This window comes from Chenopodium album, chromosome 9 (genome assembly GCF_948465745.1).
Source record: "Chenopodium album chromosome 9, dcCheAlbu1.1, whole genome shotgun sequence".
In the NCBI taxonomy this organism is placed as follows: Eukaryota; Viridiplantae; Streptophyta; class Magnoliopsida; order Caryophyllales; family Amaranthaceae; genus Chenopodium; species Chenopodium album.
The window spans coordinates 57290737-57362825 of NC_137842.1; the positions used below are offsets into that span (position 1 = coordinate 57290737).

Here is a 72089-nt window from a genome sequence, read left to right on the forward strand (position 1 = left end):
TCCTACACGGACGTGCTTGGTTTGGCACGTCCGTGCTAAACCTCAAAATTCGAAAACCAACTTTATGCCTGCCCTTGCACGGATGTGCGATATTCTGCACTTCCGTGCAGACCTGATGTTGTACGAACTTCACTTTTTTTATTTTATTTATATATATATAAATATAACAATAAGGCATAAAAATAATAATTAAATTATTATTATCACCATTATTATTATGATTATTATTATACCTACTACTTCACTTCCAAGGATATTTTTCTTACTTCCTCTCCATCAATACCTACAAAAGATATTAAGAGAAAGGTTAGTTTTAATAAAAATGATGGAAATGAGATAATAGTTTATGAAAGAGGGGTTGAGAAACTCAGTTTCTACTGGCAAATGGCTTGACTTCCCATAAACGTACAAGATTGTATGGTGTGGTGCCAATGGGTGTTTTGAATGAGGTGCGGTAGGCCCATAGAGCATCATCAAGTTTTGTAGATCAATCTTTCCTAGACCTATCCACCGTTTTCTCAAGAATCATTTTTACCTCCCGATTTGAAATTTCGGCTTGGCCACTTGCTTGTGGGTGTTAAGCCAATGACACCTTTTGCCTCACACCATATTTCTCAAGGAGAGCTTGAAAGGACCACTTTGCAAAATGTGAACCTCCATCACTAATAACGACACGCGGCACCTCGAACATTGGGAAAATTACTCTTTTGAAGAGCTGGACCACCATTTTAGCATCATTAGTAGGAGATGCAACTGCTTTTACCCACTTTGGCACGTAATCAACGGCCACAAGAATGAACTTATTCCCAAAAGAGTTCGGGAAAGGCCCCATAAAATCAATGCCCCATACATCGAAAATCTCTAACTCAAGAATGTTGTTCAAAGGCATCCAATTCTTCTTGAAATATTACCGGTTCTTTGACACAAGCCACAAGCTTTCACTACACCCCACACATCTTTGAACATTGTAGGCCAATAAAAACCACATTGCAAGATTTTCGCCAAAGTTTTGTAAGCACTAATATGCCCTCCACAAGGTGAAGAATGGCACATTGTGATAACATCTTCAATTTCATCATCCGGGACACATCTTCTAAATAGGCCATCAACACCTTGTTTGAAGAGCAAGGGGTTGTCCCAAAATTATTGACGAGCGAATATCATGTAGAAACTTCCTTTTTTGTTGATAGGAGAGGTCGGGAGGAAGAATAGAGCAAGACAGATAGTTTGCAATGTCCGCAAACCATGGTGCCGGTGCTTGAAGAATAGCAAATAGTTGATCATCCGGAAATGAATCATCGATTGGCAAGTTATTAAGATCACCTACAAAGATAGGCAACCGTGAAAGATGATCGGCCACAACATTGTCGACACCTTTCTTGTCTTTAATCTCAATGTCATAGTCTCGTAAGATCAAGATCCACCGTATCAATCTTGGTGTTGGTTCCTTCTTGGACAAGAGGTACTTCAAGGCCTAATGGTCGGTGAAGACTATGACTTAAGACCGCAACAAGTAGGACCTAAACTTCTCAATTGCATGAACAATGGCTAGAAACTCTTTTTCCGTGGTTGAGTAATTCCTTTGTGCTTCATCCAATGTTTTGCTAGTTTAGTAGATGGCATAGAGATTCTTATCCTTCCTTTGTCCAAGAACGGACCCAATGGAAAAATCCGAAGCATCACACATGAGCTTAAAAGGAAGCTTCCAATTAGGGGGTTGAATGATGGGAGTCGAAATCAATACCTCCTTCAACCTATCAAATGCTAGAAAAAAATCATTAGTAAACACAAAAGGGGCATCCTTTACCAACAATTGAGTGAGCGGCTTTGCGATTTTTAAAAAATCCTTTATGAACCGGATGTAAAAACCCGCGTGTCCAAGAAAGCTCCTTATCCTCTTCATATTTGTAGGTGGTTGGAGGCACTCATCAATTACCTCAATTTTGGCACAATCTACTTCAATGCCCCTACTAGAAATCACGTGACCAAGAACAATGCCCTCTTCCACCATGAAATGACATTTTTCCCAATTCAAGACTAAGTTCACCTCTTGACATATTTTCAACACTTTAATCAAATTCGAAAGGCAAATGTTAAAAGATGAACCAAAAACAGAAAAGTCATCCATGAATACTTCAATTGATGATTCAAGCATGTCGAAAAAACAGACATCATACACCTTTGAAATGTGGAAGGTGCATTACAAAGTCCAAATGGCATCCTTCGATAAGCAAAGGTGCCAAAAGGACATGTGAATGTAGTCTTTTCTTGGTCCTCGGGTTGGATTGGGATTTGGAAGAATCCCGAATATCCATCCAAGAAGCAATAATGACTATGTGATGCTAGTCTTTCCAATATTTGATAAATAAAGGGGAGTGGAAAGTGATATTTCCGGGTGGATTTATTCAATTTACTATAATCAATGCACATCCTCCACCCGGTGACCGACCTTGTAGAAATGGTCTCACCCTTATCATTCTTGATGATGGTCATGTCTCCTTTTTTACGCACAACTTGAACCGGGCTAACCTACTTACTATCGGAGATAGGGTAGATTATGTCCGCTTCAATAAATTTCAAAACTTCTTTTTTCACAACTTCCTTCATGTTTGGATTGAGCCTTCTTTAGTGCTCAATCGAAGAAGCATGATCATCATCAAGTAAAATCTTATGCATGCAAATGGTGGAACTTATCCCCTTAATGTCATAAATTTTGTACCCAATGACATCTCTATACTCCCTTAGAACAAGTAGGAGTTTCTCAAGAGAGATATCATCGAGCTTGTCATTGACAATAACGGGATAACTCTCACTATCATCAAGAAAAGCATATTTAAGTAGAAGGGGAAGGGGTTTAAGTTCAACCTTATAAGGAGGCGTAGTCCTCTCCTCTTTTACCTCCACATTAAGCACTTCCACTTTCATTTCATTGTGGACTAATGGTTGGTTGAGCAAAAGATTATACCCCCTTGTTTCTTCACCTTCCTCAACTAAGCCTCCCATTAGGATAGCTTGTAAAGGATCTACTTCAATAAAATTCTCTTGGAACTCCTCTAAGTCCTTTTCCAATGTGTCGACTCTATAAACTTCATCAAACAATGACTTTTTCAACGTTTGTGAGAATGAAAATGAAATTTTCTCATCTCCCACATTCAATGTTAACCTTCTGTCTTTCATATCAATTACAAAATCCACAGTGTTAAAAAATGGTCTCCCCAAAATGAGGGGTACTCTTATGTCTTCTTCCATTTTCATCACCACTAAATCACAAGGCACAAATACTCTCCCAACTTGAATCAGTACATCTTCAAGAATTCTCAAAGGTAACCTAACCGTGCGGTCGGCCAATTGTAAGGACATTCTTGTTGGCTTCAAGTCTCCAACTTTCAAACTCTTTTCAATAGAATAGGGCATCAAGCTCACACAAAGCATCCATAGCTTCCAAATCTCCAATCTTCACCGATATTGCATAACTACCGGGGTCACCAAGCTTTTGAGGAAACTTATTTTGAATGATAGCACTCACCTCCTTAGGAAGGGAGATGGTTGCACTCTCCTCAAGCCTACTCTTATTGGATAGAAGATCCTTCCAAAATTTTGCATAGGTTGGTATTTGTGACATAGCATGAAGAAACCAGTATTGCATAAGGTTTCTTCATGCTAAGTCACAAATGCCTACCTATGAAAATTTTTGAAGGATCTTCTATCCAACAAGAATAGGCTTAAGGAGAGTGCAACCATCTCCCTTCCTAAGGAGGTGAGTGCTATCATTCAAAACAAGCTTCCTCAAAAGCTTGGTGACCCCGGTAGTTATGTAATATTGGTGAATATTGGAGATTTGGAAGCTATGGATGTTTTGTGTGAGATTAAAGACAAGAAAGGTGCCGATAATGTTTTGTGTGGAAGCTATGGATGTTTTGTGTGAGATTAAAGACTATGACATTGAGATTAAAGACAAGAAAGGTGCCGACAATGTTGTGGCCGATCATCTTTCACGGTTGCCTATTTTTGTAGGTGATCTTAATAACTTGCCAATTGATGATTCATTTCCGGATGATCAACTATTTGCTATTCTTCAAGCACCGACACCACGGTTTGCGGACATTGCAAACTATCTATCTTGCTATATTCTTCCTCCCGACCTCTCCTATCAACAAAAAAGGAAGTTTTTACATGATGTTCACTTGTCAATAATTTTGGGATGACCCCTTGCTCTTCAAACAAGGTGTTGATGGCCTATTTAGAAAATGTGTCCCGAATGATGAAATTGAAGATGTTATCACAATGTGTCATTCCTCACCATGTGGAGGGCATATTAGTGCTAACAAAAATTTGGCGAAAATCTTGCAATGTGGTTTTTATTGGCCTACAATGTTCAAAGATGTGTGGGGTGTAGTGAAAGCTTGTGACTGGTGTCAAAGAACCGGTAATATTTCAAGAAGAAGTGAGATGCCTTTGAAAAACATTCTTGAGCTAGAGATTTTCGATGTATGGGGCATTGATTTTATGGGGCCTTTCCCGAACTCTTTTGGGAATAAGTTCATTCTTGTGGCCGTTGATTACGTGCTAAAGTGGGTAGAAGCAGTTGCATCTCCTACTAATGATGCTAAAGTGGTGGTCAAGCTCTTCAAAAGAGTAATTTTCCCAAGTTTCGGGGTGCCACGTGCCGTTATTAGTGATGGAGGTTCACATTTTGCAAAGTGGTCCTTTCAAGCTCTCCTTGAGAAATATGGTGTAAGGCACAAGGTGTCATTGGCTTACCACCCACAAACAAGTGGCCAAGCCGAAATTTCAAATCGGGAGGTAAAAATGATTCTTAAGAAAATGGTGGATAGGTCTAGGAAAGATTGATCTACAAAACTTGATGATGCTCTATGGGTCTACCGCACCGCATTCAAAATACCCATTAGCACCACACCATACAATCTTGTTTATGGGAAGTCATGCCATTTGTCGGTAGAACATGAGCATCGTGCTCATTGGGCTATCAAAACATTGAATTTCGACCTTCAAAGTGCCAGTGAAAAGAGGTTGCTTGACCTCCATGCCTTGGAAGAATTAAGGTTGGATGCATATGAGAGTGCACGGATCTACAAAGAAAAGACCAAGGCTTGGCATGACAAGTATATTAGCAAAAGGGAATTTAAAGAAGGTGACAAGGTCCTACTATTCAATTCCCGGTTGAAGTTGTTTCCGGGTAAGCTTAAGTCAAGATGGAGTGGACCTTTTACAGTTAAGAAGATGTTTCCATATGGTGCAATTGAAATCTCAAATGACAATGGTGAACCGTTCAAAGTGAATGGCCAAAGGCTTAAGGCATACTTTGACGGTTTTATGCATGAAGAAGCCAAGGTTGTTCACCTTGATGAGTTTTATGTTCTTTACTCTCATTGATCCCGCAATGTCGTCAAGCTAGTGATGTTAAAAGAGTGCTTCCGGGTGGCAACCTGAGTTTCTCAACCCCCCTCTCTCACAAACTATTATCTCCTTTCCATCTTTTTTATTATTACTAACCTTTCTCTTAATATCTTTTGTAGGTATTGATGAAGAGGAAGTAAGAAAAATATCCTTGGAAATGAAGTAGTAGGTATAATAATAATCATAATAATAATGGTGATAATAATAATTTAATTATTATTTTTATGCCTTATTGTTATATTTATATATATAAATTAAAATAAAAAAGTGAAGTCCGTACAGTATCAGGTCTGCACGGACGTGCAGTCCGTGCAGCAGAATGTTGGTTTTCGAATTTTGAGGTTTGGCACGGACGTGCCACTTGGGTCAGAAACATTTTTGCTGCTGTCTGAGACTGCACGTCCGTGCATGCAGCCTCAGAAATCCGTGTATGCAGCACGGCTTAAAGCTAAAAAAAATTCACAAATCCCTTTCTCACTCCACGACACTCCTCCTCTTTCTCTCTCTAAAATCCTTTCCTCCTCCTTCTTACTCACTCAATTCCCTTCAAACACCCAAAATCACACCAAAATTCAACAAATTTCTCAAAAATCTTCACTCCTTTTCACTCTAAATTACAAACTACTACTCCTTTTCCACATTTAAACCCAAAAAAAAACCCAATTTCTCAAACCCTAACATAAAAAATCAAATTGGGGTTTTCTTTGTGGGTTGAAATTCAAGAAATTGGTTGAAGGAGTAAGCTCAAGCAAGCACAAGGAAGCTTAGGGAGGTTCATTTGCGGGTTTTACACCCACGACACGTTCGGTATATTCGTTCCTTCATTTCACTAATTTTATGCTTAAATTCTTGAATTTTTGCATGTAATTGCTTGGTAAAGTTTGTTTGAATTGGTTGTGAGTGAATGATAGTTGATAATTGTCAAGAATTTGTGAATTTAAAGGGGTTTGGTAAATGTTGTGAGAATTGAAATTTTATAAGTAAGTTTGGAATTGAGGGATTGATTTTTGTGAATGAAGAACATGCTTGCTTAAGTGAATTGTTGTGTTGATTTGCTTGATAATAGTGCATAAAAATAGTGTTGAAATTATTATGAATTGCATTATTGAGGTTGTCTTGGTTGTTTGGTGATTTGCTTGCCTTGTTTAGGTGGTGGACTTAGAGCTTGAAATTGTTGTGAATTGCATTGGTGCACTAGCTTGGCTTGATTGAGTTGTGTTTGTTGGCCTTGTTTGAGCTTTGATTTGTCGACTTAGTGGCCCTAGTTTCTTTGTGTGGTTGTGTGGCGATTATCTTGTCTTGGTTTGTTTGATTGCATTGCATAAAGACTGAGTATGTCCAGAAGAAACCGACCTAGAAACACCGATGCAGGTACCGTAACCCTTCTCCTCCTCCCCCCGTTGATCCACCACAAGTGGATACAATGGGAATAATCTTTAATTACCCGACCTTTTTGAACAATTTTATTAGAAATAGTAGGAGGAGAATTAGGTCGACTAAATTTTACAATGATGATGTGGCCAACGAATTAGGGGTAGGGGACGATGTGAGGATGTTGTTTAAGGGCTCCGGCCTAGGGTCTTAGTTAGGATTGCATGCACCGACCTACAAGAGACTAACCCTCGAGTTCCTTTCTACCCTCCAAGAGCAACGAGACACCAACAAAACCCCCCGCTGCATTACCTTCCAACTCATGAATTCCCTACATAACTTGACAATAAGGAGGATAAATCAAGCCTTTAGGTGGCCCACGACCAGAACCATAGGTCCAAGGGATAGGTACCCCCGTAATTACAATGCGGGTGAATTTTGGAAAAAAATCACGGGCCTTTTCGAGTACAACCCTAGGACCGATAAGGCCACGGCTATTATCCACCCTAGCTTTAGGCTTTCTCAGCGGACTACAGTAAACACGACGTTTGCTAAGGGGGATAGCTCTAGGGTAGTGTCCACAAGGGAGCTTTACTTACTTTGGCACTTGAGTGAGGGCAGCACAACCTTAGATGTAGGGTTTTGGCTAGTTGACCACCTAAAGGATGTTGCCACAAGGTCCGGCAACATCACCACAGGTGGCATGATCACTATTATTACTACTGCTCTTAACCTTGATTTTGCAGATGAGGAGGTTTGTCCAGGGCCGACACAACTTGATATGCAATCGTTGAGGACCATGAGATGGGTCGTGGACGCAGAAGGGGCACACCCATACTTGTGGTATGTGAGTGGGTGACCTTATGCCTACCTTCCCGACCTAGAGAAGACTTTCATTACCGACGAGAGCAACTGGGTCTTTGAGAGGGACCTCCCATGGCTTCCCGGTGAAGAGGAAGAAGGGCAACAACAGCCACAACAGCAAGAATAAGAAGAAGAAGAACAACAACAACAACAATTCCAACAACAATAACAACAACAACAACAACAATTCCAACAAGGCAACAACAGCAATTCCTTTAACAGCAACATGAGCAAAAACAAGGGTACCAGCAAGGGTACCAAGGTCAAGGTGTGGGTGAAGACAACCCACCCTTTTCATTCGAGCAGCATATTCAGCTAATGAATGCGGCTTTCACCCGCATGTCAACCGAATTTGAGATTATGAGAAAGTCTAACGAAGACATGAGATCCTCCTACAACAATATGAGGACAAGATTCGACGATCTTCGGTCGGAATTGGGTGAAATCCGAAACATGTATCGACATTGGTACCCCGGGGGCTCAAGCTACCAAGGCGGCTCGAGCCAATGAGTTAGTATTCCTTTTTCCCTCCTCTTCTGCTTTTATTGTTTTAACATTGAGGACAATGTTCATGATAGCTTGGGGGGAGTCATTGGCTCATGTGTTGGTTTATGTATGTTCTTGTGTTGATAGTGTTGATTTTGCATGTTGTTTGTTCCTTTCCCCTAAAATCCAAATTCCTTAAATCCAAAATTGCTCCCTTTGAAATCCAACACCCTAAATTCAAATCTCTTAACTTGTGAATACTTCTCCTCTCTCTTTATTTTGATGTATAGTTATGCTTTATTTTTATGCTTAGCTTTGTTTAGCTTAACTTTGTAATTATTCTTGCTTTCTAGTAACTAGTAAAAAAAAAAGCCAAAGGATGAGACTCAAATGACGATGCTTATATGTTTTGCTTGCTTGACTCTTGAGTGATGAGTAAAAGTTCTTTTAGAAGGGTGTGTGCAAGAGTTGGGGTCATTTAGAGGTCCATTAATCTTGATTGCATTAGAGTATATGAAATGAAAACCGATGAATGCTCAATTGCACGTCTACCATAGGATATTTTCAAATATGCCCAAAGTAGGATATGTTTGTATCAATTTGCGGTCCCTTGTGCCCTTGGTGTGCCCCTTTCCTTCCCGAAATGAAACTCTATTTGGGAATTGGTTCTATTTGTATCTTATGTAATAAGTGGCATAATAAGCCACATGTTTCGAATAAAAGAAAGAGACGCTCGTAGTTAAAAGAGGCGGGGGTAATGTATGTTAAAAATTAAAAATTAAAAAAAATTAAAAAAAAAACAAATATAGAAAAAAGAAAAGGGGAACAAAAACTCCTCCAAAATTCTCAAATTTTTCACTTTTTCTAATCTTGAGGTCAACTTGTGGATGCCTCCCACACATTGTCTATTTTGATTTTTTTTTTTTTTTTTTTTTTGTAATTATTGACTTAGAGTGTAGTTAAAGGGGCTTAGGAGTGCATTTTGGGAGGTGGGCTTGCATTTTGAGATTTTATAACCGAAAGAGGGCTTGTTACAACTTTGGAATATCTAGACGTGCTCTAATGAACTAGTAAAAGGTCTAAAGAAGTATCCTATTGCAAACTTGCTTAGTTCTCCTCTCTACCCCCAACTCATGTGCACATTTGTATGATTAGTAATTCTTGAAAGTCGCTCACTTGTCTTGCTTGTGATTTATATCCCGATGAGTTGACTTGGGCAATAAAAACATTGGTTTTGGTGTGTTGATTACTTTGATTGTGATGATGTGATTTTTGTGAGTTGTGGGTTAAGCTCAATAGAAACCCTCATGAGATAAAAACTCGTCCTCTTAGGCGACTTAGGGGTTTAAATTGCTTTTTACTTGTGCTAAAAGTGACCATGGTTATTACCATGTGGATTTGTGTTTTTGTGTTTCCTCTTTAATTCATCTCCTTGGTTTGATCATTAGCAAGTAATCTTTCTTCTTGTTTTGACATGTTTGTTTTGCTCGAGGACTAGCAAAAGCTTAGCTTGGGGCGATTTGATAACTTGTTATTCAATATGATTTTAGGGCGATTTTGAACCTTGCTTACTTGACAAATTGATGTTTTGGTTCACTTTTACTCTATTATCGTGCATTTTTGTGTGTGTCCTTTGCTTCACGGGTTGTTAGTGTTTTTGTTGAGTTCTTAGGTCCAAAGACGACCATTTTGGAGCATATGTGGATGATAGACCGAGGTTAGAAGCCGAGACAAAGGAGAAAAACCAAAGAAAAGGTGAAGAATAGGGCCTAAGAGACCCTGCACGGTCGTGCCACATCCTGCACGTCCGTGAAGGGGTGTTCCAGCAAGCTCAAACTTTCTGCCAAAGCCCGCACGGACGTGCAAGAGTGCATCACGTCCGTGCATGACCCCAAGCACGGTCGTGCTTAAGGCTGCACGTCTGTGCGTCTTTCCCAGGCCAAATCTGAGCTTCTAACTTGCTATGCACGGCCGTGCAGTAGGTGGCACGTCCGTGCTGCTTAAGCTGCACGTCCGTGCCGAGCCTGGCACGTCCGTGCTAACCTGCAGACGAGCCCGACTCTTGTTTTTTCCGTCCTTTTTATTTGGGGGTCATATAAACATTCCCCTTAGCTCTTTTGTACGTTATCCTAGTTTTTAGAGCTTTCTCTTAGTTTGTAATCTTAGAAACACAAATATTCTTAAATCATTAGTTAGATTTTAATTATTAGCTTTGAAATTTCAATCTCAATATTCTTAAATCATTAGTTAGATTTTAATTATTAGCTTTGAAATTTCAATCTCAATCATTGTAGAAAACAAGTTCCACCATTGTTATTCAAAGTTGAAGCTTCTAGTAACTTTTCTTACTCTTCTCTTCCATTTTAATTGCTTTGATTGATAATTATCTTGCTTAATTCTTGTTTTCTTAGATTGTTAAGTAGCTTAATCTTTAGTTTGAATGTTGTTCATGAGTAGCTTGAAAACCTTAATTGCTTTAATCTCTATGGATTGTGAGTAATCTAATTTTCTAGGGTTTGGGTAAAACCTTCAATGTAGTCACTAATTGCTTGTTGCATGTGTTAATTTGGTAATTGTTGGGTGTTAATTAGTTGAGCTTAAGTGGTTAATTGCTTAGTTCTTGTATATGGCCATTGCTAGAACTATTATCCAAGCTTTCTCAACGAAGGATCGAAAGATGAACTTAAGTTAGCTCTCTTATGCTTAATTGACTTGAAATGCCATGAGAATAGGAATTTTCAGTCAAGGGAATGTTTTTGTCATCCTGATTATGCTTTAATACTTAATTTATGCTTTGTAACCACGAGAGTAAGTTGTATTCATGATTCAAGTAATCCCTCTAGCTTGAGAGAGTAGTTGGGTGCTTTAGATGAATTCCCCTATTTTATCCCCTTAATTCACCATTGTTTGCTACATGCTATTTGTGATTTGTGATGAAGTTGAGTGGTATATCCTGAGCCCTAGAATCCTCTAAATATTGTTAATCACCCTTTAGTCTTAGTTGATTTGAATTAGTTCATGTTACACAAAATCAACCCAATATTGACTTCATTTAGCTTATTTAAACGGTAGTATCTCGGTGGTTGATTCAACGCCTCCTTGGGTCCGACCCTTTCTTACTCTTGCTACTAGCTAGTGAGACCAAGATAGGACTTTTATCTTTGGTAGGCTCGACGACGGCCCCCACCATAGTATCAGGCACCATCGATAAGTCTTTCCTAGTAATTTCTTCCGAATTTTCCATTCTATTTGTTTCCTAAATCTCCTCTCTCTTCGATTGATCTCTTTTGAATGTTTTATTCGACCTCTGAAGGAGGTCATTTGCTTCGCTCGATAGGCTCTTCTCTCGCTCGCTCTCACTCGCCATTCGCTTAAAGACACTATGGAATATAAATATGTTGGAAACTTGTGATTAAAACTACAACTCTACAAGTTTACAGTACATAAATTTATTACCAGTTTTTTTTTTTTTTTTTTTTTTTTTTTTTTTTTTTTTTGTGAAAAATAATAATAATAATAATAATAATAATAATAATAGTAATAGTAATAATAATAATAATAATAATAATAATAATAATAAAAGGTGTTTAAAAAAATGTGGGCCCTACAAAAGGAACTATTCGGAATAATAATCGTAAAGTGTTCCAAAAACTAGTACAAGTATACCTAATTGTGAACTTTTTGTGAAAAGATTTATTACTCATTTTAGAAGTGACAATATTTGAAATTTAAACATACATTAGCTAAAAGGACATACCCCCTCTCTATCTTAATAAGTATTACACATTAATTATTACAGTTGTGTTTTAATAAGTACGTACACTTTTTCTTTTTTCTTTTTTTTGGCATAAAAAAATTACATTTTAATATCACGGAGTATATCTTTCTCCTCTCATGATCTTCACCTAAATCCACTACTGTTTTTCCCCCCTCATGTTCATTACTTTTCAATAAACTAATAACCCCACAATCTTTCTTTCGCAATATTATAAAACTCTAACTGCCTTTACCTCTTAATTTATTTAAGTCAATTAAATTACCTAAATCTAATTTATTTAAGTCAATTAAATTGCCTAAATCTACGTCCCAATCAAAGTGTACCACTTGTATTACTACCTCCGATCCAAATTACTCGCAACTTTGGAATATTTTATATCTCACAAATAATACCCCAAAGTTGCGAGTAATTTGGACCGGAGGTAGTATTTATTTTTTTAAACCACCACTACTATTATTATTTTATTTTATTTTTTTTGAAACCAACACTTGTATTATATAAACACAAAGGGAGTACCAAAGACTAGAATATTGTGTAAGCCATCATTCATAAAGTCAATAAATGGCTTCCTCTCCAAGTTGAAGACTTTGACTTCATTTGATCCTCAATTCCGCTCAACTATCATATCATATAAAATTTCACAACGCATTGCTAGGAAAAAGTCAACAAAAAATTGGCTCAAGGTGCCCATGGACCAAACACATACAATTGTCATTGTTATTTTTTATTTTTTTTTAACACAAAGAGAAAGATAGTATTATTAAATGGCTAAAGCCAAGTTTTTAATTACAAACACCACCTTGATGTACATACAAATTTTGGTGGTGTGTACTTTAATTCTTAATTTTTATTACTCCATTTATAAAAAATAATAATAAAAATAAAAAAATCTTAAGTTTTATTACGACCTGTATTAACATCATAATAATAATTGATTAAAATGATAAGTTTTATGGTATTTAGAGAGCCACAAAAACCAGTGAATAGAATTAATCTCAAGATTTCTTGGAATCAAGAGGAAAGCTCTAACTACTTGAGCTATCCCCGCTCTCTGATTGAAATGGTAAGTGAACGTTATTTAATACTACCCATACTAACATTGATTGAAATGGTAAGTGAACGTTATTTAATACTACCCATACTAACATCATTCATTTACAAAAATCAAACCCCATTGAAGATAGTTGGGATAGAGCTTCTCATTAAGCTTTCCACTAATCATAACGACTAACGAGTCATACTCTTAATACATATTATATTAAGTTTAATAACATATTGACTTCTTGTGATTATGTGCCTAGTTGCCTACTAACTGAAATAATATATGTTAGGAGAATTGGAGTTGACTAGCTTACTTATTTCACATAAAGTGTAGGTTGCTTAAGATCTGGCCGGTATCCTTGAAACTCTTCAACAAATTTGGCCTTATTCACGATTTATTGCATTACAAGTCTTTTTTCACTTCTTTTACGGAGCAATCCATGACTATATAAACATGTTACATGTTCTTATCTCTTCACATTTCTACTCATGCTTTTTAGTGTTTGTTGAAGAATTTCTCAACTTTTTTTCCCCTTTTGTTCCTTAGATCAAGTAATAACTTGCGTTTCGATTCATTCATTCATTCATAAGATTGTTTAATTACTTGTGTTTTGCAACTTGGGATGTAATAAAAATGGGAAATCATCAACAACATCAAAAAACAACATCAAGTTCAGTGTCCAAATTTATCTTCTTTGTAGTTGGTTTGTCTGTTGGAATTACATCCTGTTTTTACATCCTCAGTTTTTATTACGTTACAAATCAGAATCAGCTGTTAGCAACAGCATGCACAACATCAATATCCTCACATGCAACTCAGGCGGTGTTAGCATCTACACCATTGACACCCTCATCACCGCCTCCAACACCACCATCACCGCCTCCACCTCCACCTCCATCCCTGCCTCCACTACACGAAGAGGAGTCAGGGGAGAAACTGTTGCACTATATAGAGGATGATGCAGAGTTGTTATGGAGGGCATCAATGGTGCCTCAGATACCGGAGTACCCATTTCGACGTGTTCCAAAGCTTGCCTTCATGTTCTTGACAAGAGGTCCCCTGCCTTTAGCTCCTCTATGGGAACTGTTCTTTAAAGGACATGAAGATAAATTTTCTATTTACATCCATACTCATCCTAATTACACTGATCCTATGCCTAAGGATTCTGTCTTCCATGGTAGAAGGATTCCTAGCAAGGTACGTAAGTTCCTTTACACAGTTCCTTTACACCAATCGATATGCACACTGATTTAATTTGATCATTTATCATATTTGATGTTTACAATGCATCATCAAATATATATTCTCAAAGGATCTTGTTAACGAACGACTCGGGTGTTAGATAAGCATTTAAAATATCACCTAAAGTGGTATTAATTTGGAAAAGCATGATAAAATCACGCGTCAATCGATTTAATTAATGTTAGTTTTGATTTTAATCTTTCTACTTTTAGCTAGCTTATCCAACGCCCCAGAGGCGTTCGTCAGCATTTGCCATTCTAAAATGGTACATTAGGAAATTATGACTTAATGATTGGGTTATTGATTAATATTACTTACTACTTTAGCTTTTTAAATGCAATCCTAATAATTTTAAGTGCAGATTGTGGTATGGGGAACCATATCAATGATCGATGCTGAAAGACGATTACTAGCCTCAGCAATGCTAGACCACTCAAACGAAAAATTCATCCTACTCTCGGAAGCCTGCATCCCCTTGTACAACTTCCAAACAATCTACGACTACCTACTGATCAAGAACAATCTGAGCTTCGTAGGAATCGTACCTGTCTTCGAAAAGTCCAGCATTTACAGATGGCGTGGCAAGATGGACCCACCCCTCAAGAGATGGCAGTGGTACAAGGGTCCTCAATGGGTTGTCATGGACCGAGTTTTATCCATAGACATCCTTTCGGACAATGAATATTACTCGGTGTTTCGAGATCATGGTAGTTTCCAAGATGAACATTATGTTCAGATTTTGGTTATGCGTTATCATCCAGAGCGCAACTCGAATTGGAGCTTGACTTGGACTGAATGGAAGGGTAACCGCCATCCTACCATGTTCGGACCAAGGTCTAATATTTCAGCAGATTTGATTCAACATATGAGGTTCAGGGATAATTGTACTATTGGTGGCCAATTTACCAACATGTGTTATATTTTTGCTCGCAAATTTGCTCCTAATAGTATTAAGCAATTGTTGGAGATTAGTTCTACATTGTTTGGGTGAATATTAATCAAGATAAAGATAGAGCAAGTGATCTATCTTTAATATTGCTTCCTACATTGCAAAGTTGTAGTTCATTTGTTTCGCAAAAAAAAAAAAAAAGTTTCAACCAAAAAATGGTCAATGTACAAGTTTTACATGCACAGAGATGTTAAAAGTAATATTTAATATTTACAAGATAAATTCAAATATAATACCTGTCCACTTTGATCACTTTGATAAATTTACAACCTTGACCTTTTATGAAATAGGCTAGGTTATGTAATACAAATAGCAATTAAGTTGCACATGTAATTAATAACCAATGGAATCAGAAAATATTCAAAAGTGTTAATACTGAGATCACAAGAAAATAATAGAGAGAGCAGAGACTCTCTCTCTCTCTCTCTCTCACACACACACACACACATACGTTGTGTGAGACTGTATGTGAACTAGTGGTGCTAGTTGAAGTGGAGGAGGTGAGGTGAGTAGGGTGTAGCAGAGGCATAAGAGCTTTAATAAGCTGGCCAGGTTCCTCATAAGCAGCAGGCATACGTTTGATAATCATAGAAGTGTTCGACTTTGCCCATTCTTCTTCTTGACCCTACAATCCTTAGCCCTGTGACCAGGCAGACCACACTCATAACAGGTACCCTTAAACTTGTACTTATGAACCTTCCCATTAGGCTTAAGGTAACTGTTTTTGGCTTTGGACTGGTTGATTGACTTGGGTTCAACAAGGTTGGCTTTGGCAGAAGAAGAGGAAGGAAAAACAGAAGGGCCTTTGTCTTTGATACGGTTTTCCTCCTCAATTTTGAGGTGTCCTACAAGCTCCTCATAGGTCTTTCTTTTTGTGCATCAATTGGTTACGAAAATCCTTCCAAAAGGGAGGGAGTTTCACAATCAGAACAATAACAAGGGTAGTATCACAAATAGACAGACCTTCGGCAGCCATATTAATGCACACACTCTCATAAGCATGAATCTGATCAATAATAGGCTTATCATCAACAACTTGAAAACTCAACCACTTAATTACTAACATAATAACGATTAATACCAGCATCATCAGTCCCATATTTTTTCTCTAAAACATCCCAAATATCCTTAGCATGATAAAAACTCATATATATATCCAACAAATTATTCGACATATAATGCAACAACATGCCCTTACAGATTCTATAATCTTTAGAAAACTTAATATCAGTTTCATGCAAATCATTCTTATCAACAGGTTCAACAATATCATCAAGAACATATGCAACATCAATCTGCTCCAAAAAAACGCATCCTAATAGCCCAACGTTTATAATTCTTGCCATCAAGAGGTTCTAGTTTAGACATATCAGGAATAAGGAATTTGGAAGCCATAGTCGTACAACCAAGTGTCTAGCTTCGTTACCTCTCTTTTTTTGTTTTTCATCAAGAATTTCCAACAATTGTTATACTAATAAAACAAAAATTACTTATCTCTTGATGCGTGAACAAACTGACAGTAGCCGTATCGTGGAGAACCACTGATCTAAAAGACAATTTTGCGCTACCTCCCGGTGCAGTAGACTAGAAGCGGTCGTCCTCCAGGATAATCACGGTGCCGGAGTTTATGTGCACTCACAAACCCGACTGGAATTCAGAATACTTGCCCAGAAACTCAAGCAAATCTTATTGAGGATTCTGACGTTATTGTTGTTGTTGTTTTAGAAGCTAACTTTATAGGTAAAGCTGCTGAGTGGATTGTTGATACTGGAGTCACCAGGTACATCTGCGCCAACAAGGACATGTTCACTACCTATGACAAGGTTGAAGGTGAAAATGTCTTTATGGGCAACTCAACTTCTGCTTCAATCCAAGGCAAAGGGAAGATCGTTCTCACTCTCACTTCTGGAAAATTGCTTACTCTCACTAATGTTTTACATGTTCCAGAAATGCGCACGAATTTAATTTCTGGCAGTTTGCTCATGAAAGCTAGACTGAAGCTCTTCTTTGATTCAGATAGACTAGTTCTTACTCACAATGGGGAATTTCTGGGGAAAGGCTTTCGTAATAGGGGGTTTTTTACTCTTGATGTTAAAGTTGACGCTATGAATAAGAATGCTTTTGTGACATGCTAGATTAGGTCACGTTAATATTGATTCTATTAAAAGGCTTAAACACTTAAATTTGATTCCAAGTTTTTCTAACTCTGATTTTTCGAAATGTCAAATTTGTGTTAAAATCAAATTTACAAAGAAGCCATTTAAATCAGTAGATAGACATACTGAAGTACTAGAACTTGTTCATAGTGACTTGGGTGATTTTAACAATCATGAAAGTAGAGGGGGTAAAAAGTATTACATTACTTTTGTTGATGATTGTTCACGTTTTTGCATGGTTTATCTTCTCGGGTCTAAGGACGAAGCTGAGGAAATGTTCCTCATATATAAAGCTGAGGTAGAAAACCAACTGGATAAAAAGATTAAGAGGGTTAGGAGTGACAAGGGTGGTGAGTACAACCCTGACGCTCTTAAGGCATTTTGTGAGCAACTTGGCATTGTACATGAGACGACGGCTCCATATTCATCCGAACAAAATAGTATAGCTGAAAGAAAAAATAGAACTTTAAACAATATGATAAATTCTATGCTTGTTAGTTCTGGGCTTCCTAATAACATGTGGGGGGAGGCTATTCTTTTTGCTTGTCATGTTTTGAACAGGGTACCTTACAAGAAGCTTAGACAAGACTCCATACGAAATATGGAAGGGTCGAGCGCCAAACCAGAAATACTTAAAAGTGTGGGGGTGCCTAGCAAACGTAGGCATACCTAGTTTTAAGAGGGATAAAATTGGTCCTAAAATTGTTGATACTATTTTTATTGGCTATGCTTATCAAAGTGCAGCTTATCGTTTCTTTGTTAAAGGTGCTAACAACTCTTATGTAGGTGGCCATATCATTGAGGCAAGAGATGTTGAGTTCTTTGAGAATATTTTTCCTTGGAAAATGTCTCCTTCTAATGATAGTGAATTACATACTTGTAGTTCTATTGATTTACCTATTGCTAATGCTCCTATTACTAATGATGACTTTGTTTTGGAGCCAAGGAGAAGCAAAAGGGCACGAAAGGAAAACAGTTTTGGTCCTGATTTTATTACTTATGTAAGGAGTTTTACTCAAAAGTTTGGCATTGATTATTTTGATACTTACTCCCCTATCACTAAAATTGCAACTATTAGGACTTTAATTGCTCTTGCTTGCATTTTTTTATCTTATTGTTCACCAAATGGATGTCAAAACTGCATTTCTGAATGGTGACTTGGATGAGGAGATTTACATGGTCCAGCCTGAAGGGTTCGTTGTTCCGGGCCAAGAGAACAAGGTTTGTAAGTTAGTCAAGTCATTGTATGGGCTTAAGCAAGCTCCAAAGCAATGCCATGACAAGTTTGATAAGACTATGTCTGGTAATGGTTTTCATGTTAATGAAGGTGACTCTTGTGTTTATTTTAAGCATGATAATCATGGTTGTGTAATTATTTGTCTTTATGTGGATGATATGTTGATTTTTGGGACTGACTTGGATCGAATAAATGAGACAAAACAGTTTTTGAGTTTGAATTTTGAAATGAAAGACATGGGTGAGGCAGATGTGATTTTGGGAGTCAAAATCAAAAGGACTCCAAATGGCATCTGTCTTTATCAGTCACACTATGTTGCAAAACTTCTTAAAAAGTTTGACTCATTTAATGTCGATCCAGTCACGACTCCATATGATCCAAGTTTCCACCTAAAGAAAAATAATGGTGATCCAGTTAATCAGTCTGAGTATACTAGAATTATTGGTAGTGTTATGTTTCTTATGAACTACACTAGACCTGACATTGCTTATTCTGTTACTAGGTTGAGCAGGTACACTCAAAACCCAAGCAGTGATCATTGGATTGCTCTAAGGAGGTTGCTTAAGTACCTTAAGGGTACTATGGTTTGTGGATTGCACTACTCTAAATATCCTGGAGTTTTGGAGGGTTTTTGTGATGCCAATTGGGTATCCGATAATGATGACGTTAACTCCACTAGTGGCTATGTCGTCACCCTTGGGGGTGGAGTCGTATCCTGGAAATCTTATAAGCAATCTTGTACTGTTAGGTCTACTATGGAATCTGAGTTTATTGCTCTTGAATTGGCATGTCATGAGGCAGAATGGTTGAGGAACATGCTTGCAGATATTCCACGGGGGAAGCCAGCTCCTTCAGTTGCACTTCAATTTGATTCGCAAGCTGCGATTGTTGTTGCACACAACCATGCCTATAATAGGAAGAAGAGGCACATCCGTCTGAGGCATAAAGTCATTAGAAATTTGTTGTCTGAAGGGGTGATATCACTGGACTATGTTAAATCCGAAAAGAACATTGCGGATCCGTTAACTAAAGGCCTATAAGAAAACTAGTTTTGGAAACATTGGAAGAGATGAGACTAAAGCCCGTTGTATGAATTGTGAAGTAATGAGCTCCTACTCACTATGAGTTCAAAGGGGAACATTATGTAATAATTCGAAAGCACAGTTTTTATTTGATTTGTCCATCTCTAGATGTTTGTTTTGTGCCTAGCTACAAATGAGAAGGAGGTTGAGCATACGACTCTTAATGAACCCATATCCATGTATTTGGAGGTGTGTTATAACTCACACTTGATGGGATTCGCCTACTTAGGTGTGGAAGTGTGGTCGCTTCCTATGAGTATTTCGCGGGCTTATACTCTAGAGGTATGAGAATCTAGGCTAGACGTATGGCAGCATAAGGCGTCATCTTTATTCGTGGAATTTCAGAATATTATACATGTTTAATTGTGTGGCTCAAAGTGACGGGTTCCTAACTCCCTATTAAGTTCAAGACGAAAGTCACTTGGTAGGTGAGGGATCATAGCTTGATGTCCACTATGTGTTAATTCAAGTCGCGAGACATTGACACTTATGCAATTGTTTTGTTTTGCCCAGAAATCATTATCCATTCTTTTCTTTTTCCTCATCTTCGAATATGTGGGGGATTGTTGAAAAGACCGCTTCTAGTCTACTGCACCACCGAGAGGTAGCGCGGAATCCTCTTTTAGGTATGTGGTTCTCCACGACACGGCTACTGTCAGTTTGGCTCACGCATTAAGAGATAAGTAATTTCTGTTTTATTAGTATAACAATTGTTAGAAATTCTTGATGAAAAAACAAGAAAAGAGAGGTAACGAACCTAGACACTTGGTTGAATGAACCTAAACACCTTTGTGTTTATAACGTATCCAGTCACTTGGTTAAACGAACCTAGACACCTTTGTTTTTGTAACGTATCCAGTCACTTGGTTGAACGAACCTAGACACCTTTGTGTTTGTGACGTATCTAGTCATTTGGCTAAATGAACCTAGACACATTCGTATGGTTACCATGAGTTGTTTTTCCTTATAAATACCATTGTTCTCATCAGTCATCACTACAACAACAATTCCAATCTTCTCTCTTCTAAAAAATGCTAAACACTATTCTTGAGTTATAGGGCAAATATTCTAAATTCCAGTCGGGTTAGAGAGTGCACATAAACTCCGGCGCCGTGCTTATCCCGGAGGGCGACCGCTTCTAGTCTACTGCATCGCGAGGTAGCGCAAAATCGTCTTTTAGGTCAGTGGTTCTCCACGACACGTAAGGTTACTGTCAGTTTGGTTCACGCATCAAGAGATAAGTAATTTGGAAAGACCGCTTCTAGTCTAGTGCAACAGGAGGTAACGAGGAATCGTCTTTTAGGTAAGTGGTTCTCCACGACACGGCTAATGTCAGTTCGGTTCACACATCAAGAGATAAGTAATTTATGTTTTATTAGTATAACAATTGTTGGAAATTCTTGTTGAAAAAAAAAAAAAAAAAAAAAAAAAAAAAAAAGGCAACGAACCAAGACACTTGGTTGAACGAACCTAGTCACTTGGTTAAACAAACCTAGACACCTTTGCGTTTGTAACGTATCCAGTCACTTGGTTGAACGAACCTGGACACCTTGGTATTTGTGACATATCTAGTCATTTGGCTGAATGAACCTAGACACATTCATATGGTTACCATAAGTTGTTTTTCCCTATAAATACCATTGCTCTCATCAGTCATCACTCCAACAACAATTCCAATATTCTCTCTTCTCAAAAATGCTAAACAATATTCTTGAGTTTTTGAGCAAGTATTCTGAATTCCAGTCGGGTTTGTGAGTGCACATAAAATTCAGCGTCGTGCTTATCCTGGAGGGCGACTGCTTCTAGTCTACTGCATCGGGAGGTAGCGCGGAATCGTTTTTTAGGTCAGTGGCGCGCGGAATTGTCTTTTAGATTGTTATACTAATAAAACAGAAATTACTTATCTCTTAATGTGTGAACCAAACTGACAGTAGCCGTGTCGTGGAGAACCACTGACCTAAAAAACGATTCCGCACTACCTCCCGGTGCAGTAGACTAGAAGCGGTTGCCCTCCACGATAAGCACAGCGCCGGAGTTTATGTGCACTCACAAACCCGACTGGAATTCAAAATACTTGCCCAGAAACTGAAGAATAGTGTTTAGCATTTTTTAGAAGAGAGAAGATTGGAATTGTTGTTGTAGTGATGACTGATTAGAGTAATGGTATTTTAGGGAAAAACAACTCATGGTAGCCATATGAATGTGTCTAGGTTCATTTAGCCAAATGACTAGATACGTCACAAGCACAAAGGTGTCTAGGTTCGTTCAAACCAGGTGACTGGATACGTTACAAACACAAAGGTGTCTAGGTTCGCTCAACTAAGTGTCTAGGTTCGTTACCTCTCTTTTCTTGTTTTTTCATCAAGAATTTCCAACAATTGTTATACTAATAAAACAGAAATTACTTATCTCTTGATGCGTGAACCAAACTGACAGTAGCCATGTCGTGGAGAACCACTTACCTAAAAGACGATTTCGCGCTACCTCCCGGTGCAGTAGACTAGAAGCGGTCTTTCCAAAAAGAAGTCACTGTAAAATTTGTGTGTTTGCAAGAAAAGCACATCTCCGTCGTATAGGTGGAATGCCAACAAGTTGAGAGGATCTACATAATGGTACTGCAAAAGGCAAGTCTAAAAGGCGAACCTTATGCACCAATCTCCACCACCACTTACCATCTCGTTCTCGTATTCTCAAGTTGCCACAATTGCTAAGAGGAAAGTGTAACAAGGACTAGGGGAAGTATTCTTTTGTTGCGTGGCCATATGCATCACTACGAGGTGTGCCTTGTTTAGTTCGTATCCCAACAAGGTCTTTCCAGGGGTAGTAGTGTAAAAGTTGATGCCAACACGGAGCAAATCCTAATCATCAGGAGAACAAGGTCTGGTATGGGTCTGGGTCTAAGCTTGAGAGATTAATCTAGGGAGAACAATCTTTCTTTGCACTCTAACTTTGGTAATCATCTTGCGTGAAACATTGCATAAGGAGATGGGCTTAAATTCCCTAGCAGTTTAAGGAGCATCAACTTTCAAAATAAGAACAAGAAAGGTGTCATTTAGAGATTCAGGCAGCCCCTTTCCAATTAAAACATTGAGAACCATAAAACAAAAGCTCACTCAACTCGTACTCCCCATGGAAACCCTCAGTCTCATCAGCATCCTCACCGGACTCAACAGAGAAAATGAAGCACAAGGCAATAGGGGGTAAGCACTTTTTTAGGCCTAGGTAAGGCATTTTTAATAAGGCGCACCAGAGGCGCACATGAAGCAATTTTCTGCCAAATTTTTTAACTATTTATATAGTGCTCCTCACTTCAAAGAGGGACATTGAGGCGCACCTTACGTGCTCCTAGGCGCTACATAGCCCTTGTTGCTTCAGCGCGCATTGAGCCTTTTTATACATTATGAGTACCACTACCTAAGTCAAATTGAGCCACATCTGAGGCAGCTCGGAGTCTCTCTGCCTCTCTCACCCTCCTAATGGATGCAGTCAACCCTCTATAACGCAGTGTCATCATCATCACCATAGTCAATATAATAGCGTTTCAATGGCGGTGGTTATTGATAACAATATAAAATAAAACATTTAAGGGGTCGTTTAATTCACTAAGTTGGAATGAAATGGTATGGATTCTAATACTTAGGTACTATGGATTCTATATCTCATACCAATCTAAAGTTGTTTGGTTTAATCATGGAATAGATCCTCATCCTTGAGTGGTAGACTGGTAGTATGGATTATGAATATTTGGGAGAAGGTGAGTATGAGATTCCAAAAGAATATGGTGGAGTTAGAATCCCCACGTATGAGATTCCATACTAAAATAGCCCAACCAAACAAATAAAACCGGAATCCATTCCAACCCATTCCAAGAAGTTTAACCGAAAAGTCCCTTAATTAACTTCTTATTCAAATATATACTCAATCTAATTCATTTTCGAACTTTATTCAATTTCCTACCTAATAATATTCATGTCATGCCTAATAGATAAATTGAAACAAAGTACATTAAAATGTTCTTAATTAAGGAGTACAAATATTTAATTTCATTTTGAATTATTAACATTCAAATTTTGGTTAATTTAACTCAATTCAACATCAAATAAAGATATTTTAACATACAACATTATTTACAAAGGAACATACCTAACAGTTACAATGTAACCATAACTCGAATACATAAAATTGAAAATAATTCCATCATTTAATTTGACAACCAAAAATAATCAGGCATACTTGCTTAAACATAATCATAATTCACTTGAATACCTTACTTAATCAAATATAAAACATACTCAATCAAACATATATTTAGAAAATAATTTACACCAATCAAAAAATTATTCAGTAAACTGCAAAAATTAAAATTTAGATCTAGAATTGCACCTTCGTCGCCGTTGGCTGTGGGCATGGACGTATAGGCGAGACATGGGAGTCCTCTCTCGCCGGTAACTTGCGCCGCCTCTTCGCCGCCGCCGTGAAGGAGTTCTCGCCGGAATTTGCCTCTCTTGTGAAAGATATAAAGTTGAGTTTGGAAAATTCAAATTCCACTTAAATGAGAATATGAGATACATATAGTACGTCGTATTTGGTTATTTTGGTGGATATAATTGAATTGGGATCCAAATTTATATGGGTGAGTTATTCAAGTTGTGGGGCACTTTCCTTTTTTTTTTTTTCCGAAAAAAAGTTTTGGGGCACTTTGTTGAGGCTATAAATTGAGTATTAAAATACTTCCTCCGTTTTTTTTAGTTGACACCTATTCCTTATTGGGAAGTTTATATTTAGTTGACACACTTTCTTTTTTGGAAAGTTTTTTAGGGTGAATTTCCTATTTTACCCTTAATAAAAAAACAGATTATATCCTAAACATCCTTTGTTTAAACATATAATTGTTGATTATAACTAATCACTCCCTACTCTTTTATGACATCCCACCTACCTAACTACTCTACTTTGATTGTTGGCAATAAACCCACTTACCCACGCCTTCCTCCCAGACATCTTTTTTTTTTTTTTTTTTTTTTGTTTGAGGGAACTCCTACCAGAGCTCTTAATTGTGTTCTTGAAGTTCATCTAGAAAATTCTACCACTTTCTCTCTCCTCAAATATCTTGTAAAATCCACAAATCTATATGCAATTCTTACTCTCTTTAATTATCTTTCCTTAATTTGAGGTAATCTAACTCAAATTTTTTTCTCCTTCCAAAATTAAAAAAAAAAAAAAACAATTTTTTCCTGTAATGGAAAAGGGGAAGCCGATTGTTCTTTCAAAGAAGGGAAAGGAGTATACTCTTACAAAGGAGCAGAAGAAGATAATTGCGGCTTCTTCACTAGCAGAATTTCTGCCTGAGACTTATCCTTGGGAGAATGAAACTTGGTACCAAAATATTTCGATCCAACCTTTTTCTATTTCGAACCTTGATTCAGAGTATATCAACAATCTAATGAGTTCTGAGTCACCTAAAACCCCAATTAAAGGGGACAATGATGAGCATACTACTTCTCCTCCCACTGATCCGCGTGCGTGGAATGATTCAGGTAATGTTCCCTGTTTGTATGTTCGTGATAGGCATACCAAAGGCACAATGGTTGTTCCTGAAACACCAGATGATATGGTGTTGAATATGGATGATAATTTATACCCAATTTCCACTTAAAGTAGAAGGAGGAAATTGTTTCAATCGCCTTCAAGATTGGGTGACATAGATGAAAAAAAATATCTCAAAAAGAAGGAAGAAATAAACACCCAAAAGTAGGTGACATTATTGGTATCTGCTCCAATTTTCTGTTTTAAATTTAATTTCTTCAAAAGCTTACCTCTTAAAAACTTATGCTTTTAAATGATAATTATGTGTATGATTTATGGGGATATCTGATGATTGAATGAACTTGCATGTTGGTAATTGTTTGGTTAAATGAAATTACATGTTGGTAATTAGTTTTAGTCCTTGTTGGTGAGTATAACTCTTTGATAGTATAGTTTCGTTTATGCTCATACAAAAATTAAAAACAAAGTACCATAAATCATTCATATATCCATTTTTTTACAAAAAAAGTACAGCATGTGTTTAAGGAAACCAGTTAATCTGTACTGCATATACAAAATTAAAGTGGGATCTTACCTATCTTTTCTAAGGTCATTCTCAAGTTAATTGTCTAGTAATAATACTACTACAACTACTATAATTAATCATCCCCACTTGCAAAAAATTATCAAGCCTTGTACTACAAAAGATGTGTAGATTGTCTTTGTACTACACGGAATTGAGACTTAAATTGCATCTTCCATTTCATAGTCTTGACCATTTATAGCTGGAGCTGCCACAAACCCTTCATTCAAAAAATCCACAGCTGATTCTATAATTTCATTAGAAATGTCAACAATTGTAGGAAGCAAGCCAAGTCGATCAAGTCTTTTCTTACCATGATGTGGGTTCTTGTACTTGTTCCCGCCCATATCCTTGAGTATTTCAACCATTACATACTGTAGTTGTAACCAAGTGTAACTGAGACTCTTAGGCTCATACTCTGCATAAGCTTCTTTCACTGATTTCACTAGTTCAGTCACATTAGTTGGGAATTTTTGATGTTGTATTGACTGTATAGCCCTAAAAAATCCCAAATCCAAAATATTCAAATCCGGGGATTGAGGGGGCTGACAGATTAAGTGCATACTAAACCCATCTTTGTTTGCTTCTTCTAAAAACTCAACATCATTAGGGGATATATGTGGCCTCGCATTATCTTGTTGTATCCAAATTGTCTTACATGCATTACTTGGCCACTTGGCTCTAATTGCTGGTAATAATTCATCAATCATCTTCCTTCTAATGACAACCTTGGTGATAGATTGTGTTGGTTTGGTTTCAATAGTCCCTTTCTCCCTGTTCTTGCTTGATCTGATGGCTGCTACTTCCTCTGTGAATTCCCAAATCCCTAATTTTCCATCAAAAGTGACTTCCCCATTGTGTTGAAAAAGCGGTGATCCAACCCCTACTAAAAACATGACCTTCTCAGTGAAGTTTTTGGACTGCACATGTCTATATGGCTCTTGTTCTCCCTCTTCTCCTGCAAGTAGGTAATACCTTTGTGTGTTCTTGCTCATAAAAAACCACTTCTCGTCGATGTGCACAAAATTGGATAAATTCACAAATGTTGATTGTTGAGTGACTGATCTAGGAAGAGTGAGACCCAATATCCATTTCAATCTCTGTATTTTGTGTGCAGCTGAAACTGTAGGCCTAATAGAGTTGGTATGTGACCTGATTATCCCCTTTTTGAGCAGCTTATAGACAGTGGAAACACAACATTGTAATGCTACTGCAAAGCTTCTAAGGGTGGTTCTTTGTTTTTGGCTGATTGCAAGTAAAATTTCAGTATCAAATTCTCTTTGTTTTCTACCTACTCTACCAGTTTTTTTATGTTGAACATTAATCAGGTCAATACCATTTTTCCCTTGTTCTCTTACAACTCTCCACATTCTACATATAGTTGATCTACTTAGATTGAACTCATCCTGACATTGCTTAAGTCCACCTCTTTTTATATCCCAATCAGTAGATAATGCCATAAGTCTCTGTGCTAAATGAGTTCTTTTTTTGTTGGTCATTTCTGGTTTTTTATTAGCTAAGTTGGGATTACCTTCATTAACATGCAACTCTGTTTCATTTGTATTCAGATTATTATCATCATCACTATCAGTTTCAGCTTCGCTACAAAATCATACCTCATCATCATCACTCTGGGAATCATGTGCATCAGCATCCCCTTCCGGCCACTGTGTAGCAGCTTCAAGTTCTTGCAGTTCTTCAACTGAAAATTCCTCCCCCATGACATTTGTAGTATCAACATCTTCACGAATATTGGACCTGAATGTGTGCATGTGTGTGCTGTGAAGTTTTTTTGGAGTAGTTTTTGGGGGAGGAAATTTAATGTTATTGTACTGCTTTTATAGTAGGTAAAAATATCCCCTCAATTTTGAATTGTAAAGTTGTAAAGTAAATGTGAAAATTTAAATTTTCATTAAAAAGTTTGGAGGGAAACTACAAAAAGAATTTAGCTCCTTCATCAAAAAATAGTGTCACGGTAGATTTATTACTAAAGGATTCCCACTCACTTTTTCAATTAGCTTAAAAAGGAACCCCACTCACTTTTTCAATTAGCTTAAAAAGACATGCAATACCCCTCTCTTTTTACACTCTCTCTCCTTGTCTTAAATTGTGTGTCAAACCCAATGGTGTCAACTAAAAAAAAACGGAGGAAGTAATAAAAAATTCTACGTAGTATAACACTATAAACTAGTCCTTTTTGCTTTAAGTTTCTTCTCCAAAGCTAGTGATAAGAATTCGTAATGTTTTTCGAAAAATATATATATAATCACCCTTTAAATCACTTAAAATTGATTTAATCACCCTTTTTTTTATTTACTTTAAATAACCACCCCTTAAAGTTAAAAAAAAAAAATTAAAAATTACCACCTCATAGCTAAAAGTTATCAATTTTCGTACCCAATATTGATCTATTAAGGTTTTGGGGTCACTTTGACCTTCTAATTTGAGGTAACACCCAAAAAAGTACCAAGAGTACCTCAATTTAAAAGTTTCACCTAAATCGAGTTAATTTTTTACATGCAAATAGGGTTGATTATGATGCGAGTCAAACTTAAGTATCACTAAGCTCAACTCGATCTCGTTAGGCTTGACTCAAGCTCAACAACTCACGAGCTCGAAAAATCAAGCTCGACAACTCGCGAGCTTGAAAACTCAAGCTCGACAACTCGTGAGCTCGAAAACTCAAGCGTGAACTCGACTCGTTAGTTCAATAGTCAAGCTCAAACTCGAACTCGCAAGAAGCTCGATTAAAGCTCGACTCGTGGTCAATTTGAGCTCGTCTCAAGCTCGTTTAGAGTTCAACTTGAACTTAGTAGCATGTCCCAATATTAGGCCTATACTCTATGTCTAGTATAATATTGTGTTACTTTATAACATTTTTCACCCATCTTCTTTTCCAAAACTTCAATGTGGGAATGTGGGTTTGTACAGTACCCGGGTATATATAACAAATTCTAATAATCTTATAAAGCTTAATGCACTATTAAATTTGTCTTTTTGAGGTGGTAATTTACTTAGGTTTGGTTGTCAATTTTGTTGCTCACAATCATAATAATACGAGAAACTATACGTCCTTCGTTTTTCTTTTATTGTACCATAAGGATTTTTTACATTATATATTTAATTTTCTTTGACCATCATTTGTGATTAAAAATATAGTTATGTGGGATATAGTTAGATTCGTTTCCAAATCTATTTTTCAAACATCAATATATATATAAGTATAATTAAGTATATTAATAATTAAAGTAATGCATTGACAAGTCAATAACTTAAAATCCCTCATGGTGAAAGGAGGCATATTTGGAATTAGTCATTGGAAAGTGACTTAAGGCACTACTTTGTTGTAGTATTGATAATTGTAAAGTGTTCCAAAAACTATTACAAGTATTCCTCAATTGTCAACTTTTTGTGAAAAGGTTATTACTCATATATAGAAGTGACAATATTTGAAATTTAAATGTTTAGCTAAAAGGATGTATGTACCAAAGATTATAATATAATTGTTAGAGTATAAAATATATTTTTGAGTCTAATCATTTGGTTAAATTTTTGGTTAAAGTTAAGTATTGATTAATATAATCTATCATATCTCCTCACAAGAGAGTCCGTTGGACTATTGATGCTGCATGAGACTTCATTTGATCCTCCATTGAATTCCATTCTGCTCAACTTTCATATAACATGCATTTTACTTGGAAAAAGTCAACAAAAAATTGGCTGAAGGTGCCCATGTACCTAACACACATACAATTGTCATTGTTATCGACTTTAATTCCTAAGTTTAATTACTCCCATCAAAATTATTTAAAAAAAAAAAAAAAACTTAAATTTTATTACGAACTCGTAATAAATTAATAAAAATTGGTTGAAAACTTGAAATTTAATACCCTACAAGGATCAAACCCCATTCAAGATAGTCGGTCTAGAAATTTTCATTAAGCTTTCTACTAACGACTAATGAGTCTTACCCTAAAATATAATAATTTATTTTTTTTAATGATATGTTGACTTGTTTTGATTATGTGCCTTCTAACTGAAATAATGTTAGTGGGAAAGCTTGTTTTTACATAAAGTGTAGGTTGCTTAAGATCTGGTATACTTACGACTCTTTAATTAATTTAGCCCTTATTCACGATTTATTGCATCACAATTCTTATTCGACTTCTTTTACGGAGCAATCTATCCATGACTTTATTAACATATTACATAAATGTTCATATCTCATCACAACAATATCTATCATTTCTCTATAATTTATACATATATGTAATAACTTCCATTTCGATTTATTCACTTATATTATGGTTGTTTAATTACTTGTATTATGCAACTTGGGAATTAATAAAAATGGGAAATCATCAACAACAACAACATCAAAAAACAACAGCAAGTTCAGCGTCTAAATTTGTCTTTTTTGTAGTTGGTTTGTCTGTTGGAATTACATCCTGTTTTTACATCCTCAGTTTTTATTATGTTACAAATCAGAGTCAGTTATTAGCAATAGCATGCACAACATCAACATCCTCACAACATGTAACTCAGGCATTAGCATCTACACCATCGCCGTCTCCACCACCACCATCACCGCCTCCCCCTCCCCCTCCATCCCCGCCTCCACCACGCGAAGAGGAGGAGGAGGAGTCAGGGGAGAAACTGCTGCATTATATAGAGGATGATGCAGAGTTGTTATGGAGGGGGTCATTGGTGTCTCAGATACCGGAGTACCCATTTCAACGTGTTCCAAAGCTTGCGTTCTTGTTCTTGACAAGAGGTCCCCTGCCTTTAGCTCCTCTATGGGAGATGTTCTTCAAAGGACATGAAGATAAATTTTCTATTTACATTCATACTCATCCTAATTACACTGATCCTGCCTAAGGATTCCGTCTTCCATGGTAGAAGGATTCCTAGCAAGGTATGTTAATTCTTTTATATCAATGATCAATCGATACAAATGTTACACTAATTTAATTTGATGCATGCAATGCATCTAAGGGGTGAGCATGGGATGGGTACCCGTATCGTAAGTACTAGCGGTTCGGGTACCCGATAACCAAAATCCCTAAAAGTGATATCCATAACCCGAACCGATAAGTTCGGGTACCCGGACTTTGGGTACCCGAATTTTTGGATCGGTTATCGGGTATTCTATAAGATATCCAATAATGATAATTAAACTTAATTATGTAGTTATTATGATATAATTTACCACTAATTAACAACAATGTCATATGATTTTGACCAAATTATTAATAATATTACTAATCATTTATATAATAAAGTAAAGTAAGATTTTAGATTTAAAATGAATAGATTAACGAATCGGATAACCGTTAATTTTAAAATGATACCCAATAATCATACCCGATAACAAATTATCGAAACGGATACTTAAACCGTTGTGGTTATCGGATTGGGTACCCTAATTTTCAGAACGGTTACGGATCGATTTTTCGGGGTTTTGTGTAGTTTTGCTCAGCCCTAGCATCTATCATCAAATATATTCTAAAATGGTGCTTTATATACATTATGCTTGGTTTATTGATTAATATTATTACATACTTTTATCTTGATCCTAATATTATAAATGCGCACAGAGTGTAGAGTGGGCAAGCATATCAATGATCGATGCTGAAAGACGATTACTAGCATCAGCACTCCTAGACTACTCAAATGAAAAATTCATCCTCCTCTCAGAAGCCTGCATCCCCTTGTACAACTTCACAACAGTCTACGACTACCTACTGATTAAGAACACTAACCTCAGCTTCGTAGGAATCGAACCTGACTTCAAAAAGTCGAGCCCTTACAGATGGAGAGGCAAAATGGATCCACCCCTCAAGAGATGGCAGTGGCAGAAGGGTGCTCAATGGGTGGTCATGGACCGAGTTTTATCCATAGACATCCTTTCGGACACCAAATATTACCCGGTTTTTCGAGATCATTGTAGTTCGCCTTGTCAGAATCAAGATGAACATTATGTTCAGATTTTGGTTATGCTTAATCATCCAGAACGCAACTCGAATTGGAGCTTGACTTGGACTGAATGGAAAGGCAACCGCCATCCTACCATGTTCGGATCAAGGTCTAATATTTCAGCAAAAATGATTCAAGAAATGAGGTTCAGGGATAATTGTACTATTGGTGGCGAATTTACTAACATGTGTTATCTTTTTGCTCGCAAATTTGCTCCTAATAGTATTAAGCTGTTGTTGGAGATTAGTTCTACATTGTTTGGGTGAATATTAATTAAGGTAAAGAGTAAGATAAGTGCTCTATATATATATATATATATATATATATATATATATACACACTACATGGATCTGGTTCATTTGTTTGTATATCGTTTCCTACGTTACAAAGTTTTATGTAGTTCATTTGTTTCGCAAAAATAAACTACATGGATCTGGTTCATTTGTTGACCAATACCATTATTTTTAATCGAATACAAATGCTACAGCTCCTACAATTTGGAGAGAAAATTGAATTAATACTACTGAAAAGTTTGAAAATCATGATCATCAATAATAGTATAATACTCCATGTCTCCATATTTAAATGGTTGAAGACTTGAAGTGTAAAATATTCCATGACAAGTTTCAACCAAAAAAAAAAAAAGCATTGTGCAGGTCAAAACATGCACAGAAATCTAACACTAGTAATATAGAGCATCAACTTATGTGTGTTTTAGACTGGATATCAATAATACATGTCCACTATTAAAATTTGTTATACACACTCGCGTGTCCCGTACACCCAAATTACTCATGGTTAGTGTTTGCTCTTCATTTGATGATTAAATGAAAAAACAATTATCAAAATGAGAACAAAACACTCATGGTTGTACTGTACAACCGGGTGTAAATAACAATCTCTCGTCCACTTTGGTCACTTCCATACATTTACAACCTTGGCCTTGTTATGAAATAGGCATTAGGCAATAGCAAATCAATTACATAATACTAAAAGCGAATCTGACATGACACTTGTCATGTTTCGATTAAAAATTTTCCCGCCACTTTTTTCTTTCCATTTTTTTCTTTTTTGTACAAAATCTTCATTAATATTATTTTAAATATATATATCCTATGATATTTAACTTTTAATTTGACAACTATATACGAAATATATTCTATATGCATATCTTTCATATTTTTTATAATAGGTATTTTTCAATAATAAACAAACACATAATAAGGTAATATATTAGAATAATAAAATGTACTATTCCCGTACTTCGTATCATTCTACAACGTATTTTTTCTTTGAAAGTTTTTTTGCTCTAACCAGGATTTGATACTTTACCTATTATTATATATTTATTGATTTTTTTTTAATACGGAGTAATAACATTACAATTCAATAACTATAAACATAAATATAAAACAAAATTAAAAAATCATGATTATTAATTTTCATAAAAAATAGTCAAATAAATTTGTAAAACATTGTGCCAGTTATAGTATGCTATAAAATATTATGCCGGTCAAAACATGCCAACAAAATAGGGACATATGGGTATATAATTACATTGCAAGGGTTATAATTATAAATTTCATTCTCATATGAAACACTATAATCATTAAATTTTTTTTTTTAATGTTTAATAATCAATAACTTTTGATAACAATATAAAATTAATTCAAGTTTTTTGATTTTTTTTTTTTTTTTGAAAAGAAATTCAAGTATTTGTTTCAATTAAAAATATTGTTTTTTTTTAAAAAAAAAATAAATTATTGTTGTATTAACATTATAATTCACTAATTCATAATTTGATTAAGTAAAAATCGTGCGTTGCACGGGTTTAAACTAGTGTAATACTAAATACTAATAGCATAGTTAGTTGGAGCACACCAAATGGTACAAATGTGTAATAAACATGGACCTGCAGTTCTGGGCTGGCCAGTTTGTAGCTTAGTTTGGGCCAGTTCTGGACTGAACCCAATATATAGCCCACTGATCACCTTTGAGTCATTTCTTGATAAAAAAACATTTGTATCTGTTTTGGGTGTTTTTGTCCCTCGGGAGAGTTACAACACGAAGACTGATCTGGGGTGAGTTGTACCTGCAAAACAAACGGAGACACCTGTTGGGTGGTGCTCCGCCTCCGACGATCAAGTTAGTAACTTGAAAAGGAATAAAGAGTACGGAAATTTAGGTGGGTATCTGCTCGGATTCCAAGCTCAGGTGTTTCTCTGATGTAAGAGAATGCAGGTGTATTAAATGATAAAACGTTCTTTTTCTCAAAATGAGGGGTATCTCCCTATTTATAGGGTCTTTGGGAGTTGTGCCCCTGATTAGGTCACTGAACCCTAATCATTGGTGGGCTGCGCCGTTTTGCGGCATTCTCGGGATTTGGGCCTGAAGGCCGCCCTTTTCCCTTCTTTTCTGGAGTGACACGTGTCGAGCAGGGATTGGTCCATTTTGGGCCATCCTGAGGCTGACACGTGTCATCCTCTGATTGGACCACGTGGCGGGGTAAAATTACCCTAAACATTTGCCCCTCACAGATGTGACGTGGCACGCCACGTGGCATCTGTGACACATGTCACGCTCCGGTTGGCGGTAATTTTACCGTTAGAAAGTAATTGTTCACCTTCTGGGTAAATTACGGAAATGCCCCCAAATTTACCCTCAATATATAGCCGTTTTACCCTCATAATTTTGTACGTTTACAAAAATTTCCAAGAGAGAAACTTTGAGAGAGCAGAAGTTACTTGTTTGAGTCAGACGTGAGCAAGAAAGCTTGTTCTTCAGCAATACAGTCGGTCCTGCCTACATTCAGATACCAAATCGAAAGGTACCGTCTCTGTCTCTCTCAGCTCTTTTCTTTTTTCACCGCTTGTACATATTCCTTGCAATAAATGGATGCATCACCAACACACACGGCACGACCTAGGTTAGAGTCCAGCCGGTCACCAGGGTCGGCTGAGTCTAGGACTGGGAGTGCCGGCTCGGGGTGTTGGGACCACCCTTTGCCATGGATTCCGACCAGTTATGTGTCTGTGCAGGACACCATGGATCGGACAATGCAGACGGCCACGGACCCGAATTACAAGAGCGAAGGCTCAGGCGGCCAAACGCCTGAGGGAGAAACGTCTGGTCAGGGAAACCAGACGGCTCTGGAGAGATCCCCTCCGCGCGCCCCTTCAACCCCTGCAGACTCTTTTTTGGAAGAGTGCGACCAAGGCGGCGACGAGGCCGCCTCTGCCCCCATAGACCAAAGCGAGGGGGAGACAGAGAGCGAAAGCTCCGCCTCTACCTCCGAGAGCAGCGATGACTTGCCCCCTCTTCCGGATAGCGAGGAGGAAGAAAGGAAAAAGTGGAGTGAGAAAGACGATCCCTTCAGCATCCACGTCTCCTCCAAGGACCGAATCCAGATGGGGGAGAACTTAGAGAACTTTAAGAAAATGCACCCGCTTGGAGACGGGTATAAGATCCGGGTGCCGCCTGAGCTGGGCACCATCGCTTGGGGGGATGATCAAGAGAACGCCAACAACTATTTTGGCTGTTATGAGGCGGCGTTCAAAGTCGGCCTTCGCTTCCCCCTTCACCAGGCGGTGAAGGCAATTTTGAGAGGCTACGGCCTTGGGCTCTGGCAACTTACCCCCAACTCCTGGACCAACATTCTGGGGTATGTTGCCACCTGTGAGTTCCAAGGGCTTACCCCGGCTGGGAGGCTTTTGCAAGCATGCATTACCTCAGCAGAAGCCCAGGTGGCTGGAGAGCGTGGTATACTCTAACCACACAACCGCAATACATGATGACCTTGGACAAGGTCTCAAAATTCGATGGCTGGAAGCACAGGTTCTACCTGATGTCAGCCCCAACCAGACGGGAAAATTATGAATTCCGTCTGTACAATAAGAAGCCTGACTTGTTGGGCATGAAATGCGCTCTTCCCCGGATCCCAAAGGAAGACTTTGACAAAATAATTGAGGCAGACTTTTTCGGCCTCACGGACGCAACTCTGTCAACCGGGGAAACAATAAAAATCCCTAAGAATTGGATTCCCAAGAGCGCCTGGTTCAGGGATGAATGTTTCCTAGCCGCCTGCGGGCTAGGGCACATGTTTAATAAACGTATGCGCCTGGGTTCACACCGTCTGTAGTATTTTTCTATCGGAATTGATTTATGATTCTAACCAATTTCTTTCTTTTTGCAGAAGAAGCGCTAAACATGTTGCAGTCGGAGAAAACCCCCAAGCGGTCTTCTGCGACCATCCGCAAAGATCTTGCGGAGAAAGCTGCGGCCGAGCTCAGGGCCAAGGTAATGAGCGCCTGACCCTTTCTTAAGTTTATTTTATAAACTGTCTTGCCCGGATACTAACCTTGACTTGTTTATTTTCACAGGGGGGAGAAGTTGGGAAATCGTTTGAGAAGAACCTCAAACGGGCTAGAGAGTAGGCCCCAGCCGTTCTTAACAAGATAAAAAAGTCCGCCTCTACGTCAACTCCTGGCGCCTCAACCGGGGCTAAGACGATGCGGATAGCGGGGCGACTCGAGAAGGTAGGCGGCAGCCTGTGCCTTGATCTTGTCAACCCCTCAGCAGCCGCGGGGTTCACCACCCCTGCAAGCGGTTCCCGCTTGGCCGGCTCTGAAGGTAAGAACCCTTTTGAATCCCCGCTTGAGCTGGGGTGGCCTTTACGAGTGAAATCCCACTCCCAACAGACGTCATCCTCAGACGGTCGGCAACAGATAGGTGCTGCCTTAGTTTCGCACTCATCACGTATTGATTGTGGTGCAGATCAATCTCCCCGATGGCCAGACGTCCAGAAGCACGCCAAGGCCATGCTGGATGCCGTCCGGAAGAGGGATAAGGACAATATCCCTGGGATAGAGACGTTCAATCTTGAACGCATTCTATCCCTTCTGGCTGAGGTAAGAAACTTGTCAATTCAATGTTATTTTTTCCAAGTGTTTTACCCCGCCTGCAATTCTTATACCGCCTGCTTTTTTGCAGGCCATGCTGCGGGTGGACGGGCTCAAACGTCCTTATTCCCGCAAACGGGAAGAGGTAAAAAGGGCCAAGAAGTCCGCCATAGACGCTGATAATATTGCTTTCCACTCATCTATCGTAAATGAACTTGAAACTAAAGCAATAATTATGACACAGGCGTCTAAAATCCAGCAGCTGCAGCTAGATCTGAAGGCGGCCGACCAGCGGGTAACGGATGCTGAGACGACCAAGAAGGGGGCGGAGGAGGCCCAGAAGAAAGCAGACGAGAGCGCCAAACAGGCTGATGAGGCGCTCAAGAAGGCCCAGGCGGACCTTGGCAAACTGAAATCCAAGGTTGAGAGGCTGGAGAAGGATGCTGCTCAAGCTCATAAAAACTTTGCAGCAACCCTGGAGGCGGAGCAAAACCGCCTTGTTGCTGAGAGTGATGCTGACAATGACGCCCGTATGAAGATTGCTTGGGCTGCCTTGTATCCAGACGCTGATTATAGCATCTGGACAATGGCACACAGCTATGCCAAGTACGTGGTGTACTTGAGAGAGCAAGGCGAGCCAGAGCCTGCCTCCTTTGAAGCCTGGCTCAGCAACAATGAGCCGACCGCGCCTGAGCTTCCTGGTCCCGGCGAAGCGCACCAAATTCTCTCAGATGATGAGGAGAAGGGGGAGAACCAGGAGGCTCCGTCTGCAGGCCAGAAGTGACCCCTCAGCGACAGTATGCCAGTCTTTGCTTTTTTAATTCCTTTTTAATCAGCGGCTGTATGCCAAAACTTGCTTTTTCCGGCCTGCGTGCCGAGTATTCTTGTATTTACCGGCTGTGGAGCCGTGTTAATTAACAATTTCTTTCTCCCGGACGGGGTCTGGTTAACATTTGATCCATTACAACCGTTTGGTTGGATGAACTTTTATGAATTGCACCGACTAAGTCGGTTTTGATTATTTTGCATTTGAATTTTTAATTTTTGCCTATCTTATGAAAAGCATGCGGCGATTTTTTGCCTAACTAGTCAATAGTCTGGCTGTCCTTGCCCCTGGACGGCTGTGTGATTGGTTTCAATTGGAGCTGGTTGATTGACTTGAAAACGTCTGATGCTGCAAAGAGCATGATATGTTTGTAAGTCAATCAATCACAGTAGTGATTGCCCCAAACCAAGTGCACAGCCGTACACCAACAGGCGTTTCGGTCACTACCCAGACGGCTTTTGTCCGTCTTGGTAGAGATTTCATAGCCATTGAACTCTTGCCCCAATTGGGGTGAGGTGCAATTTTCGAAATAAATAACCTAAGTGAGAACTTCAGCCGGTGACCGACTGATGCCTATGGGCATCCGGTATTTAGGAACTTATTCGTTCTTCGTAGGTTATTTCGGTCAGACGGCTATGAGTTGACTAATTTGGTCGTTCAATTTTTGCCGTCTGCATGGATACGTAGAACCGACAGATAATCTGTTCTCTGCGACGATTGCACCCGGAGGGGTGTCGCCGGACGCCTTTGTCCATGTTGGGACAGGCGATTTTATAAAAGGAGCAACCATCCGACCATTTTAGCCTCTGGTCTTGTTTGAGACCGGTTGCGTAGCCACTAAACGTTTTTGTGCTTAGTTTCTTAATCAGTGTTGAATTTACACTAAGTATCGAACTTAGTTTTTTAAGCAAACGAGTCTGTCTGGGTATTACCCAGACGGACAGGCAAATATTTGATCATGCTAAGTATCAAACTTAGTTAGATAAATGGAGAATCCGTCTGAGTATTACCCAGGCGGATAGTCAAGCAGTTGAATAAACAAAGTATCCAACTTAAATTGGAGAATCCGTCTGAGTATTACCCAGGCGGAGAGTCAAGCAGTTGAATAAACAAAGTATCCAACTTAAATAAACAAGGAATCCGAGCATTACCCAGGCGGATAAACAAATGTAACCTTCACTAAGTATCGAACTTAGTTAGGTAGATGGGGAATGCGCCTGGATATTACCCGGATGGATAATCAAACAATAACTCAATTTTGCAAACAAAGACTGAATCTTCAATAATTGACTCATTGTTTACAAAAAGTTACATTCTCAGAAGTAGTACTTTTTTAGATTGTCTACATTCCAAGTTCTAGGCAGGCGCCTGCCGTCTGGGGTTTCCAGGCGGTAGGTGCCGTCCCTTACTTCTTCATAGATCCGGTAGGGACCTTCCCAATTTGGTGTTAGCTTTCCCAACTCATTGGCCCTACCGGTTGCCTCCATTTTTCGTAACACTAAGTCGTCAACTTTCAAAGGACGCTTGTGTACTTTTTTGTTGTAGGCTCTAGTCATTCTCAGACGGTAAATCTCATGACGCAAGGCGGCATTGCCCCGGCGTTCTGGAAGTGAATCCAATGCCAGGCGCATTGCTTCCCAGTTTGCCTCTTCATCATACAGCATGACTATGAGAGTCGGCTCGTAATGTTCGATGGGCAAGACGGCTTCAGCACCGTAAACCATGAGAAATGGGGTTTCACCGGTTGCCCCTTTCGCTGTTGTCCGGATGGCCCATAGGTTATGGATTAATTCTTCTGCCCATAAGCCACCGGCTCTTTCAATTTTCTTTTTAATGCCGTCTGAAATGAGTTTGTTGAAAGCTTCAACTTGGCCGTTTGCTTGGGGCCGGCCAACAGATGCAAAATAACTTGAGATCCCCTGATCTCCCAACCAAGTTTTTAGCTGAGGCGTCTCAAACTGAGGACCATTATCAAATACCATAGACATGGGTACCCCGTACCGGGTGATAACATTCTTCCAGATGAAGGAAATGACGTCTGAGGTCTTGATGTTTTTAACCGCCTCAGCCTCAACCCACTTGGTGAAATAATCCACCGCCACTAAGATATAGCGTTTTCCGCCTGGGGCAGGCGTGTAAGGACCTAGAATGTCCATCCCCCACTTTGCAAACGGGATTGGGCTGTGGATGGCCGTCAGATCAGTAGCCGGACGATGAATAAGTTTTCCAAACTTTTGGCACTTGTCACATTTTTTCACCAATTCCTTGGCGTCTGCCTCAAGAGTGGGCCAAAAGTAATGTCGTCTGGCTCTGACGGCTAGGGACCTGCCGCCTATGTGAGAGGCGCAGAATCCCGAGTGCAAGTCTTCGAGAACTTCTTTCCCCTTTTCTGGGGTGACACACTTCAACCAAGGCTTCAGAAACCCCGCCTTGAAGAGTTCTCCATTTTTCAACTCAAATCTTGCAGCTTGCTTTTTCAGGACGGCTGCTTCCTGTGGCGAATCAGGAAGTGTGCCGTCTGAGAGATAGGCCCGGATGCCATCCATTCAGGTAGAGCTTCGATCCAGAATTCCAACGGGATCCTCATAGATGCTTCTTTTTTCAAGAACTTCCCAGAAGACTGACCGAGGCGTATCATGGCAGGCGGAAGATGCCAGCTTTGACAATGCATCCGCCTGGTTGTTTTCCGACCTAGGCACCTGATTCAGCCGGAATTCCTCAAGTGCCTTGGTCTCTTCTTTGACTGCCTGAAGATATTTAATCATAGCCGGATGGGTAGCCTCATAACTTCCCTCATACTGGCTAACAACCAATTGAGAATCAGAGTAGGCGTCAATTTTCATGGCCCCTGCCGCCTTACACATGCGTATGCCGGCTAGCAGGGCTTCATATTCCGCCTCATTGTTAGAGGCCTGAAACTTGAAGCGTAGTGCATATTCAAATCTGTCTCCTTCAGGAGACTCATAAATTACGCCTGCACCACAGCCAGTCTTTGTAGAGCTCCCGTCTACATATACTTTCCAAACCTGATCAAGGTTATCCGGAGCCACCGGACGAGTCATTTCTACAATGAAGTCGGCAAACGCCTGACCTTTCACTGCCTTTCTTGGTTCGTAAGTGATTTCAAGGCTTTGCATTTCAATAGCCCATTTCAACATTCTCCCGGATGAGTCCAAGGTAGACATCGGCCGCTTGAGTGGCTGGTCCGTGTAGATCACCACCGAATGTGCCAAAAAGTAAGGCTTCAATTTTTTGAATGCCATATACAAAGCAAGGCTAAATCTTTCAACTATGGGGTACCGGAGTTCAGCATTTTTAAGAACATGGCTAATGAAGTAAACCGGAAGCTACACGCCGTCTCGCTCAGTAAGGAGAACGGCACTGAGGGCATGGTCTGAGACGGCTAAGTACATGTACAACGTCTCCCTAGGCAAAGGACTGACCAACCTAGGCAGAGAGTGCAAATGCTCTTTCAACCTCTGGAACGCCGCCTCAGCATCATCCCCCCATTCAAATCTGGTCTTCTTCCTGATTGCTTGGAAGAAGTAGAGACATTTGTCGCCTGACCGGCTGAGGAACCTCCCCAAGGCGGCCAGGCAACCGGTGAGTCTCTGGACTTCCTTGACAGAACGGGGTGACTTCATGTCTATCACCGCCTGTATCTTTTCAGGGTTAGCCTCTATCCCCCTTTGATCAATCAGGAATCCGAGATACTTCCCAGACTCAACACCAAAGACGCATTTCTTAGGATTTAACATAACCTTATGCCGCCTGAGGGTGGTGAATGTTTCTCGGAGATCAGCAAGGTGATCCGTCTGCTGTTTGGATTTGACTATCATGTCATCAATGTAAGCCTCCACATTCTTCCCAATCTAATTAATGAAGACCGTATTAATCATCCGTTGGAAAGTGGCAGGCGCATTTTTCAAGCTAAACGGCATCACAGTATAACTGAATAGCCCCTGATCAGTGACGAAGGCCGTCTTCTCTTGATCTTTCTTCCTTAGGGGTATCTGATGGAAGCCGGAGTAGGCATCCATAAAGCTCATCAAGGCGTGACCGGCTGTAGAATCGACCAGACTGTCGATCTTTGGAAGCGGATAACTGTCCTTTGGACACGCCTTGTTGAGGTCTGTGTAATCAACACACATGCGCCAGGTCCCATTCGGTTTCTTGACAAGGACCACATTGGCCACCCAGTCGGGAAAATTACAGGGCCAGATAAACCTGGCGTCTAGCAGCTTTTTAACTTCGGCAGCTGCCGCCTGACTTCTTTCCTCGCCGTGATTTCTTTTCTTTTGACGGATGGGCTTCTTTTTGGGGTCCACGGCGAGTTTGTGGACAACAAGATCCGGGCTGACGCCTGGCATCTCCTCCACTTCAAAGGCAAAAATGTCTTTGAATTCTTTCAGCAGAAGGGGCAAGCTTGCACCCAAGGTAGCATGAGCTACCGTCCCAACCTTAACAGTACGTTCTGGACGGCTGTCGTCCAGAACGAGATCAATGCTTTCGCCAGCCGGTTGGGGACGGAGCTCATCTGACCGTTCACCGGTCAGTGATTGCTATTTTTTCTCTTTCTTCACCTCCACCAGCAGGGGTGCCTTTCTTTTCTTCCCGGCTGCTGGTGGGGCGGGAGCTGGGTCGGCATCCTTGACATTGTCAAGGTCTATTGGTTCCTGGCCGCCTGGGGCCACAGTATCTCGGACGGCTGAGAGATAGCACTCTCGGGCCGTCTTCTGATCCCCATTCAAGGAACCAACAGAGCCGTCATCCCTCTCATACTTGATGAGCATGAGAGACGGGATGATTACGGCCTTGGCTACGTTGAGGGTTGGCCTGCCAAGGATGATGTTATAGGCGGTCAACTCCTCAACGACCAAGAATCTGACGACCATATGTCGTCCCTGGCCTTTCTCTCCCAGCCGGATAGGTAAGTCAATTTTCCCGGCTGGGTAGACCATCCCACCCCCAAAACCAACCAAGGGGTGGGTGACCGGATGCATGTGGCCGACGTTGTATTTCAGCTTTTGCAGGCACCGGAGGCTGATGATGTCTGATGAGCTGCCGGTGTCTATAAGGATCCGTCCAACCAGCTGGTTGGCAACCTTACATTCGATGACCACCGGGACATCATGCGGGCGGCGGACGCTGCCCATGTCCTTCTCAGTGATCAACACGTCTAGGAAGGAGGAGCTGGCTTCCGCCTGTTCATCATCATCTTTGTCCATCTTTCGAAGATGGCTCTTGGTGCCCCGGATGGTAGGGCCACCACATGAGAACCCGCCTGCTATGGTGTAGACCGGCTCCTTGTCGGTATCCGAACTACTAGCAAGGTGGGGGGTAGTCTTGGAGGACTGACCCTTGTTTTTCTTTTTTGCCCCGGCTGGGGACTTAGAAATGTAGGACTTTAGCAGCCCTTTGTCAGCTAGACGGTTTAACGCCCGCTGAAGACTAAAGCAGTCGTTGGTGTCATGGCCAACTTCCTCATGGAACTGACAAAATTTATTTTTGTTCCGTGACTGGACAGAACTCTTCATAGGATTAGGCTTCTCAATGAACAGCCGGTCCTTTACCACCATGAGGATGGAGTTGCAATCTTTGTTAAACTCGTACTTGGGGACGTACGGTTTAAACTCTTTCTTTTTCTTCTGGGACGGTTGGTCAGACTCAGTAACCGCCCAGACTTCTTTTCTTTTCTTGCTCTCTTCTTTGTTTTTGGCCGGCTGAGCTGACCGGCTGACTTTCTGTTTGTCGGACTTCTTAGAGTCCGACTGGCTACCAGGCGAGCAGAGGTCGGTAGCTTGAATGTAGCTTTCCGCCTCCCTGAGGGCCGCCTGTAGGGTGAAAGCCCCTTTTCTGACGAGGTCGAACTTAAAAGTCGACCCGTCTCTCAGACCCTTAAAAAAGTCTGTAAAAGCTACCTCGTCAGACAGTCCTTGAATCTGAATTCTTATCAGATTGAACCGCCTGACATATGAGCGCATCCCTTCTTTCTCTCCCTGCTTAACAGTGCTCAAATCAAGGCTTGTTTTCTTAACAGGGATGTTCATTGAGAAGTTGGAAGCAAACAGGAAGGCAAGCTTCCTGAAGCTGTCTATGGACCCGGCTGGCAGGTTGCCAAACCATTGTTGGGCAATGCCCTTCAATGTAGCCGGGAAGCATCGACACCAAGCGGAATCATCCAACCCCTGCAGATACATGAGGTTGGTGTAAGCCATGAGGTGGTCTTCCGGATTGGTGGTGCCATCATAGGTACCAACCAACACATTCTTAACCTTGGACGGCTGTGCCGCCTTGGTTATCTCCCGAGTGAACGCAGAAGGTTTTTCACCCAGGCGCAGCAGACGAAGCTGCCAGTCCAATGGTTGGACATTTGGATATGCCGCCTGACCCCCAAAGAAGGCCGGCTGCATGAAGTGAGGAGAATACTGCCCGTAAGCCTGAGTAGGCACATACGGGACAGCTCCAATCATATGAGGGCCAGAATGGACGGTATTACCGCCTGTCTGACTCTCATGCAAGGAGGGTGCACTCCCTGCAGAAATGTTGTTGAAGCTGTCTGGAAAGTTCGACGTTGAAGCCGACTCAGATAGCGATTGATTTCTCTTCCGGTTAATAATTTCCCGGGCATCAAGAGTTGATTTTTTACTTCTCACCGGCTGTTGGGGCCGGCGAGTGTTATTTGTGTTCCTCCCAGGAAGGAGAATCTTCGACCAATCAATGGTCCCGGTTGCCTTCTCCTTTGGATGAGGAGTGGGCTGCCGGTTTCTGACTGACTTCCCCTTCTCTGGTGGAGTCTTCTTAGCCGACTGACCTTTACTTGGGCCAGCCCGGCTTTTGGTGATCAGCTCTGTAATTTCACCCTTGAAACTAGTCATGAACCTCATGAGTTCGTCTCGGGTGACAGGGGCTGATCCAGCTGCCGTTTGGGTTGCCCCTTCCGGCTGCCCAGTGGGTCTGCTCGGACCCGCCTGGGAGGCGCCCCGCTCCAGAGTCTCTCTGGGTCGGATGCGCTTGACTCTGAGAGAGCCATCCTCGGCTGTAGAAGTTTTGACCTGAGGATCCCCATCCTCCTCATGGTCGAAAAAGACTTCTGGGTCTTCGCCCAGACGGTTAGGAAGTAAAAACTCTTGAACCATCTTCGAGGTACTCTCCCCACAGACGGCGCCAAATGTTTTGGGTGTTTTTGTCCCTCGGGAGAGTTACAACACGAAGACTGATCCGGGATGAGCTGTACCTGCAAAACAAACGGAGACACCTGTTGGGTGGTGCTCCGCCTCCGACGATCAAGTTAGTAACTTGAAAAGGAATAAAGAGTACGGAAATTTAGGTGGGTATCTGCTCGGATTCCAAGCTCAGGTGTTTCTCTGATGTAAGAGAATGCAGGTGTATTAAATGATAAAACGTTCTTTTTCTCAAAATGAGGGGTATCTCCCTATTTATAGGGTCTTTGGGAGTTGTGCCCCTGATTAGGTCACTGAACCCTAATCATTGGTGGGCTGCGCCGTTTTGCGGCATTCTCGGGATTTGGGCCTGAAGGCCGCCCTTTTCCCTTCTTTTCTGGAGTGACACGTGTCGAGCAGGGATTGGTCCATTTTGGGCCATCCTGAGGCTGACACGTGTCATCCTCTGATTGGACCACGTGGCGGGGTAAAATTACCCTAAACAGTATCTATCTTGATTAAATGTCTAAATTAAAATGTTGGAGTTTTATTGTTCTTCACTTACAATTTTTGTAAAGTTCATCTCCTACTTTAGTTAATCACTTAGGTCATGTTTGGAAATTGGCTTTTTGGTTAGCTTTTGGCTTTTTTAGGTGGTCAAACAGCCAAAAAATGTGTTTGGTAATTGGCTTTTTAGTTAGCGAAAAAGCTGGCTTTTAAGCCAAAATGAAAAAGCTGCTTTGAGTAGTTTGTTTGTTGGCTTTTGGCTTGTTGGCCCACAAATTATCTAATAAACAACCAACAATTAATTTACCAAACACTTTTATAAACAGCCAATTTCAAAAGCCATTATAAACAGCCAAACATTTCACCTAGTCAAACAAGCCAAGTGAACTAGCCAACAGCCAACCGCCAACAACCATTTGTCAAACAAGACCTTAATCTAAATAGAGTAGAATGCGGTGATTCAACTACATATGAAATGTTCCTGATGCGGGTGTAAGTGAAATAAGATTAGTAACACAATAGACTAAACATCAACAAATCCCGGGTAATTTCCTACTCAGAGTTGCTTTATCTAAAGGCTATATTCTGAACAGTTTGACAAAGTGAGCATATAGAGAATTCACTTACCAGAAAATGTATTTTAAAGATCAAAAGAAAACCAAGAGCGGGGCCAAACTAAAGGTTTTTGCAAGAACCTAAAAACCTTACTTAGGGTCTGTTCTCTTCAGCTTATTTTTAATTCAGTTTCTAATTTCTTTCTCTTATAAAATATTCAGTTCAGTTCAGTTTAACTCAATTCAGTAAATTAGAACATGCCTTTAATTTAATTAGAAAGAAATGCATGATCCTCAATTTATCAAATTGTTTGAATTCAAGTTTATTCCCTAGCTATTAAAACTTGAATTGAGCCATCAAGGGGCTAACTATTACGGTATGAATAGATCAAATGGTTACAAGTTCCCTAGGAGTGGCCGAGTGGGGAAGAAATTAAACCTTGAAAAGGTAGGTGAAACCCGCAAACAAACACCATTAATATTCCTAATTTCCGATATCTTTTCCATATTTCCTGCCTTACAAATAATTACATCTTTTTACCTCCTTAACACTAAAGGCTCCACCCTAAAGACACAACCTACCCGATAGCTTTTTCTAACAACCTAAATCCAAAACAAAACCTAGATTCGTCTTCGTATCTTCAAAAATCAGAGGTTGTAATAAGAAGATCTTCAAGGTGCACTAAGCACCACCTAAATAATGATCTACTTAGCAATTCATGGCTTAAGAAATTGTATAGAAACTATGCCACCTAATGTCGAAAGAGACACAAACAAATTAATTAAGCAGAAAACAAAAATTGAGGTATACGTAGTCGAATTAATTACTAGAAGCATCTAAGAGTTAGGTAAGGGCGTAATATAATTCCAACACAATTATTCAAAATCAAAATTGTAGGCCATATATTCTTTTATTGCAATTAGATGCATAAATGCATCGCACACTCATGTTGTAATGCAAGTTGGATGTTAGCTAAAATGGGGGTATAGTACTTGTACATACTTTCTAATTGCTTTACTTACCAACCCTATTTTTATTAGTAAAATAATGATTCATAGATTTATATATAGTTTATTAGTTTTACCTACTAAACCATGATTTCAATTTAATCTTGGTAAGAAAGTAGCACGTGTATGATTAAGGATGATTAGAAAAATTATTTTTTAAAAAAAATTAATCTCTACTTATAATATCATATCACATCATATCATTACTAACATATAAAATCGGTCTCGCAGTGAGGACACAAGACATCGACACTTGACATTCCAGTTTTTCGTCAAGTGTCGCGCCACGTAGGAGATAAATATGTATTATTGCGACACATATGATGCTAAGTAAGTGATTTTTAGATAGACTTTTAAAGATAAAATTGTTGTATAGAGTTTTATTATAGATAGAATTCTAATATTTCATATATATAAAAATTAATCATAACTTTTTTGCAGGTATCGGCGTTACAAGAGTGGTTTAGGATCGCAGAACGTTCTGAATCATTCTCTGTCCCTATCGATACTTTGACTTTTGTTTTCGAAACCTGTGTTTCTCCAAACTCAGTCAAAGTGGGGGCTTCTGTAGACACCAATTTGTGTCTCTCCAAAACCAAACCCAGTGATGAGTACCTTTCATGTCGAATCATAATCGAATGAAGCGAAAGTGTGGAAAGTCTAGTATTGCGGATAGTTTTAATTTCTTTTCTCTTCTCTCTGTTTTTGAAAACTTATTTTAAGAAAATAGCCAATCCAGTTTGGTTGGTCCATGATAAGGATCCAATAATAGTGTAGTTGGATGGGGTTTGAAAAGACCTTTCCAACGATACATTATAAGCCCAATTCCGATGAATATCGAGGAAGTTATGGCCAAAATACTAAATTGGGCTCGATTTGGTTTTTATATGCGGCCGAATGATCTAGAGGAGGGTCTATTATTAATTATCATTCCTAAAGCTATTAGGATTGATTATAGTCTTTTAGAATACTCTAGGAGGTTCTTTTAAATCCTAATGGAGTTAGGATTGATAATTATGTTTTAAAGAGTTTGAAATTGAATAAAACTACTCCTTTTAAGAATCCTTGTTTTGTACGAAGTGGAATATATTCAGATTTTATTTTCGTGCCTCATAATATTTATACAAATTTTATATGGTTGGATAGATCTTGATATTATATTTCCAATGATATATTATAATATTAAATCCGAGTTATAACGAAAAAGATATGAATGAGACATGAAACTTTATCCAAAACTGACACCCTTCCACTATTTTGGCCATATCTTTTTATCTACAAAATATTTTAATCTGATTCTAATTGTGTTAGAAAGTATACTTTAAGATCTTTCCAACGACATATTATATGCCTTATTTGGACTTCCGGATCAAAAGATATGATAAAAACAAAAACGCGTGAATTTCTGAAATCAGCGCCTGGAACCAGGCCTGGCGCCTGGCGCCTGGTGCTAGCCATTGGCTCCTGGCGCCAATAAGCTGGTGTTGGCGCCAGCTCTTTTTTAGGTGCACCAATCTCGTTTTACGTGCGCCAAGTGCTCTGTTTTGATATTTTATCTTTTTGGCTGATTTCTCTATAAATAACGTATTAAAAACTCCGTTTTCATTAACCAATTCTCACGAATTCTCACCTACAATCAGTTTTCATTCGAAATAATTAATTCTATAATTCTCTCTTAATCATTCACCAACTCTCATCAAGATTTTCTTGATTATTCTCTCTCTCTCTCTTTTTCTAAACTAGCCTTTTCTCAAATACAAAATTCCGCATTCACAAGACTTAGATACACCTAGCCATATTCGAAGTTGCCTTCGCCCTAGACGTGAAAGGGTTTAATTTCTGAGGGTTTGGTCCCAAATCTCTATTTCAATTATTTAATTTAATTGTTTGTTTATTATTTTCCTTGAAGTTACTAACGTGTGTATTTTGTTATTAGAAAGAGGTACGAGGCATCAAAGTAAGTGCTTTAATGGTTTTAATTGATGTTATGATGTAGAGATCATGTTTATATTGTTATTATGATATTCCTAGTATCATGTCTAGGGTAACTTTAATATTAAATATGACTGTTACGATGCTTCCTATGTTCTTCCTAATATTTATGATTGTTAGTATCATGTTAGGGTTAAAGATTTGATTTCTATTGCTTAGTGATATGCTAGGGTTTTTTATTAATCTTGTTAGTATCATGCCTAGGATCTTGTTATTTTTATTATGCTTTAATATTAACATGAACATGATTATGATTATAATTATAATTATTATAATTTATGATGATTATGAATATTATTATTATTATTTTGATGATGATTATTTTATTTATAATTATTATTGTTATGATTATAATTTTATTATTCATGATATTGTTTATTATTGTTGCTTGATGCTTATTTATTGTTATTGCTTGATCACACCTTTTATGCATGTTTAAAGGGAATTTGTACTTGTAATCACGCTTAATAAGATATTTAATAATCTTATTTAGGGTTAACGTGATTATAATTCAAGTGATCGCCAATAATAGATTTATTTGTGCATTAATATTCAACCAACATAGATTAAACAGGTTTAGGGTTAATCTATTGATTGCATGTTAATCAGAAAGCGCACATGAATACGATCAGAATAAAGCAGAGGCCTATTATTAGGGCAGGTTCAATCTCTTTTAGGTTGGATTGATACCTTCATCCCCGAACCCTTATTTGGTTCTAGACCTTATGGAGTTGACGATCTCTTGGATCGTTAAGGGGTGTAACCTTCATCCTATGAACGGTTTACAAGTTCCTAAAACTTGTTGGCGACTCTTTTGCTCTATCTTCTTCCCTTTTGGACGCCACCGTACTTTAGTGTATGATCACAGTGGGGTTCAAGCTAGTGGGATTAACGCTTGAAATCTATTCCCCACAGTATTGTTATTTAATTTATTTTTAAAAAATTATTAGAGAATTAGTAAAATTAATTTTATTTTGGTAAAAATACTTTATATTATCAAAATTGATTATATAATCGTATATAACATTCAAGCTAAAATGTTTAGGACAATCCGGGCATCATCCGGACACAAAACTATATCATACTCCCTCTGTTTTTTTTTTTTTTTTTTTTTTATTTGCATCACTTTGGATTGCTCAAAGTTTTAGGGTAGTAATATAATATTGTGAGTTGGTGAATAAATTATTATTGTAAGAGTAAGATGGGGACCGTGAAAGAGAAAGAATGTGATAAAGGATATACACTTTTATTATTTTAGTGGAGACCGTGAAAGAGAGAGAAATGATAAAATAAGTTGATTGGGGTTTAAAGTAAGAGAGAGAAATGAAAAAATATAGTATAAAGTCACCAAATGTAGAAGTGATGCATTTATAAAAAAAACACTCATAAAAGGAAAGTGATGAAAAAAAAAGGAGGGAGTATCATATCAGTAATAAATAAAACCAGTCTCGCAGCTAGGCCACAAGACAACAACACTTGGCATTCCAGTTTTTTTCCAAGTGACACGCTACGTAGGCGACAAATAGATATTGTTGTAATTATATTAGATGCCACATTAGATTAGATTGGGTAAATTTGTGTAAGAAAAAAAAAGTATACATAGAATAATCTATAATTCTTTTGTAAAAAAAAACTATCTTTTATTGACAATAGAATTTTACTTATATCAACACACAACATATTATAATTAATTTGAATATCCAATTAACAATAGAATGTTACTACTATTTGAATAACCACGTAAATATAATTATAAATATGGTCATGTATCATTAATATTTTTTTTTATCTAACATTTGAATATATATATACATATAACAATAATAATACAAAACATGCCCACAAAAAAGTACACTATTTATAATGAGTATCCAGGGCAACGCCCGATGCACGTACTGTTGTAAATATAGAAGAAATCTATAGTAATAGTATAAAGAAATAACAAGTAAGACCGAAAAATTGATCTCACAAAACAAAGGAACAAATGGTGTGTCGTGGTGCAAATCACTGACTTGAAAACGAAATTCCGGCGCAACCACGGTGCTCAATTGTATTTGCCGGCACGTTCCCTAAGGTTAACACACCTCTTCCACACAAAGGCACTTTTGGGTGGAAGGTTGGAGTCAAGTATCTTATGCCCAAAGAGAGATGTGTTTAAGCTATTATGTTTGAATGTATTTTCAAGTGTATGAAATCAGAAAATTATTCTCTAATTTATAATAGAGATTGAGGTAGATGAAAAGATCATAGAGAGAATATTCTTGAACAAGAAGAATGAAATCAGAATTTTTATGGTGGTTAAAACACCATAATAAACCTCTTAAATGGGGGGTTACAAGAAATCAAACTAGAAGAGGAATCCAAGGGATCCGTTGGAGTTCAACGGACAAACACGCGCCCAATCGGGCGGAGCTCGCCCGATCGGGCGGACACTCTTTTTTTCCAGACGTCTTCTCGCGCCCAATCGGGCGGGGCTCGCCCGGTCGGGCGGCGGAACTCCAGAATTTTACGACTCTTCTCGCTCCCGATCGGGTGGAGTCGCCCGGTCGGGCGCTCGATCGGGCGGAGCTAGCCCGATCTGGCAACGGAGCTCCAGAATTTTACGACTCTTCTCGCGCCCGATCGGGCAATGCCCGCCCGATCGGGCGCCCATATCTGACCCTTTGAATTTCCTTTCTTTATTTCCAACAATCCCCCACTAAAGGAAGGGAAGAAAAGCCAACAAAATATGTGGATAAGCAACATATTGGGCATAAGAGGAGATCAATACATAACACTTAGATATTTACATAAGTAATTTGAAATCTAGTGTTTAGTGAGATGAGGCAATGAATTACAAGTATAAGGGTGGAAAAACCTTGAAACCCTTACACCCTTGATTAAAGAGTGGACGGACCTTGAAACTCTAAGATTTAATCCAAGACCCCCACATCACATACGTCACTCCAAAATATCTTTGAGCTCCGCGAAGAGATGTACTTATTTATAGCCAAGCACATTCACCTTAGGTCTAGTGGAGGCTCTAGAAAACCGGCCAAAGTTTTCATAGAAGATGGCTAGTCTTCACAACCACATAGGTGAGTCCTTTAGTGTGCGTCTCAATAGCACAAGGACTCATTAAGAGTTAAATAACCCAACCTCACAAACACAACCAAACATTACCAACAACATCACCATAGGAATTAGGACAAATGTAATGTGTCATATGGCTTAAGTCCAATTACCCTCGATGATTCATCAACTTGATTTCTTGCCAATCCTTTCGTCAAAGGATCCGCCAAGTTCTTTTCGGACCTCACATAGTCCAAAGCAATCACTCCATTTTTGAGAAATTGCCTCAACACTTTGTGTCTCATACGAATATGTCTCTTTTTACCATTGTAGTTGCTATTGTTTGCCACTCCAATTGTCGCTTGAGAATCACAATGTATAGACACCGGTGATGAACTCTTCCCCCAAAATGGAATGTCGGCTAGGAGGTTCCTAAGCCATTCCGCTTCATGACCTGCCAACTCAAGAGCAATAAGTTCATATTCCATGGTGGAGCGAGCTAGACATGGTTGTTTTGAAGACTTCCATGAAATAGCACCTCCACCTAAAACAAAAACATAACCACTAGTAGAAGAAATTTCATCATTATCGGTTACCCAATTAGCATCACAATAGCCTTCCAAAACATTTGGAAAGCGATTAAAATGTAAACATACATCCATAGTACCTTTGAGATACCTTAATAACCGACGAAGTGCAATCCAATGATATTGACTTGGATTGTGAGTATATCTACTAAGTCTACTTACCGCATAAGCAATATCGGGTCGTGTGCAATTCATTAGAAACATCACACTACCAATTACCTTTGCATAGAGCTCTTGAGATACACTTGTACCCTTGTTTTTTTCAAGCTTTAAGTTGGGATCATATGGAGTAGTGCTAGGAGCAACATCAAAAGAATCAAACTTCTTGAGTATTTTTTCCACATAGTGAGATTGACTCATGGAAAAACCATTCTTAGTCTTCCTTAAACGAATTCCAAGAATAACATCGGCTTCTCCCATATCCTTCATTTCAAACTTAGTGGAAAGTAAAGCCTTAGCATCATTCACAACATCAAGATTAGTACCAACAATAAGCATATCATCAACGTATAAACAGATTATAACACATGATGATCCAAAGTCCTTAGAATACAAACAAGAATCCGAGGAATTAGACACATAACCACAACTCCTAAGGGTATTATCAAACTTTTCAAACCATTGCTTAGGAGCTTGCTTAAGACCATAGAGAGACTTTCTAAGCCTACACACTTTATGTTCTTGTCCCTTCACCACAAAACCTTCCGGTTGGGTCATATAGATTTCTTCATCAAAGTCTCCATTAAGAAAAGCCGTTTTGACATCCATTTGGTGAACCACTAAGTCATGAATTGCCGCAAGGGCTACCAAGGTTCTAATGGTGGCTATCTTAGTCACGGGGGAATAGGTGTCAAAGAAATCTATACCTTCTTTTTGGGTGAAACCTCTAATGACGAGTCTAGCCTTGAACTTATCTATGGTCCCATCCGGTCTAAGTTTCTTTTTGAAAATCCACTTACAACTTATAGGCTTAGAACCCTTAGGCAAGTCACAAAGATCCCAAGTGTGATTGGACATGATAGAATCTAGTTCACTCTTAATGGCCTCTTTCCAAAAACTAGCATCTATGGACCTCATTGCCTCATCATAAGTCTTAGGGTCTTCTTCTAAAAGAAACAAACACACAACATGCTCACTTAAAGAATCCACGTCAAAGTCTTCTACAAGAAAGGAAGTCAAGAAATCCGGTCCAAAGGAAGACTCTACTCTAGGTCTCTTACTTCTCCTAGGTTTAACTACTACCACTTTGGTAGAGGAAGAAGGGAGATTAGAACTAGGCATAGAATCAACTAAGGCACATCCATACTTGACTTACTAGCATGCATATCTACATTAGAAGATAAAGATTTGTTCATAGGAAAAATATGCTCAAAAAATACCGCATCTCTAGCTTCACAAATTGTTCTATCACTTAATAACATGAACCTATACGCTGCACTATTATGAGCATATCCAATGAACACACAATCAAAAGTTTTAGACCCGATAGTGGATTTTTTAAAGTCCGGTAAAGCCACCTTAGCCAAACACCCCCATACTTTTAAAATACTAAAATTTGGATTGTATCCCTTCCAAAGTTCATAGGGGGTTTTATCCAATTTCTTATGGGGCACTCTATTGAGTACATAACAAGCGAAAAGAACCGCTTCTCCCCACAAGTTATCAGATAAACCGGAACTAAGAAGCATGGCATTCATAGTTTCTTTTAAAGATTTGTTTTTCCTTTTGGCAATGCCATTTGTTTGGGGTGTGTAAGGTGGACTAGTTTCATGTATGATTCCATTGGCTTCACAAAAATCTTTTAAAGAATCTTTTCCATATTCACCACCTCTATCGGTTCTAACTCTTTTGATTTTAAGGTCTAATTGATTTTCAACTTCGGCTTTGTACTTTAAAAATGCACTTTCGGCTTCATCTTTAGTTTTAAGCAAATAAAATTTGGTATAACGAGAAAAGTCATCAACAAAAGTAATATAATAATTTTTACCACCCCTAATAGTGCATTTTTTAAAGTCCTCTAAATCCGAGTGAATCAATTCAAGTAATTTGGTACTTCTTGAGACCACTTGCTTAAATGGTTTCTTAGTATGTTTGGCCTCAACACAAATATGGCATTTGTCAAGTTTATCATCCATTGAAAAATTAATTAAATTCATGTCCTTTAACCTTTTCAAATAAGAGGAATTCAAGTGTCCTAAACGGTTGTGCCAAACATCCAAAGACTCAACAATATAAGCAAAAGAAGTACTTCCATTCTCATTCATAACATTCAAAACAAACAAACCATTATTGAGGTAACCTTTCCCAACAAAGTCTCCATTCTTAGTCATTACAATCTTGTCGGCCTCAAAGACAAGTTTTAGGCCGGCTTTGTTAAGAAGGGCTCCCGAAACAAGATTTCTCCTAAGAGAAGGAACATACAACACATTATTTAAAAATAAAGTTTTTCCGGAGGTGAGTTTGAGATGGACCTTTCCTTTGCCAAGGACTCCCGCAGTGCTACTATTGCCCATGTAGACATGATCACCATCGGTAACATCTTCAAACTCGGTCATCAAGGCCTTATTTGCACAAAAGTGCCTAGATGCTCCGGTGTCCAAAATCCACTCCACTTTGTTCTCCACCAAGTTGGCTTCTACCACCACCGCCGCAATGATTTCTTCTTTTTCCACCACATTGGCTTGGGAGGTATTGCCATCTTTCTTTGCACCATGCCTCCGGTTGCATTGGTATGCTTTGTGTCCAACGATCCCGCACACATAGCAAGCACTATTTGGCTTTTGGATTTTGTTGTTTGGAGTGAGATTGTTTTTGGACTTGTTGTTTCCCTTCTTCTTAGAATTGTTCCTATTTTTAGACACATTCAAGGAAGACTCAACAAGATTAGCTTTAGAAGAATTAAGAGACAAATTCTCAAACTTATCCTTAAGGCGATTAGCCTCTTCGGTTCTCATGTGACTAATGAGCTCTTGGAGGGTCATGTCCTTCTTCTTGTGCTTCAAAGAGTTACGGTAGTCATTCCAAGAGGGAGGGAATTTCTCCAAGAGAACATTAGCTTGAATGGTCTCACACATATTCATGCCTTCACCAAGAATTTCAGTCACCATGTTCTCATATTCATGGACTTGAGACATGATAGGCTTCTCATCATCCATCTTGAAATTGAGCCACTTGCCCACCACGTACTTCTTTTTCCTGGCATCATCCGCTCCATATTTTTTCTCCAAAGCGTCCCAAATAACCTTGCTTGACCTGAAATTGACAAACAAATCAAACAAAGTATTGTTCATATGGTTGAGGAGATGTCCACGAACAAGCTTGTTGTCCTTCTCCTTTTTCTTCAAGGCATCGGTGATGGCCGCCGGAATGGGATCCGTTGCAATCTTGGACGCTTCCTCCGCCTTCTCCAAAACTTCAATGACATCTTCATTCAAAACATAATCTATTTCCACTTGTTCAAAAAAAATTAGTAGCTTTTGTGACCACCTCTTGTAGTTGTTACCATCGAGAGGTTCCAACTTCGAGAGGTCGGGAAGAGACTTCATAATAATACTATTACCAATAGACATAATTTCGTTTTCAAATTGTTGTAAATATAGAAGAAATCTATAGTAATAGTATAAAGAAATAACAAGTAAGACCGAAAAATTAATCTCACAAAACAAAGGAACAAATGGTGTGTCGTGATGCAAATCACTGACTTGAAAACGAAATTCCGGCGCAACCACGGTGCTCAATTATATTCGTCGGCACGTTCCCTAAGGTTAACACACCTCTTCCACACAAAGACACTTTTGGGTGGAAGGTTGGAGTCAAGTATCTTATGCCCAAAGAGAGATGTGTTTAAGCTATTGTGTTTGAATGTATTTTCAAGTGTATGAAATTAGAAAATTATTCTCTGATTTACAATAGAGATTGAGGTAGATGAAAAGATCATAGAGAGAATATTCTTGAACAAGAAGAATGAAATCAGAATTTTTATGGTGGTTAAAACACCATAATAAACCTTTTAAATGGGGGGTTACAAGAAATCAAACTAGAAGAGGAATCCAAGGGATCCGTTGGAGTTCAACGGACAAACACGCGCCCGATCGGGCGGAGCTCGCCCGATCGGGCGGACACTCTTTTTTTCCAGACGTCTTCTCGCGCCCGGTCGGGCTCCCAGTCAGGCGCCCGATCGGGCGGCGGAACTCCAGAATTTTACGACTCTTCTCGCGCCCGATCGGGCGGAGCTAGCCCGATCTGGCAACGGAGCTCCAGAATTTTACGACTCTTCTCGCGCCCGATCGGGTGCCCATATCCGACCCTTTGAATTTCCTTTCTTTATTTCCAACACGTACTAGTAACTAATATATAAAACAAAACTTTTAGCCAGGTCACGAGACAACGACACTTGACATTTTAGTTTTTCACCAAGTGTCGCTCCTCGTTGGATAGGTTTATATAGGCTTCGAAGGATAAAAAAAATCAGTTTAGAATTCTACATTCAAACAAATTTGGATAGAAATTTAGGATAAAGTTGTTAGTTTAGAGATTTATTTTCAATAAAATACGAATATTTCATAAATATTAAATTATAATTTTATTCAAAAAAGTATAAAATTAATACTCTTAATAATTATATCATTTAAATTTATTTTTTATATCATAATATTTTTTGGAGCAAAGAAAATAGTTCAAAATGATGTACAATATCCATTTATAATATATTCTAATCAATTAAACTAATATACTTCGCAATATGATATAATTTTAATATTGAGTGTGGACATATCAACTGAGTCGGGTAATGAGTCATTTTGAATATAGTCATTTCAGGTTATGGGTAAAAAAATATTCAATCTTAGCCCAAAGTTGTGGGTTCGGGCTAACCCAACAGGCTGAGAATAATTTTTTTATTTATTTTTTGCTAATTTTAGAAATTTTAATATTTCATTCTTAATTTGCTATTTTTTTTTTATGTATTTAATCGAACATTTTAATCAATATTATTATTAGTCATTACATGCTTACTACATAGTTTAAATCGTCACAAAAACACATCAATTCCTAATTAATAATTTTGTATCAACGATACAATTTAAAATATGATAGTTAGATGAAAATTTATCTTAAAATTCAATAATAAATAACCCGAACATGGGACACAAAACTAGTTGATAAACTTTGCTTTGCAAAATAAACCTCTCTCCATTTATTAAATGAAAATCCCTTTTTTTTTTTTTTTTAAGAGAAGTGGAAATTGGTTGACAAACTTTTTTAATTTAGTAACCGGTTATAGAAGGTAATACCAGTATCACATGATTCAAATCTACAATTAAATGTATCTACACTAATTAATCTCCTCTTTAGTCTTCAATCTTAACTTTTCATTAGAGTAATACGTAGTACTGTAATACGTTTCAAGTCTAATATTAATTGCAATTTTGCAATGGACATTGTTTATTGGTGATAGATATAGAGGTTTTAAAATTTAATTTTGCAAATGGTATCAGCTTGTTGAGATGGCCGAGTTGGTCTAAGGCGCCAGATTAAGGTTCTGGTCCGAAAGGGCGTGGGTTCAAATCCCACTCTCAACATTTATCTTTTATTTTTATGAAGGATTATGTCAACTCACTTTAAGCCATACTCGTATAACATATACTCCATCTGTTTTTAAATATTTGCTCCATTTTTCATATTTTCTCTCCTCCAATTCTCTTCACTACTTTTGCTTTTTACAATTTTTTATTCTTCCACCTATCTCATTACCTCCGTATTTAATTACTTTCTCCAATTTCTCCTAAAACCCTGCGCATGAAGAAATAGAACTAGTATTTAAAACCAGATGGAGTAGTCATATGTATCAAGAAACTAATCATGCATCATATTATTTATATTGCATTTATAAGTCATATCAGAGGAGATTACATACTACAATCCAAAAGCCAAGTAGTTGGATGTATGGTTAATATGGTATTTCTCCACACGACTTGTTTGACATGTCATTCACATTGAAATTGAATCATACCAATATACCATTCATATATTAAAAACCTTTAAAAAATAACAAAAAAAATAATATATGTGGAAGAAAGGTTAACAAATTGGCCAATATTTTAATACATTCAAAAATGAGTTATGAATAAAACATTAATTATGTAACAATGCAAGGAGACTTGCTTAAGCTTCTTGCCAACCATACTAAGCTATATAATAAAAATATAATTAACCAGTCCAAAAGAATACATTGATGTTGAAAATTTTGAACATGTGTATTAGTTTACAAAATTGGTTGGGAATTAATTAGTGGTAAGTATTGGCAGGTCATTTCGTCAAAGTGAAGAATTTAAAGGCAAATCAAGTTACATACGATGTGGGAATAATTGACAATAGAGTCGTCACAAGATATTTTTGTTGGAGTAGCCTTGGCTCGACTCATTTACACCCTTAATTGGTTTTTTTTTTTTCTTTTAATTCTAAAACCACAGCTAATAACATTTCCTACAAAAGATTTCCTCTGTGTGTTGCTATCAGAGAAATTTTGTGTATCCCTAACTTAGTATCTTTGGGTGAGTGTGAAAGTGTTGAGAATGATGTATGTGACCAGATATTTTAAATGAAAGTTTTTGGCACTAAATATTTTTTTATGTTAGAGACTTGTAGTAATGATTTAAACTAGCCACGTTTACTTCATCCGATCCTCGGAAAACAAGTTAGATCACTTTAGGAACCCCTTACTTAATCTATATATGGGGCAAACTTAGGTAACATTAAACTTTTATTTATATACAAGGTTAAAATCCGGTGGAATGCACTGTTGTTAAATAATTTTGACAAAAATGGTACAAAATATAAAGTATATATAAATGATATACAGAAATATTTTATTAGAGTATATATGGAATATGATTGTCAAACTAGAAATAAAATATCATAAGGTATTAGGATAATAAGGGAAGAATATATTTGATAATATTTGTTATGTGATAAGTTAGAATATTTCCTATCCTACTTGCCGTAGGATTAGGAAACCTCCTATGTATAAATATTGTCCTCTGCCAATTAATGAGATCAGAAGCTTCAATTTAGCTTTACATGGTATCGGAGCGGTTTTTTTTAACCTAGAATTATGCCTGGCGACGACACCCCGCCACCACCACCAACACCAACAGCAAAAATCGAACCTAACTCCCCTTTCTATCTCGGCGCACAAGACAAACCTAGTGAATTCATCACCCCTGTGCGTCTAAAGCTTGACAATTTCGATGATTGGGCTCACGCAATTTATGTGGCTCTTTCGTCTCGCCGAAAGTTTGGTTTCCTTGATGGTACGATCAATGATGTCGTGCCTCCTGCAACAAAAGACGATTGGGTCACGATCCATTGTATGCTTGTTTCGTGGCTCATGAATACGATTGATCCCGAGGTGAAATCCCTGCTCTCGAATTATGACAATGCTAAGCGTTTATGGGATGACTTGAATGAGAGATTTTGTGTCGTGAATGGTCCACGAATACAACAATTGAAGGCTGAAATTAATCGGTGTGAGCAAACAAAGACCATGTCTATCGCAATATACTTTGGTAAATTGAAAGTTTTGTGGGATGATCTTGCAAAATACGAACCCCTTATTAGCTGTAAGTGTGGGAAGTGTTCTTGTGGTGTAGGGCGACAACATGAGATGCGGCGCGAGAATGATCGATTGCAGCAATTTCTATTAGGGTTATACTCAGAATATTATGGCTCTCTGCGTTCTAACATTCTTTCGCAGGATCCCCTGCCTTCTTTAAATAAAGCTTATCAACAAGTTTCGCAAGATGAGAGGGTGTGTGGCATCTCACAGGTGCGAGAAGAGAGGCCGGAAGTTGCGGGCTTTGCTGTTCGTATGGAGTCAAGGCAGAAGTCGCGTCTTAGTCGTGCGGAGAAGGCAGCCCTGACCTGCACACACTGCCATAAAACAGGGCACGACACCACCTCTTGTTTTGAGCTTCATGGTGTTCCGTCTTGGTACTCGGAGAAGTATGGCTCCTCTACTCAAGACTCTAAAGGTGCGGCAAAGGGAAGGAATGTGCCTTCTTCTGCTGGTCGGGGTAGGGGTGCTATCACGGCTAATGCAACCTCTACACCACCTGTTGGCGCAAGTACTCCACAATTATCGGGTTTCTCTACTGAGCAATGGCAGTCGTTGGCTGCTGCTTTTGGTACTCCTCCACTTCCTTCGAATCGGTTAAATGGTGAGTGGATTATCGATACGGGTTGCTCGCATCATGTCACATGATGTATCTCATACTTGACCAATGTTAAGGAAGTAACACCTCTTCCCGTTGGTCTCCCGGATGGACAACAAGTGTTGGCAGTGAAGGAGGGTGATGTCAAACTTACAAAATCAATCACCCTCACCAATGTTCTTTTTGTTCCAAAGTTGAATTGTAATTTAATTTCGGTGTCACAATTAAGTGACGATTTAAATTGTTGTGTCTTGACTAACTCATCTACATGTGCTATACAGGACCTACAGACGAGGGAGGTGATTGGCACGGGTGAAAGACGGGATGGACTTTACTACTTGCGTGCAGAGACAACAATGCAAGGGGTTTCGGCACACTCGGTGGACAACTTGTCTTCTATGGAACTTTGGCATAGTAGGTTGGGACATCCTTCCGAGAAAGTAGTGAAGTGGCTTCCTTTTTTTAGTAATACTACTTGTAGTTTGAATAAGGATTGTGAAGTGTGTTATCGTGCTAAGCATTATAGGAGTAGTTTTCCTTTAAGTGAAAATAAATCAACTCGAATTTTCGAGTTAGTTCATTGTGATTTATGGGGTCCTTATGACCAAACATCTTCTTGTGGAGCTCGATATTTTTAGACTCTAGTGGATGATTTTTCTAGAGCCGTTTGGATTTATTTATTAATTGATAAAAAGGAAGTTTTTCGGATGTTTATGTCTTTTATTGCTATGATTGACCGACAATTCTCACAGAAAATTAAAATCGTTCGTAGTGATAACGGCACTGAATTTAATTGTATGCATGATTATTTTTTGGCAAATGGGATATTGTTTCAAAAATCTTGTGTTGGCACTCCTCAACAAAATGGGAGGGTAGAACGAAAACATAAACACATCCTAAATGTTGCTCGGGCTCTTAGATTTCAAGGTGGTTTGCCGATTGACTTTTGGGTAGAGTGTGTTTTAGCCGCTGCACATGTTATTAATAGAACTCCATCTAGCATTTTGAATAAGCGTACCCCTTATGAGGTGCTATTTGGTCATCCACCATCTTTTAAGGAATTACGTGTGTTTGGTTCTTTGTGTTTTGCTCATAATCAACGTGCCAAGGGAGATAAATTTGCTAGTAGGAGTAGGAAATGCATTTTTGTTGGATATCCGTTTGGCAAGAAGGGTTGGAGTCTTTTTGACTTAGACACTAAGGAATTTTTCGTGTCAAGGGATGTCAAATTTTTTTAGAATATTTTCCCATACTTGGATACGGTGGCTACCAATTTTGTACCTGAGAGTATTCAACAGGAGTTGGGTACAAATACCGATTTTTCAGAACTGATATTTGACAGCGAAGAGGACTTGCATCCTACTGCCCAGCCGCATGTAGTAGACCAGCAGCAACAGGTTGCAGTCCCTACTGCCCAGCCGCAGCAGCAGGTTGCTGTGCCTGCTGTGCAGCCGCAGCCATAGGGGCAGCAGCAGGGTGCTATGCCTGTTGTGGTGCCGAATTCAGAGGGGGCAGACCCTAGTTCCGCAGTTCATGACATAGGGGTAGACGGTGATAATTTGGGTCGTGGTTTCCGGCAGAAATTTCCAAACGTCATGCACAAAGATTTTGTCACTCATACCGTGATCACGCAAAGTCCTTCCCCCGTCTCACCTAAGTCTACATCTACACCTCCCTCAGGTATGTCGTATCCTATAACACATTATGTTAGTTGTGACAAATTTTCTGTGAAACACCGAAATTTTATTGCAGCTGTCACAGCAAGGAAGGAGCCTACCTCTTTCAAAGAAGCAATGACAGATGAAGGATGGTGTAAGGCTATGCAAGAGGAAATACGTGCCTTGGAAGACAATGGTACATGGGTGATGGAAGACCTTCCCCCAGATAAGAAAGCTTTGGGGTGTAGGTGGGTATATAAAATCAAGCACAAGTCCGATGGTAGTATTGAAAGACTGAAGGCTCGCTTGGTTATCTTCGGCAATCATCAGGTTGAAGGGATAGATTATGATGAGACCTTTGCCCCTGTAGCAAAAATGGTGACTGTTCATTCTTTTCTGGCAATTGCATCATCTAAGAATTGGGAGCTGCGTCAAATGGACGTCCACAACTTGCATGGTGACTTAAACGAAGAGGTATATATGAAGCTCCCTCCAGGATTCAAGTCTGATTCCCCTGGTAAGGTTTGTCGTCTGAAGAAATCTTTATACGGCCTAAAGCAAGCACCTCGATGTTGGTTTGCCAAATTGGTTGTTGCCTTGAAGAGGTATGGATTTTTGCAGTCATACTCCGACTATTCACTCTTTACATATACTAAGGGTGCCATACAGTTGAATATCTTGATTTATGTTGATGATTTGATAATTTCTGGGAATGATTCTGCTGCAATTAAGGCCTTTAAAGATTATCTTGGTTCATGTTTTCATATGAAAGACCTTGGAGCTCTGAAATATTTTCTTGGTATTGAGGTTGCCTGTAGTTCTGAAGGGTTATTTCTTTCCCAACGAAAATATGCTCTGGACATTATTAATGATACAGGTTTATTGGGTAGTAAGCCTGCTCCAACTCCGATGATTCAAAATCATCACCTTGGGCGTGCAAATGGAGCAGTCTTAGATGACCCTGAGCAGTATCGTCGATTAGTGGGACGTCTTATATACTTGGCAGTTACTCGTCTCGATTTAGCTTATGTTGTGCATATTTTATCACAATTTATGAATGAGCCACGACAAGAGCACTGGGAAGCTGCATTGCGGGTAATAAGGTACTTGAAGGGTACCCCGGGACAGGGAATACTACTTCGTTCAGATAGTGAGCTTTCTTTGATTGGTTGGTGTGATTCTGATTGGGCAGCTTGCCCTATGACTCGGCGCTCTCTCACAGGTTGGTTGGTATTTTTGGGGAACTCTCCTATTTCCTGGAAGACTAAGAAGCAAGGCACAGTTTCCACATCATCTTCAGAGGCCGAGTATCGCTCTATGGCTGCGATCACTTTTGAATTGAAGTAGCTCAAGGCTCTATTATTGAGTATGGGTGTACATCATCCGAAGGCAATACCCCTCTATTGTGATAGTCAGTCTGCGTTGCATATTGCCAGGAATCCGGTTTTCCATGAACGTACAAAGTATATTGAGGTCGATTGTCACTTTGTACGGGATGCGATTCAAGAGGGTTTGATTGCTCCCTCATATGTTTCGACGACAGAACAATTGGCCGATGTTTTTACAAAGGCTTTGGGTATTAAACAATTTGAGTATTTACTTGGCAAGTTGGGCATTTGTGACTTACATGCTCCAACTTGAGGGGGGGTATTAGGATAATAAGGGAAGAATATATTTGATAATATTTGTTATGTGATAAGTTAGAATATTTTCTATCCTACTTGCATAGCGGAAGCAAAATTTTGAATCCCATACACATATATGATACGTGTACCAACCCAAAAAAAAAAATTAAAGAGTATTAATATTGCATAGCGGAAGCAAAATTTTGAATCCCACCGGTGGGTTTAACTTTCTAACCCACCGGCAGGGGGGAATTTTTGTAAGCGGTCCCAAGATTTAACCTGCTCTGATACCATGACAAATTAGAGAAGAAGAGAATAGAATGACTTCATTATTATTCATCGATAGGTAGAGTATTTATACAAAACCTACGCTCATAAGATAGGAAACAATATTTCTAAAGATATACTAACATAACCATAAACCCTAAAGATATATTCTCAAAATAATATCTTAACATAAATATCCTAAATATATTATTCTCTGAATGATATCTACGGAAAATATATCATACATATATTTTCCGATATCTCATATCTCTAACATAAGGTATAAATAATTTACTTAAAGATTTTGCACAAAAAAAAAAAAAAAAAAAAAAAAAAAAAAAAAAAAAAACGACGGGAATTTTTTTTCTCAAGTTAATGACAGGTATCATTGCTTATTTGCTTTTAGTATAAGTTAATAGAAGATTAAGTTAAGTGAGTTAATAAACATGTTCAAGCTCGGTAAGTCGGGCTTATATCTAAAATTAATGTAACCTTGTATCATTGTATGTTACCTAAGGGGCGTTTGATTTGCGGAGTATAGGTATGAGGTATGGGTTTAGGTTGACTAAAACCCATACTATATGTTTGGTTGTCAAAAGTCTGAATTTTAAACCCATACCTTAAGGCCATGTTGGTAAATGGCTTTTTGGTTAGCTTTTGGCTTTTTTATATGGTCAAGCAGCCAAAAAATGTATTTGATAATTGGCTTTCTAGTCAGCGAAAAAGTTGGCTTTTAAGCCAAAATGAAAAAACTATTTTGAGTAGTTTTTTTTGTTGGCTTTTTGCTTGTTGACCCACAAATTATCTACTCATAATAAACAACCAACAATTAATTTACCAAACACTTTTATAAACAGTCAGCTTAAACAACCAATTTCAAAAACCATTATAAACAACCAAACATTCCAGTTGGTCAAACAAGCCAAGTGAACCAGCCAACAGCCATTTGTCAAACAAGGCCTAAATCCATGAGGTATGGGGTTTAGAAACCTTTGGGGGAGGTGAGTTTGGCTCATTTCATTTCCTTCGATATCAAACACATGGTATTAAGGGGATGAGATACCATTCCAAAATTGAACCAAACACATGATATTAGATACGGAGTATCAAGTTTCAATCCGATATCACCTTAACCCCATTCCCGATTCCAAACTCATACCACTCTGCAAACTAAAGGCCCCCTAAGGTCTCCTAAGTTTTCAATGTTAGACAACATCCCATCTCAAATGTAGGTTATTTCTAACAATATAACTAAACCATATTCATTTGAATATTGTAAATTAATCCACACTTCAGTATTCTATAAGTATCTCCCTTATATTAGGAGTCTAATATAAAATCAACGATCAAATTAGCGTTGTTAAAAAAAACGGGTCATAAGCCTTGTTCGTCAAAACACATAAGTTGTTGAAGTAACATTTAAATTCTGGCAAAATCTAATAATTTTAGCATTTTCATTCTAAAAGCTAACTTCATTACTACATTTTTTTTTTTGAAAGAAACTTCATTACTACATTGCTAAACGCTGATGATGTCATGACAAGTCTTGAATCTTGATTAATCTTGCTTTTAGTTCTTTAAGAATGCATGGTTCGTGCAGGCGGATGCACGATTTATATGGCGCATCTCTTCCAAAAAAAAAAAAGCGGAAAGAACATTGCATAGAAATATAAAGAACATTTAGTTTAAGTGAAAAGAACATATTATAGAATTGTAAAGAACATCGTATAGAAATGTAAAAAACATTCAGTTAAAGTGCAAATAACATGTTATAAAATTGTAAAGAACATAACGTCTAGTTAAATAATGTTCTTTATCTTCATGTTCTTTGATTGTCAGAATAATGTACTTTTATTTGTGACATATGTTAATTGTTTATTTTGAATGTTCTTTGAATTTTGTCTTTAGATTATGATGATTGAATAAAAATAATATTCATTACATTATATTATCATTAGAGGTGATAAAAAATTCGGGTCGGACTGGGCCTTAACATAATATCTCATGTCCAAAAAACCCGGAAAATGTAGTGGGCTTTTCGGGTTTTTATCAGGCTGAGTTTGGATTTTTAACTAAAAATGCATTTTTAGGCTTGTCTAACCCGCCTTATTTTCGGGTCGGGCCGAAGTTGATCACCTCTAATTATTATGTTTTTAATTAATATTACGGATGTTCTTTAGATGTATATAAAGAACATAAAGTTGGATGTTTTTTTTTTACAAAATAGTTATATGTTCTTTATAAAACAACTATATGTTCATTACAATACAGTGTTATATGTGATGTTCTTTATGAAATAGCTATATGTTCTTTACAAAACAAATGTATGTTCTTTACTGAACAACGAAATGTTCATTCCGCCTTTTTTAAGAGAAAACGGATTCACGGAGCATCGTGCATCCGCCTCCATAGAGAAAATTTCAGTTCTTTAAGCTGAAAGCGTTTTTTAAGGCTAACAAAACATCTAAAACAAAGAATATATATTCATCTAATCTTTAATATTCTTTGACCATTGTTATTATACTTATGAAAGTGCCAAATAGACCCATAGATTATGGTGTTCACTCAAGTAAATCCCAATACCAAGATAATTTATTAATTTGTTAAAATTTTGGCACGTACCTATACCGCTATACGGTATATGCTAGCGTATATCCGCAAGCATTGTGCTGATATTTTCCTCTTGAGTCTTGACAATAAATGATCAGCTGTAATGCCTGTAATTCTGTGATTGGAAAAATTATGAAAAAAATTTCACAGTAGAAAGTACACATTAATACAAAATACAATTACAGTGAAAATCTTATTTTAATAGTTTGTTAATGTACATATATGATCAAAGATTCAAAGTAAATCAAAATATCCAATCACAAAACTAAATGATTATTAGAACAAAAAAAAATCATACATTAAATTAGAAAAATTCATTTCTAATTAGATGAACTAGACATGACCTTATTATAGTTGACTCTAAACCACAATAGCAAGTTATTAATATAGTCATCTATACTTTTTCAGACAAATACAGTAAGGAATCCGCTTTAACTAACATAGTTATTAGGCAAGATTTTCTTACATTAACTTGATAAGTATTGTGTGTATCTTATGTGTGATTCATAATTTATAATCAGGTGATATTTTACTAATTGGAGCAACTTTTGTATACATCTGATGTACAGTAATTTAATGTGTATCGGGAGTCACTTCTATCAAATTTAGGGTTACTTTTATAATTTTTTGGGTAATATTTATCAATAAAGCATAAATACTCCCTCCTTTTTTTTATATGCATCACTTTCTATTTAGGGGTGTTTTTTTATATATGCATCACTTTTATATTTTGTAACTTTATACTATATTTTATTATCTTTCTCTCTTCTCAAATACCCCACTCAAAATATTTTATCATTTCACTCTCTTTCATGGTCCCCACTTATATTATTAAATAAATCATTCTCTCATACTATCTATTTCATGACCCACATTGTACTTTTATCAAAATAAATTAATCATCCACTTACCCCACTTGCACAATATAATATTGAAGCAAATAACTTTCTTAAAAATCCGAGTAAATGCAAGTGATGCATATAAAAAAAACGGAGGGAGTACTTTGTAATTTTTATTTATGTCAGGGTAACTTTTCTTCATATTAGGATAACTTAAAACGAATGTACAATATTTTATTGTACATTCCATTTATTTAAAAGTTTGTCTTACTAGCTGTGGATCTACTTCTAATTGGTTTAGTTGGAGTGAGACCGTCAATCAAGATCCCAAACCCGGATCACATTTTAGTTAGAGAAGAAACACCAGTCGAATCTCATCAATAAGTTATAAACTTATAATGATACCATTTCTAATGAAACATTTCACATAAATTGAAGTAATTCACATAAATTGAGGGACAATATTGTAGAAAAGGCAAACATACATGCGTAAAATTACTTGATCATTTTTTCTTAGAAAAAGCAAGTTATAGATGCATTGAAATTGAAAGGAGAATATGAGATTTTGTGGGTCATAAATCAAAAATATATTTACATACTTATATAATTTCAAAAAAGAAAAGTGCAAAAAAAAAAAAAAAAAAAAAAAAATATTTAAAAAAGAACGTGGTACATCGTGATCACAATCACCATCTTCTAAATGTACATTTCTTAGTCTCACCAACCATTTCCACCATCATCAACTGGTCCACCACTACTCCATCCTTTTCATCAAGGAATTAAAATAATTCCAAGAAATTAAAAATATAAACAATTCTAAATAATCTATTTATATCTAAATAAATAAAATAATCCTGTTTTCAAGGACAAAATTAAACAAAATAAACAGTTTTCGTTTCTCTCTTCTTACATAATTCTTTCATCCTCTCCCATCTTGTGGCGGATGAAGAAAGATTATGAACACAAAAGCACTAATTATTGTTTATATTACCATAATCATTATTGATCATCGGAACGCGACGGCGACCACGGTGACATATCCATAGGATAACTCCCCAAAACCCTTAAGAATGAGGTGAATTCCTGAACCTCAGCTAGGGCATTTTGAGCTCTTGGCTCGGCCATAGACGCCTCAAAGTCAACGTAGAACATGTACTCAAAATGCTTAGCCGTCCCCACATTGGCATCGTCCACGAGCCTAATAGGCCGGTGGCGGTGGGGCCGGCTCTCAATCTTTGTTAGGCTAATGTTCCTAAAGGCAAACGCCGAAAGAACCTTGAATAAGGATGAGGTTCCCTTACCCTCCCCGTTGTCATGGGTTGCAAACACAATACTTGTTTTAAAAGGCCGGTCGGTTCGGGGAATAATCGGCTCCCGGGCTAACATAACAAACCGGGTCACATTTCCAGAGTCATCTTGTATACCATCAGCCAATATCTGTATCATGTGACAAAATTAAATAAATAACATGATTAATAAATAATTTTAGTAGGTCAATTCTGATCAACCAAATTTAATTTGTATTTTTTTTCGAGCGTTTGGTAAGAAAGGTAACATGCGCAATCGGTATCTGTCTATCTGTCATGGCTAAAATGCATCCACTACTATTAGTCGATCTATTTATTCATTGAGGAATTCTTTTAATTTTTATTTCTTTTTTGAATTTTATCAATTAGATGCCAAAATACGTGGGGGCAAGTCTACTTGTTAAATATAGAAAAATTAGTGTCAAATTTTCAACAACTAATTTTTTTTCTTTTAGGAAAATGATTGCCAATTTGCATAAATATGAATAAATAAAACTTGTACATAATAGACTAAGTAGTTGGAGACATAGTCTAACAGTATGGTTGGTCAATTATGATACAACGTAGATGACGAAAGGTATTCCCTAAAATTCTTTTTACCTCTAATCAAAATAAAGTCTATTTTAACTAGTAAACGTGCTAGAGTGATGCACGAGCATTAACGAAATTACCCAAAACTTCGTAAATTTTCCAAAATGTCGTAAAGTTTGGAATTGATGACAAAATCACACGTAATTCTTTATTAAATCATTCTGTGTTTATTAAACAAAAACATCTAGAATTGCTTGTCAATTTTTAAGTACGGAGTAAGTTTTTATTGATTCTTATTTGAACTAATCTAAACTTAATGATCATAATAAGTTTATTAACTTCAACCATTATAAACTTTTTCCTTTTACGTACGGAGTAAGTGAAAAGAACAAGTTGATGTGTTACAATTAAGGCAATAATAGAACAAAAGCAAAACACATGGTTCACCTTCACCCACAAGTACAAAATTCTATGGTAGTTGGCTCCCTTACCACACATGACTAATTTCATTTTAATTCCCTAAGTAAATTAATCATAACAACATGCTATTAACCTTTGACAATTAATCAATAATAATCTTGTTTAAAACATCATACTCCTACCTAAATTCTTATTATTTGATAATGATAGTCCTTTCACTACGCTAACAAGCTAACATTTACATTCATAATTTCAATTATTCAACCTTAGGCACTCAATTATTCAACAACTTACTCCATTTTCATTAAAATATAATTGAATAAACAATGTTTAAAGTCAAAGCGTGTCAACTAATAAAATAACGGAAAGATAGGGGTAACTCGACAATACCTGCAAGCCGTAAAGATCGGCAGCGCGTGCGGAGGCGATAGCGGCGGTATCCCTCAAACTCTGAGTAGCAACATACTCAGCAGCACCAGCAGTATCATCAACAGCTTCTCTAGTAACATTCAACCCTAACTTAGTCAACGTATGTTCACACTGAGCAAGCGCTTGAGGGTGCGAAATAACGCGCGTGAGATACTCCTTCCGAACCCCAGGCAACGCCAACAAGCAATGGTGCACCGGAAGCTGAACCTCGCCAACAATATGCAACCGATGCCGGAGCAAAAGATCGTAATTCCGATGAATCGAACCACCGAGAGAGTTCTCCACCGGAAGAACAGCACGATCGGCGATCCAAAGCTCGACCGCTTGAAACGCGACCTCGAATTGATCGCAAGGGATGGCTTCGCAACCAGGGTAGGCTTTTCCGGCGGCGGCTTCAGAGTACGCGCCGGGAACGCCTTGGTAAGCGACGCGAAGAGTGGAGCCGTGCATTGGAGCAGGGGAGAAGTCGGTGGAGAGAGAAAGTGGTTTCGGGAGGTTGTTGGTGGTTGTTGCGGCGGCGGTTGAGACAATTGGGAGGAGATTTAGGGTTTTGTGGCCGTTTACGGTGGTGATTTCGTCGGGTTTTTCGCCGGCGCCGCCGTCTCCGGCGGCCGGATTTTGTTGGGAGGAGAGGACTTTAGAAGCGAGTATTGCACATGAGCTTTGCCAGTCGGCACGTGTGCCGGAAACGGCGCCGTTTCGACCGAAGGCCGAGCATCGGATAGTGAGTTGACTCGGGTGGAAACTGAGTCGGGTTGTTGTAGTGGTGGGTTGACGAGTTCGGAGTGGGTTTGGTGTACCGGTGGTGGTTGGTGACGGAGATAGCGCCTGCATTTTCGCCGATTTTGTTTGATTTCGATTTTGTTGTAATGAAAATGAGTATAATAACAGTGCTAAAAATACTAAAAATGTAAAGATAATGTAATGTGCAGTTTATATTTCGTATAATGAATATTTTTTTTTATAAATATTTATAAGGTTTATAAAAAAAAGCTTGAAGTTCTGTAAAAAAGGAACTGCAAGCTGAGGGTAAAGGAAGAAGGGAAGGGGTTTATATATAAAAGAGGAGAGAGAAAAAAGAGGGTGGATTGGTGAATGTGTGCGTGTAATGTGGTGGTTCGGTCAATCTCACACCTACCACCCTCTATTTTTTTTTTTTTTAAATAAAAAAAATACTTGTATTATTTCTGCCTTGTAGGAAATTTTCCTTAAGTAGGACCAACTTTTTTCCCAAAGTAAAATAAACAAAAAGTATGGTACATTTGTGCATCTACCTAGATTATGAACAAAAAATATCTGTGTGGCAATGTGGTAAATTTGGTAATTGAACAAAAGTAAATACAAGGACTTGTACTAGAAAAAGTAAATTTTACAAATATACGGAGTATTACAGAGTTTATATATTAGTAGGAATTTATAAGACCGGGATCTTCTTCCTAAAAAAAAAAACCGGGATCATTCTCCAATAACATGAATAATGTCGACTGGGAGGGTGGGGATTTCCTTACCTTCTCCCCCTCACTCAAGGTGTCTTGTTTGCTAATAATGATCTAGTTGATTTATGAATGGGAGGTTCTGTTCTTTGTTAAATATATATGTTGATCAAAATATAGCCATGTGAAATCTTGTCAAATTCGTCTCAATTTATACATTCGTAATTGTGTACTTTTATAATTCTTTACTTATATAACTTGAGATGTATAAAATTATACATTGACAAGTGTAAAAGGCAAAGTATATATATTACAATAAAAGTGGGCGAAAAAAGTATTTTTTCATCATTGATGAATAAGGAAATGCGAGTACTTTTTTTTACCAATATGAAAAGAGTTTAGCCAAAAATAACACATCGCCTCTAATAATTATGACCTGGGTCTTTATGGAAAAAGAGAGGACA

The 72089-nt window shown here is 38.2% G+C and overlaps 3 protein-coding genes, 1 non-coding gene and 1 pseudogene across 5 annotated transcripts; 4 read left to right on the top strand and 1 right to left on the bottom strand.

The window, feature by feature from the left end:
- The first annotated feature begins 13592 nt into the window (after positions 1 to 13592).
- On the top strand, positions 13593 to 15209 carry LOC145559937 (glycosyltransferase BC10-like). Its single transcript, XM_081621210.1, has 2 exons — positions 13593 to 14156; positions 14563 to 15209. Exons 1-2 carry the CDS (start codon positions 13593 to 13595, stop codon positions 15190 to 15192), a joined length of 1194 nt encoding a protein of 397 aa, XP_081477336.1. The 3' UTR covers positions 15193 to 15209.
- Positions 15210 to 24640: 9431 nt separating this feature from the next.
- LOC145559938 (uncharacterized) lies at positions 24641 to 27853 on the top strand. Of its 2 annotated transcripts, none has more exons than XR_014093037.1 (2): positions 24641 to 25376; positions 27303 to 27853. XR_014093037.1 is itself a non-coding variant. In XM_081621211.1 (2 exons), the coding sequence occupies exons 1-2, from the start codon at positions 24865 to 24867 to the stop codon at positions 27407 to 27409; spliced, it is 405 nt and encodes a 134-aa protein (XP_081477337.1). In that variant the 5' UTR covers positions 24641 to 24864; the 3' UTR covers positions 27410 to 27853. The 2 variants fall into 2 exon arrangements, 1 of the variants encoding a protein (XP_081477337.1); XM_081621211.1 differs by having other exon boundaries at positions 24641 to 25162.
- Positions 27854 to 30084: 2231 nt separating this feature from the next.
- Positions 30085 to 31976, top strand: LOC145559939 (glycosyltransferase BC10-like; annotated as a pseudogene).
- Positions 31977 to 57794: 25818 nt separating this feature from the next.
- On the top strand, positions 57795 to 57875 carry TRNAL-AAG (transfer RNA leucine (anticodon AAG)). The gene has a single exon. It is a non-coding gene; the product is annotated as a tRNA-Leu (tRNA).
- A 10264-nt stretch (positions 57876 to 68139) lies between these two features.
- LOC145558605 (arogenate dehydratase 1-like) lies at positions 68140 to 71223 on the bottom strand. Its single transcript, XM_081619894.1, has 2 exons — positions 70154 to 71223; positions 68140 to 68942 (listed from the first exon to the last, which is right to left on the bottom strand). Exons 1-2 carry the CDS (start codon positions 71024 to 71026, stop codon positions 68505 to 68507), a joined length of 1311 nt encoding a protein of 436 aa, XP_081476020.1. The 5' UTR covers positions 71027 to 71223; the 3' UTR covers positions 68140 to 68504.
- Positions 71224 to 72089: the final 866 nt, after the last annotated feature.

Coding starts and splice junctions, on each gene's coding strand:
- LOC145559937 (XM_081621210.1), top strand. CDS start 13,593: ATGGGAAATCATCAACAACATCAAAAAACAACATCAAGTTCAGTGTCC. Junction 14,157..14,562: donor GTAGAAGGATTCCTAGCAAG/GTACGTAAGTTC, acceptor TTTTAAGTGCAG/ATTGTGGTATGGGGAACCAT.
- LOC145558605 (XM_081619894.1), bottom strand. CDS start 71,026: ATGCAGGCGCTATCTCCGTCACCAACCACCACCGGTACACCAAACCCA. Junction 68,943..70,153: donor CCGATCTTTACGGCTTGCAG/GTATTGTCGAGT, acceptor CACATGATACAG/ATATTGGCTGATGGTATACA.
- LOC145559938 (XM_081621211.1), top strand. CDS start 24,865: ATGGAAAAGGGGAAGCCGATTGTTCTTTCAAAGAAGGGAAAGGAGTAT. Junction 25,163..27,302: donor GCGTGCGTGGAATGATTCAG/GTAATGTTCCCT, acceptor ATTTGTATTCAG/ATTATTATCATCATCACTAT.